Consider the following 72,089-nt stretch of genomic DNA (forward strand, 5'->3'; position numbering starts at 1 on the left):
AACTGGACATTCGTAGCGCTAAGTGTGTAATAGTGGAAAAAAGAATTTGTTCAAATATAAACTACACAGAAGCATTGTATGAAACTACTTTCTGTTCTGTGCATTCAACTAACAGAGTTGAACCTTACTTTTGATTGAGCCGTTCTGAAACACTCTTTCTGTAGAAACTGCAATTGGACATTCTGAGCGCTAAGAGGCCTATATTGGGAAAAAGAATGTCTACAAATAAAAACTACACAGAAGAATTGTGTGAAACTTCTTTCTCTTCTGTTTGTTCAAGTAAAAGAGTTGAACCTTAGTTTTGATTGAGCCGTTCTGAAACACTCTTTCTGTAGAAAATGCAAGTGGAGATTTGGAGCGCTAATAGGGTAATAGTGGAAAAAGGAATGTCTCCAAATATAAACTACACAGAATCATTCTGTGAAACTTCTTTCTGATCTGTGCATTCAGCTAACAGAGTTAAACCATACTTTTGATTGAGCAGATCTGAACACTCTTTCTGTAGAAAATGCAACTGGACATTTGGAGCGCTAAGAGAGTAGTAGTGGAAAAAGGAATATATTCAAATATAAACTACACAGAAGCATTCTGTGAAACTTCTTTCTGATCTGAGCATTCAGCTAACAGAGTTAAACCATACTTTTGATTGAGCAGTTTTGAAACACTCTGTCTGTAGAAAAGGCAACTGGACATTCGTAGCGCTAAGTGGGTAATAGTGGAAAAAAGGGTATGTTCAGATATAAACTACACAGAAGCATTGTATGAAACTTCTTTCTGTTCTGTGCATTCAACTAACAGGGTTGAACCTTACTTTTGATTGAGCCTTTCTGAAACACTCTTTCTGTAGAAACTGCAATTGGACATTCTGAGCGCTAAGAGGCCTATATTGGGAAAAATAATATCTTCAAATAAAAACTACACAGAAGCATTGTGTGAAACTTATTTCTGATATGTTCATTAAGCTAACACAGTTAAACCATACTTTTGATTGCGCAGTTCTGAACACTCTTTCTGTAGATAATGCAAGTGGACATTCGGAGCGCTAAGAGGGTAATAGTGGAAAAAGGAATATATTCAAATATAAACTACACAGTAGCATTCTGTGAAAATTCTTTCTGTTCTGTGCATTCAACTAACAGAGTTGAACCTTACTTTTGATTGAGCCGTTCTGAAACACTCTTTCTGTAGAAACTGCAATTGGACATGCTAAGCGCTAAGAGGCCTACATTGGGAAAAAGAATATCTTCAAATAAAAACTACACAGATGTATTCTGTGAAACTTATTTCTGATCTGTAAATTCAGTTAACAGAGACAAAACATATTTTTGATTGAGCAGTTATGAAACACTCTTTTTGTAGAAAATGCAAGTGGAGATTCGGAGCGCTAAGAGGGTAATAGTGGAAAAAGGAATGTCTTCAAATATAAACTGCACAGAATCATTCGGTGAAACTTCTTTCTGATCTGTGCATTCAGCTAACAGAGTTAAACCATACTTTTGATTGAGCAGATCTGAACACTCTTTCTGTAGAAAATGCAACTGGACATTTGGAGCGCTAAGAGCGTAGTAGTGGAAAAAGGAATATATTCAAATATAAACTACACAGAAGCCTTCTGTCAAACTTCTTTCTGATCTGAGCATTCAGCTAACAGAGTTAAACCATACTTTTGATTGAGCAGTTTTGAAACACTCTGTCTGTAGAAAATGCAACTGGACATTCGTAGCGCTAAGTGGGTAATAGTGGAAAAAAGAATATGTTCAAATATAAACTACACAGAAGCATTGTATGAAACTTCTTTCTGTTCTGTGCATTGAACTAACAGAGTTGAACCTTACTTTTGATTAAGCCGTTCTGAAACACTCTTTCTGTAGAAACTGCAATTGGACTTTCTGAGCGCTAAGAGGCCTATATTGGGAAAAAGAATGTCTACAAATAAAAACTACACAGAAGAATTGTGTGAAACTTCTTTCTGTTCTGTTTGTTGAAGTAAAAGAGTTGAACCTTAGTTTTGATTGAGCCGTTCTGAAACACTCTTTCTGTAGAAAATGCAAGTGGAGATTCGGAGCGCTAATAGGGTAATAGTGGAAAAAGGAATGTCTCCAAATATAAACTACACAGAATCATTCTGTTAAACTTCTTTCTGATCTGTGCATTCAGCTAACAGAGTTAAACCATACTTTTGATTGAGCAGATCTGAACACTCTTTCTGTAGAAAATGCAACTGGACATTTGGAGCGCTAAGAGAGTAGTAGTGGAAAAAGGAATATATTCAAATATAAACTACACAGAAGCATTCTGTGAAACTTATTTCTGATCTGAGCATTCAGCTAACAGTGTTAAACTATACTTTTGATTGAGCAGTTTTGAAACACTCTGTCTGTAGAAAAGGCAACTGGACATTCGTAGCGCTAAGTGGGTAATAGTTGAAAAAAGAGTATGTTCAGATATAAACTACACAGAAGCATTGTATGAAACTTCTTCCTGTTCTGTGCATTCAACTAACAGAGTTGAACCTTACTTTTGATTGAGCCTTTCTGAAACACTCTTTCTGTAGAAACTGCAATTGGACATTCTGAGCGCTAAGAGGCCTCTATTGGGAAAAATAATATCTTCAAATAAAAACTACACAGAAGCATTGTGTGAAACTTATTTCTGATATGTTCATTAAGCTAACAGAGTTAAACCATACTTTTGATTGCGCAGTTCTGAACACTCTTTCTGTAGAAAATGCAAGTGGACATTCGGAGCGCTAAGAGGGTAATAGTGGAAAAAGGAATATATTCAAATATAAACTACACAGTAGCATTCTGTGAAAATTCTTTCTGTTCTGTGCATTCAACTAACAGAGTTGAACCTTACTTTTGATTGAGCCGTTCTGAAACACTCTTTCTGTAGAAACTGCAATTGGACATGCTAAGCGCTAAGAGGCCTACATTGGGAAAAAGAATATCTTCAAATAAAAACTACACAGATGCATTCTGTGAAACTTATTTCTGATCTGTAAATTCAGTTAACAGAGATAAAATATATTTTTGATTGAGCAGTTATGAAACACTCTTTTTGTAGAAAATGCAAGTGGAGATTCGGAGCGCTAAGAGGGTAATAGTGGAAAAAGGAATGTCTTCAAATATAAACTACACAGAATCATTCGGTGAAACTTCTTTCTGATCTGTGCATTCAGCTAACAGAGTTAAACCATACTTTTGATTGAGCAGATCTGAACACTCTTTCTCTAGAAAATGCAACTGGACATTTGGAGCGCTAATAGCGTAGTAGTGGAAAAAGGAATATATTCAAATATAAACTACACAGAAGCATTCTGTGAAACTTTTTTCTGATCTGAGCATTCATCTAACAGAGTTAAACCATACTTTTGATTGAGCAGTTTTGAAACACTCTGTCTGTAGAAAATGCAACTGGACATTCGTAGCGCTAAGTGGGTAATAGTGGAAAAAAGAATATGTTCAAATATAAACTACACAGAAGCATTGTATGAAACTTCTTTCTGTTCTGCGCCTTCAACTAACAGAGTTGAACCTTACTTTTGATTGAGCCGTTCTGAAACACTCTTTCTGTAGAAACTGCAATTTGACATTCTGAGCGCTAAGAGGCCTATATTGGGAAAAAGAATGTCTACAAATAAAAACTACACAGAAGAATTGTGTGAAACTTCTTTCTGTTCTGTTTGTTCAACTAAAAGAGTTGAACCTTAGTTTTGATTGAGCCGTTCTGAAACACTCTTTCTGTAGAAAATGCAAGTGGAGATTCGGAGCGCTAAGGGGGTAATAGTGGAAAAAGGAATGTCTCCAAATATAAACTACACAGAATCATTCTGTGAAACTTCTTTCTGATCTGTGCATTCAGCTAACAGAGTTAAACCATACTTTTGATTGAGCAGATCTGAACTCTCTTTCTGTAGAAAATGCAACTGGACATTTGGAGCGCTAAGAGCGTAGTAGTGGAAAAAGGAATATATTCAAATATAAACAACACAGAAGCATTCTGTGAAACTTCTTTCTGATCTGAGCATTCAGCTAACAGAGTTAAACCATACTTTTGATTGAGCAGTTTTGAAACACTCTGTCTGTAGAAAATGCAACTGGACATTCGTAGCGCTAAGTGGGTAATAGTGGAAAAAAGAATATGTTCAAATATAAACTACACAGAAGCATTGTATGAAACTTCTTTCTGTTCTGTGCATTCAACTAACAGAGTTGAACCTTATTTTTGATTGAGCCTTTGTGAAACACTCTTTCTGTAGAAACTGCAATTGGACATTCTGAGCGCTAAGAGGCCTATATTGGGAAAAATAATATCTTCAAATAAAAACTACACAGAAGCATTGTGTGAAACTTATTTCTGATATGTTCATTAAGCTAACACAGTTAAACCATACTTTTGATTGCGCAGTTCTGAACACTCTTTCTGTAGATAATGCAAGTGGACATTCGGAGCGCTAAGAGGGTAATAGTGGAAAAAGGAATATATTCAAATATAAACTACACAGTAGCATTCTGTGAAAATTCTTTCTGTTCTGTGCATTCAACTAACAGAGTTGAACCTTACTTTTGATTGAGCCGTTCTGAAACACTCTTTCTGTAGAAACTGCAATTGGACATGCTAAGCGCTAAGAGGCCTACATTGGGAAAAAGAATATCTTCAAATAAAAACTACACAGATGTATTCTGTGAAACTTATTTCTGATCTGTAAATTCAGTTAACAGAGATAAAACATATTTTTGATTGAGCAGTTATGAAACACTCTTTTTGTAGAAAATGCAAGTGGAGATTCGGAGCGCTAAGAGGGTAATAGTGGAAAAAGGAATGTCTTCAAATATAAACTGCACAGAATCATTCGGTGAAACTTCTTTCTGATCTGTGCATTCAGCTAACAGAGTTAAACCATACTTTTGATTGAGCAGATCTGAACACTCTTTCTGTAGAAAATGCAACTGGACATTTGGAGCGCTAAGAGCGTAGTAGTGGAAAAAGGAATATATTCAAATATAAACTACACAGAAGCCTTCTGTCAAACTTCTTTCTGATCTGAGCATTCAGCTAACAGAGTTAAACCATACTTTTGATTGAGCAGTTTTGAAACACTCTGTCTGTAGAAAATGCAACTGGACATTCGTAGCGCTAAGTGGGTAATAGTGGAAAAAAGAATATGTTCAAATATAAACTACACAGAAGCATTGTATGAAACTTCTTTCTGTTCTGTGCATTGAACTAACAGAGTTGAACCTTACTTTTGATTAAGCCGTTCTGAAACACTCTTTCTGTAGAAACTGCAATTGGACATTCTGAGCGCTAAGAGGCCTATATTGGGAAAAAGAATGTCTACAAATAAAAACTACACAGAAGAATTGTGTGAAACTTCTTTCTGTTCTGTTTGTTGAAGTAAAAGAGTTGAACCTTAGTTTTGATTGAGCCGTTCTGAAACACTCTTTCTGTAGAAAATGCAAGTTGAGATTCGGAGCGCTAATAGGGTAATAGTGGAAAAAGGAATGTCTCCAAATATAAACTACACAGAATCATTCTGTTAAACTTCTTTCTGATCTGTGCATTCAGCTAACAGAGTTAAACCATACTTTTGATTGAGCAGATCTGAACACTCTTTCTCTAGAAAATGCAACTGGACATTTGGAGCGCTAAGAGCGTAGTAGTGGAAAAAGGAATATATTCAAATATAAACTACACAGAAGCATTCTGTGAAACTTTTTTCTGATCTGAGCATTCATCTAGCAGAGTTAAACGATACTTTTGATTGAGCAGTTTTGAAACACTCTGTCTGTAGAAAATGCAACTGGACATTCGTAGCGCTAAGTGGGTAATAGTGGAAAAAAGAATATGTTCAAATATAAACTACACAGAAGCATTGTATGAAACTTCTTTCTGTTCTGCGCATTCAAATAACAGAGTTGAACCTTACTTTTGATTGAGCCGTTCTGAAACACTCTTTCTGTAGAAACTGCAATTGGACATTCTGAGCGCTAAGAGGCCTATATTGGGAAAAAGAATGTCTACAAATAAAAACTACACAGAGGAATTGTGTGAAACTTCTTTCTGTTCTGTTTGTTCAACTAAAAGAGTTGAACCTTAGCTTTGATTGAGCCGTTCTGAAACACTCTTTCTGTAGAAAATCCAAGTGGAGATTCGGAGCGCTAAGGGGGTAATAGTGGAAAAAGGAATGTCTCCAAATATAAACTACACAGAATCATTCTGTGAAACTTCTTTCTGATCTGTGCATTCAGCTAACAGAGTTAAACCATACATTTGATTGAGCAGATCTGAACTCTCTTTCTGTAGAAAATGCAACTGGACATTTGGAGCGCTAAGAGAGTAGTAGTGGAAAAAGGAATATATTCAAATATAAACTACACAGAAGCATTTTGTGAAACTTCTTTCTGATCTGTGCATTCAGCTAACAGAGTTAAACCATACTTTTGATTGAGCAGTTTTGAAACACTCTGTCTGTAGAAAATGCAACTGGACATTCGTAGCGCTAAGTGGGTAATAGTGGAAAAAAGAATATGTTCAAATATAAACTACACAGAAGCATTGTATGAAACTTCTTTCTGTTCTGTGCATTCAACTAACGGAGTTGAACCTTACTTTTGATTGAGCCTTTCTGAAACACTCTTTCTGTAGAAACTGCAATTGGACATTCTGAGCGCTAAGAGGCCTCTATTGGGAAAAATAATATCTTCAAATAAAAACTACACAGAAGCATTGTGTGAAACTTATTTCTGATATGTTCATTAAGCTAACAGAGTTAAACCATACTTTTGATTGCGCAGTTCTGAACACTCTTTCTGTAGAAAATGCAAGTGGACATTCAGAGCGCTAAGAGGGTAATAGTGGAAAAAGGAATATATTCAAATATAAACTACACAGTAGCATTCTGTGAAAATTCTTTCTGTTCTGTGCATTCAACTAACAGAGTTGAACCTTACTTTTGATTGAGCCGTTCTGAAACACTCTTTCTGTAGAAACTGCAATTGGACATGCTAAGCGCTAAGAGGCCTACATTGGGAAAAAGAATATCTTCAAATAAAAACTACACAGATGCATTCTGTGAAACTTATTTCTGATCTGTAAATTCAGTTAACAGAGATAAAACATATTTTTGATTGAGCAGTTATGAAACACTCTTTTTGTAGAAAATGCAAGTGGAGATTCGGAGCGCTAAGAGGGTAATAGTGGAAAAAGGAATGTCTTCAAATATAAACTACACAGAATCATTCGGTGAAACTTCTTTCTGATCTGTGCATTCAGCTAACAGAGTTAAACCATACTTTTGATTGCGCAGTTCTGAACACTCTTTCTGTAGAAAATGCAAGTGGACATTCAGAGCGCTAAGAGGGTAATAGTGGAAAAAGGAATATATTCAAATATAAACTACACAGTAGCATTCTGTGAAAATTCTTTCTGTTCTGTGCATTCAACTAACAGAGTTGAACCTTACTTTTGATTGAGCCGTTCTGAAACACTCTTTCTGTAGAAACTGCAATTGGACATGCTAAGCGCTAAGAGGCCTACATTGGGAAAAAGAATATCTTCAAATAAAAACTACACAGATGCATTCTGTGAAACTTATTTCTGATCTGTAAATTCAGTTAACAGAGATAAAACATATTTTTGATTGAGCAGTTATGAAACACTCTTTTTGTAGAAAATGCAAGTGGAGATTCGGAGCGCTAAGAGGGTAATAGTGGAAAAAGGAATGTCTTCAAATATAAACTACACAGAATCATTCGGTGAAACTTCTTTCTGATCTGTGCATTCAGCTAACAGAGTTAAACCATACTTTTGATTGAGCAGATCTGAACACTCTTTCTGTAGAAAATGCAACTGGACATTTGGAGCGCTAAGAGCGTAGTAGTGGAAAAAGGAATATATTCAAATATAAACTACACAGAAGCCTTCTGTGAAACTTCTTTCTGATCTGAGCATTCAGCTAACAGAGTTAAACCATACTTTTGATTGAGCAGTTTTGAAACACTCTGTCTGTAGAAAATGCAACTGGACATTCGTAGCGCTAAGTGTGTAATAGTGGAAAAAAGAATTTGTTCAAATATAAACTACACAGAAGCATTGTATGAAACTACTTTCTGTTCTGTGCATTCAACTAACAGAGTTGAACCTTACTTTTGATTGAGCCGTTCTGAAACACTCTTTCTGTAGAAACTGCAATTGGACATTCTGAGCGCTAAGAGGCCTATATTGGGAAAAAGAATGTCTACAAATAAAAACTACACAGAAGAATTGTGTGAAACTACTTTCTGTTCTGTTTGTTCAAGTAAAAGAGTTGAACCTTAGTTTTGATTGAGCCGTTCTGAAACACTCTTTCTGTAGAAAATGCAAGTGGAGATTTGGAGCGCTAATAGGGTAATAGTGGAAAAAGGAATGTCTCCAAATATAAACTACACAGAATCATTCTGTGAAACTTCTTTCTGATCTGTGCATTCAGCTAACAGAGTTAAACCATACTTTTGATTGAGCAGATCTGAACACTCTTTCTGTAGAAAATGCAACTGGACATTTGGAGCGCTAAGAGAGTAGTAGTGGAAAAAGGAATATATTCAAATATAAACTACACAGAAGCATTCTGTGAAACTTCTTTCTGATCTGAGCATTCAGCTAACAGAGTTAAACCATACTTTTGATTGAGCAGTTTTGAAACACTCTGTCTGTAGAAAAGGCAACTGGACATTCGTAGCGCTAAGTGGGTAATAGTGGAAAAAAGGGTATGTTCAGATATAAACTACACAGAAGCATTGTATGAAACTTCTTTCTGTTCTGTGCATTCAACTAACAGGGTTGAACCTTACTTTTGATTGAGCCTTTCTGAAACACTCTTTCTGTAGAAACTGCAATTGGACATTCTGAGCGCTAAGAGGCCTATATTGGGAAAAATAATATCTTCAAATAAAAAGTACACAGAAGCATTGTGTGAAACTTATTTCTGATATGTTCATTAAGCTAACAGAGTTAAACCATACTTTTGATTGCGCAGTTCTGAACACTCTTTCTGTAGAAAATGCAAGTGGACATTCGGAGCGCTAAGAGGGTAATAGTGGAAAAAGGAATATATTCAAATATAAACTACACAGTAGCATTCTGTGAAAATTCTTTCTGTTCTGTGCATTCAACTAACAGAGTTGAACCTTACTTTTGATTGAGCCGTTCTGAAACACTCTTTCTGTAGAAACTGCAATTGGACATGCTAAGCGCTAAGAGGCCTACATTGGGAAAAAGAATATCTTCAAATAAAAACTACACAGATGCATTCTGTGAAACTTATTTCTGATCTGTAAATTCAGTTAACAGAGATAAAACATATTTTTGATTGAGCAGTTATGAAACACTCTTTTTGTAGAAAATGCAAGTGGAGATTCGGAGCGCTAAGAGGGTAATAGTGGAAAAAGGAATGTCTTCAAATATCAACTACACAGAATCATTCGCTGAAACTTCTTTCTGATCTGTGCATTCAGCTAACAGAGTTAAACCATACTTTTGATTGAGCAGATCTGAACACTCTTTCTCTAGAAAATGCAACTGGACATTTGGAGCGCTAACAGCGTAGTAGTGGAAAAAGGAATATATTCAAATATAAACTACACAGAAGCATTCTGTGAAACTTTTTTCTGATCTGAGCATTCATCTAACAGAGTTAAACCATACTTTTGATTGAGCAGTTTTGAAACACTCTGTCTGTAGAAAATGCAACTGGACATTCGTAGCGCTAAGTGGGTAATAGTGGAAAAAAGAATATGTTCAAATATAAACTACACAGAAGCATTGTATGAAACTTCTTTCTGTTCTGCGCATTCAACTAACAGAGTTGAACCTTACTTTTGATTGAGCCGTTCTGAAACACTCTTTCTGTAGAAACTGCAATTTGACATTCTGAGCGCTAAGAGGCCTATATTGGGAAAAAGAATGTCTACAAATAAAAACTACACAGAAGAATTGTGTGAAACTTCTTTCTGTTCTGTTTGTTCAACTAAAAGAGTTGAACCTTAGTTTTGATTGAGCCGTTCTGAAACACTCTTTCTGTAGAAAATGCAAGTGGAGATTTGGAGCGCTAATAGGGTAATAGTGGAAAAAGGAATGTCTCCAAATATAAACTACACAGAATCATTCTGTTAAACTTCTTTCTGATCTGTGCATTCAGCTAACAGAGTTAAACCATACTTTTGATTGAGCAGTTTTGAAACACTCTTTCTGTAGAAACTGCAATTGGACATTCTGAGCGCTAAGAGGCCTATATTGGGAAAAAGAATGTCTACAAATAAAAACTACACAGAAGAATTGTGTGAAACTCCTTTCTGTTCTGTTTGTTCAACTAAAAGAGTTGAACCTTAGTTTTGATTGAGCCGTTCTGAAACACTCTTTCTGTAGAAAATGCAAGTGGAGATTCGGAGCGCTAAGAGGGTAATAGTGGAAAAAGGAATGTCTCCAAATATAAACTACACAGAATCATTCGGTGAAACTTCTTTCTGATCTGTGCATTCAGCTAAAAGAGTTAAACCATACTTTTGATTGAGCAGATCTGAACTCTCTTTCTGTAGAAAATGCAACTGGACATTTGGAGCGCTAAGAGAGTAGTAGTGGAAAAAGGAATATATTCAAATATAAACTACACAGAAGCATTCTGTGAAACTTCTTTCTGATCTGAGCATTCAGCTAACAGAGTTAAACCATACTTTTGATTGAGCAGTTTTGAAACACTCTGTCTGTAGAAAATGCAACTGGACATTCGTAGCGCTAAGTGGGTAATAGTGGAAAAAAGAATATGTTCAAATATAAACTACACAGAAGCATTGTATGAAACTTCTTTCTGTTCTGTGCATTCAACTAACAGAGTTGAACCTTACTTTTGATTGAGCCTTTCTGAAACAATCTTTGTGTAGAAACTGCAATTCGACATTCTGAGCGCTAAGAGGCCTATATTGGGAAAAATAATATCTTCAAATAAAAAGTACACAGAAGCATTGTGTGAAACTTATTTCTGATATGTTCATTAAGCTAACAGAGTTAAACCATACTTTTGATTGCGCAGTTCTGAACACTCTTTCTGTAGAAAATGCAAGTGGACATTCGGAGCGCTAAGAGGGTAATAGTGGAAAAAGGAATATATTCAAATATAAACTACACAGTAGCATTCTGTGAAAATTCTTTCTGTTCTGTGCATTCAACTAACAGAGTTGAACCTTACTTTTGATTGAGCCGTTCTGAAACACTCTTTCTGTAGAAACTGCAATTGGACATGCTAAGCGCTAAGAGGCCTACATTGGGAAAAAGAATATCTTCAAATAAAAACTACACAGATGCATTCTGTGAAACTTATTTCTGATCTGTAAATTCAGTTAACAGAGATAAAACATATTTTTGATTGAGCAGTTATGAAACACTCTTTTTGTAGAAAATGCAAGTGGAGATTCGGAGCGCTAAGAGGGTAATAGTGGAAAAAGGAATGTCTTCAAATATCAACTACACAGAATCATTCGCTGAAACTTCTTTCTGATCTGTGCATTCAGCTAACAGAGTTAAACCATACTTTTGATTGAGCAGATCTGAACACTCTTTCTCTAGAAAATGCAACTGGACATTTGGAGCGCTAATAGCGTAGTAGTGGAAAAAGGAATATATTCAAATATAAACTACACAGAAGCATTCTGTGAAACTTTTTTCTGATCTGAGCATTCATCTAACAGAGTTAAACCATACTTTTGATTGAGCAGTTTTGAAACACTCTGTCTGTAGAAAATGCAACTGGACATTCGTAGCGCTAAGTGGGTAATAGTGGAAAAAAGAATATGTTCAAATATAAACTACACAGAAGCATTGTATGAAACTTCTTTCTGTTCTGCGCATTCAACTAACAGAGTTGAACCTTACTTTTGATTGAGCCGTTCTGAAACACTCTTTCTGTAGAAACTGCAATTTGACATTCTGAGCGCTAAGAGGCCTATATTGGGAAAAAGAATGTCTACAAATAAAAACTACACAGAAGAATTGTGTGAAACTTCTTTCTGTTCTGTTTGTTCAACTAAAAGAGTTGAACCTTAGTTTTGATTGAGCCGTTCTGAAACACTCTTTCTGTAGAAAATGCAAGTGGAGATTCGGAGCGCTAAGGGGGTAATAGTGGAAAAAGGAATGTCTCCAAATATAAACTACACAGAATCATTCTGTGAAACTTCTTTCTGATCTGTGCATTCAGCTAACAGAGTTAAACCATACTTTTGATTGAGCAGATCTGAACTCTCTTTCTGTAGAAAATGCAACTGGACATTTGGAGCGCTAAGAGCGTAGTAGTGGAAAAAGGAATATATTCAAATATAAACTACACAGAAGCATTCTGTGAAACTTCTTTCTGATCTGAGCATTCAGCTAACAGAGTTAAACCATACTTTTGATTGAGCAGTTTTGAAACACTCTGTCTGTAGAAAATGCAACTGGACATTCGTAGCGCTAAGTGGGTAATAGTGGAAAAAAGAATATGTTCAAATATAAACTACACAGAAGCATTGTATGAAACTTCTTTCTGTTCTGTGCATTCAACTAACAGAGTTGAACCTTATTTTTGATTGAGCCTTTGTGAAACACTCTTTCTGTAGAAACTGCAATTGGACATTCTGAGCGCTAAGAGGCCTATATTGGGAAAAATAATATCTTCAAATAAAAACTACACAGAAGCATTGTGTGAAACTTATTTCTGATATGTTCATTAAGCTAACACAGTTAAACCATACTTTTGATTGCGCAGTTCTGAACACTCTTTCTGTAGATAATGCAAGTGGACATTCGGAGCGCTAAGAGGGTAATAGTGGAAAAAGGAATATATTCAAATATAAACTACACAGTAGCATTCTGTGAAAATTCTTTCTGTTCTGTGCATTCAACTAACAGAGTTGAACCTTACTTTTGATTGAGCCGTTCTGAAACACTCTTTCTGTAGAAACTGCAATTGGACATGCTAAGCGCTAAGAGGCCTACATAGGGAAAAAGAATATCTTCAAATAAAAACTACACAGATGTATTCTGTGAAACTTATTTCTGATCTGTAAATTCAGTTAACAGAGATAAAACATATTTTTGATTGAGCAGTTATGAAACACTCTTTTTGTAGAAAATGCAAGTGGAGATTCGGAGCGCTAAGAGGGTAATAGTGGAAAAAGGAATGTCTTCAAATATAAACTGCACAGAATCATTCGGTGAAACTTCTTTCTGATCTGTGCATTCAGCTAACAGAGTTAAACCATACTTTTGATTGAGCAGATCTGAACACTCTTTCTGTAGAAAATGCAACTGGACATTTGGAGCGCTAAGAGCGTAGTAGTGGAAAAAGGAATATATTCAAATATAAACTACACAGAAGCCTTCTGTCAAACTTCTTTCTGATCTGAGCATTCAGCTAACAGAGTTAAACCATACTTTTGATTGAGCAGTTTTGAAACACTCTGTCTGTAGAAAATGCAACTGGACATTCGTAGCGCTAAGTGGGTAATAGTGGAAAAAAGAATATGTTCAAATATAAACTACACAGAAGCATTGTATGAAACTTCTTTCTGTTCTGTGCATTCAACTAACAGAGTTGAACCTTACTTTTGATTGAGCCTTTCTGAAACACTCTTTCTGTAGAAACTGCAATTGGACATTCTGAGCGCTAAGAGGCCTCTATTGGGAAAAATAATATCTTCAAATAAAAATTACACAGAAGCATTGTGTGAAACTTATTTCTGATATGTTCATTAAGCTAACAGAGTTAAACCATACTTTTGATTGCGCAGTTCTGAACACTCTTTCTGTAGAAAATGCAAGTGGACATTCGGAGCGCTAAGAGGGTAATAGTGGAAAAAGGAATATATTCAAATATAAACTACACAGTAGCATTCTGTGAAAATTCTTTCTGTTCTGTGCATTCAACTAACAGAGTTGAACCTTACTTTTGATTGAGCCGTTCTGAAACACTCTTTCTGTAGAAACTGCAATTGGACATGCTAAGCGCTAAGAGGCCTACATTGGGAAAAAGAATATCTTCAAATAAAAACTACACAGATGCATTCTGTGAAACTTATTTCTGATCTGTAAATTCAGTTAACAGAGATAAAACATATTTTTGATTGAGCAGTTATGAAACACTCCTTTGTAGAAAATGCAAGTGGAGATTCGGAGCGCTAAGGGCGTAGTAGTGGAAAAAGGAATATTTTCAAATATAAACTACACAGAAGCATTCTGTGAAACTTCTTTCTGATCTGAGCATTCAGCTAACAGAGTTAAACCATACTTTTGATTGAGCAGTTTTGAAACACTCTGTCTGTAGAAAATGCAACTGGACATTCGTAGCGCTAAGTGGGTAATAGTGGAAAAAAGAATATGTTCAAATATAAACTACACAGAAGCATTGTATGAAACTTCTTTCTGTTCTGTGCATTCAACTAACAGAGTTGAACCTTACTTTTGATTGAGCCGTTCTGAAACACTCTTTCTGTAGAAACTGCAATTGGACATTCTGAGCGCTAAGAGGCCTATATTGGGAAAAAGAATGTCTACAAATAAAAACTACACAGAAGAATTGTGTGAAACTACTTTCTGTTCTGTTTGTTCAACTAAAAGAGTTGAACCTTAGTTTTGATTGAGCCGTTCTGAAACACTCTTTCTGTAGAAAATGCAAGTGGAGATTCGGAGCGCTAAGAGGGTAATAGTGGAAAAAGGAATGTCTCCAAATATAAACTACACAGAATCATTCGGTGAAACTTCTTTCTGATCTGTGCATTCAGCTATCAGGGTTAAACCATACTTTTGATTGAGCAGATCTGAACTCTCTTTCTGTAGAAAATGCAACTGGACATTTGGAGCGCTAAGAGATTAGTAGTGGAAAAAGGAATATATTCAAATATAAACTACACAGAAGCATTCTGTGAAACTTCTTTCTGATCTGGGCATTCAGCTAACAGAGTTTAACCATACTTTTGATTGAGCAGTTTTGAAACACTCTGTCTGTAGAAAATGCAACTGGACATTCGTAGCGCTAAGTGGGTAATAGTGGAAAAAAGTATATGTTCAAATATAAACTACACAGAAGCATTGTATGAAACTTCTTTCTGTTCTGTGCATTCAACTAACAGAGTTGAACCTTACTTTTGATTGAGCCTTTCTGAAACACTCTTTCTGTAGAAACTGCAATTCGACATTCTGAGCGCTAAGAGGCCTATATTGGGAAAAATAATATCTACAAATAAAAACTACACAGAAGCATTGTGTGAAACTTATTTCTGATATGTTCATTAAGCTAACAGAGTTAAACCATACTTTTGATTGCGCAGTTCTGAACACTCTTTCTGTAGAAAATGCAAGTGGACATTCGGAGCGCTAAGAGGGTAATAGTGGAAAAAGGAATATATTCAAATATAAACTACACAGTAGCATTCTGTGAAAATTCTTTCTGTTCTGTGCATTCAACTAACAGAGTTGAACCTTACTTTTGATTGAGCCGTTCTGAAACACTCTTTCTGTAGAAACTGCAATTGGACATGCTAAGCGCTAAGAGGCCTACATTTTGAAAAAGAATATCTTCAAATAAAAACTACACAGATGCATTCTGTGATACTTATTTCTGATCTGTAAATTCAGTTAACAGAGATAAAACATATTTTTGATTTAGCAGTTATGAAACACTCTTTTTGTAGAAAATGCAAGTGGAGATTCGGAGCGCTAAGAGGGTAATAGTGGAAAAAGGAATGTCTTCAAATATAAACTACACAGAATCATTCGGTGAAACTTCTTTCTGATCTGTGCATTCAGCTAACAGAGTTAAACCATACTTTTGATTGAGCAGATCTGAACACTCTTTCTGTAGAAAATGCAACTGGACATTTGGAGCGCTAAGAGCGTAGTAGTGGAAAAAGGAATATATTCAAATATAAACTACACAGAAGCATTCTGTGAAACTTCTTTCTGATCTGAGCATTCAGCTAACAGAGTTAAACCATACTTTTGATTGAGCAGTTTTGAAACACTCTGTCTGTAGAAAATGCAACTGGACATTCGTAGCGCTAAGTGGGTAATAGTGGAAAAAAGAATATGTTCAAATATAAACTACACAGAAGCATTGTATGAAACTTCTTTCTGTTCTGTGCATTGAACTAACAGAGTTGAACCTTACTTTTGATTGAGCCGTTCTGAAACACTCTTTCTGTAGAAACTGCAATTGGACATTCTGAGCGCTAAGAGGCCTATATTGGGAAAAAGAATGTCTACAAATAAAAACTACACAGAAGAATTGTGTGAAACTTCTTTCTGTTCTGTTTTTTCAACTAAAAGAGTTGAACCTTAGTTTTGATTGAGCCGTTCTGAAACACTCTTTCTGTAGAAAATGCAAGTGGAGATTCGGAGCGCTAAGAGGGTAATAGTGGAAAAAGGAATGTCTCCAAATATAAACTACACAGAATCATTCGGTGAAACTTCTTTCTGATCTGTGCATTCAGCTAAAAGAGTTAAACCATACTTTTGATTGAGCAGATCTGAACTCTCTTTCTGTAGAAAATGCAACTGGACATTTGGAGCGCTAAGAGAGTAGTAGTGGAAAAAGGAATATATTCAAATATAAACTACACAGAAGCATTCTGTGAAACTTCTTTCTGATCTGAGCATTCAGCTAACAGAGTTAAACCATACTTTTGATTGAGCAGTTTTGAAACACTCTGTCTGTAGAAAATGCAACTGGACATTCGTAGCGCTAAGTGGGTAATAGTGGAAAAAAGAATATGTTCAAATATAAACTACACAGAAGCATTGTATGAAACTTCTTTCTGTTCTGTGCATTCAACTAACAGAGTTGAACCTTACTTTTGATTGAGCCTTTCTGAAACAATCTTTGTGTAGAAACTGCAATTCGACATTCTGAGCGCTAAGAGGCCTATATTGGGAAAAATAATATCTTCAAATAAAAAGTACACAGAAGCATTGTGTGAAACTTATTTCTGATATGTTCATTAAGCTAACAGAGTTAAACCATACTTTTGATTGCGCAGTTCTGAACACTCTTTCTGTAGAAAATGCAAGTGGACATTCGGAGCGCTAAGAGGGTAATAGTGGAAAAAGGAATATATTCAAATATAAACTACACAGTAGCATTCTGTGAAAATTCTTTCTGTTCTGTGCATTCAACTAACAGAGTTGAACCTTACTTTTGATTGAGCCGTTCTGAAACACTCTTTCTGTAGAAACTGCAATTGGACATGCTAAGCGCTAAGAGGCCTACATTGGGAAAAAGAATATCTTCAAATAAAAACTACACAGATGCATTCTGTGAAACTTATTTCTGATCTGTAAATTCAGTTAACAGAGATAAAACATATTTTTGATTGAGCAGTTATGAAACACTCTTTTTGTAGAAAATGCAAGTGGAGATTCGGAGCGCTAAGAGGGTAATAGTGGAAAAAGGAATGTCTTCAAATATCAACTACACAGAATCATTCGCTGAAACTTCTTTCTGATCTGTGCATTCAGCTAACAGAGTTAAACCATACTTTTGATTGAGCAGATCTGAACACTCTTTCTCTAGAAAATGCAACTGGACATTTGGAGCGCTAATAGCGTAGTAGTGGAAAAAGGAATATATTCAAATATAAACTACACAGAAGCATTCTGTGAAACTTTTTTCTGATCTGAGCATTCATCTAACAGAGTTAAACCATACTTTTGATTGAGCAGTTTTGAAACACTCTGTCTGTAGAAAATGCAACTGGACATTCGTAGCGCTAAGTGGGTAATAGTGGAAAAAAGAATATGTTCAAATATAAACTACACAGAAGCATTGTATGAAACTTCTTTCTGTTCTGCGCATTCAACTAACAGAGTTGAACCTTACTTTTGATTGAGCCGTTCTGAAACACTCTTTCTGTAGAAACTGCAATTTGACATTCTGAGCGCTAAGAGGCCTATATTGGGAAAAAGAATGTCTACAAATAAAAACTACACAGAAGAATTGTGTGAAACTTCTTTCTGTTCTGTTTGTTCAACTAAAAGAGTTGAACCTTAGTTTTGATTGAGCCGTTCTGAAACACTCTTTCTGTAGAAAATGCAAGTGGAGATTCGGAGCGCTAAGGGGGTAATAGTGGAAAAAGGAATGTCTCCAAATATAAACTACACAGAATCATTCTGTGAAACTTCTTTCTGATCTGTGCATTCAGCTAACAGAGTTAAACCATACTTTTGATTGAGCAGATCTGAACTCTCTTTCTGTAGAAAATGCAACTGGACATTTGGAGCGCTAAGAGCGTAGTAGTGGAAAAAGGAATATATTCAAATATAAACTACACAGAAGCATTCTGTGAAACTTCTTTCTGATCTGAGCATTCAGCTAACAGAGTTAAACCATACTTTTGATTGAGCAGTTTTGAAACACTCTGTCTGTAGAAAATGCAACTGGACATTCGTAGCGCTAAGTGGGTAATAGTGGAAAAAAGAATATGTTCAAATATAAACTACACAGAAGCATTGTATGAAACTTCTTTCTGTTCTGTGCATTCAACTAACAGAGTTGAACCTTATTTTTGATTGAGCCTTTGTGAAACACTCTTTCTGTAGAAACTGCAATTGGACATTCTGAGCGCTAAGAGGCCTATATTGGGAAAAATAATATCTTCAAATAAAAACTACACAGAAGCATTGTGTGAAACTTATTTCTGATATGTTCATTAAGCTAACACAGTTAAACCATACTTTTGATTGCGCAGTTCTGAACACTCTTTCTGTAGATAATGCAAGTGGACATTCGGAGCGCTAAGAGGGTAATAGTGGAAAAAGGAATATATTCAAATATAAACTACACAGTAGCATTCTGTGAAAATTCTTTCTGTTCTGTGCATTCAACTAACAGAGTTGAACCTTACTTTTGATTGAGCCGTTCTGAAACACTCTTTCTGTAGAAACTGCAATTGGACATGCTAAGCGCTAAGAGGCCTACATAGGGAAAAAGAATATCTTCAAATAAAAACTACACAGATGTATTCTGTGAAACTTATTTCTGATCTGTAAATTCAGTTAACAGAGATAAAACATATTTTTGATTGAGCAGTTATGAAACACTCTTTTTGTAGAAAATGCAAGTGGAGATTCGGAGCGCTAAGAGGGTAATAGTGGAAAAAGGAATGTCTTCAAATATAAACTGCACAGAATCATTCGGTGAAACTTCTTTCTGATCTGTGCATTCAGCTAACAGAGTTAAACCATACTTTTGATTGAGCAGATCTGAACACTCTTTCTGTAGAAAATGCAACTGGACATTTGGAGCGCTAAGAGCGTAGTAGTGGAAAAAGGAATATATTCAAATATAAACTACACAGAAGCCTTCTGTCAAACTTCTTTCTGATCTGAGCATTCAGCTAACAGAGTTAAACCATACTTTTGATTGAGCAGTTTTGAAACACTCTGTCTGTAGAAAATGCAACTGGACATTCGTAGCGCTAAGTGGGTAATAGTGGAAAAAAGAATATGTTCAAATATAAACTACACAGAAGCATTGTATGAAACTTCTTTCTGTTCTGTGCATTCAACTAACAGAGTTGAACCTTACTTTTGATTGAGCCTTTCTGAAACACTCTTTCTGTAGAAACTGCAATTGGACATTCTGAGCGCTAAGAGGCCTCTATTGGGAAAAATAATATCTTCAAATAAAAATTACACAGAAGCATTGTGTGAAACTTATTTCTGATATGTTCATTAAGCTAACAGAGTTAAACCATACTTTTGATTGCGCAGTTCTGAACACTCTTTCTGTAGAAAATGCAAGTGGACATTCGGAGCGCTAAGAGGGTAATAGTGGAAAAAGGAATATATTCAAATATAAACTACACAGTAGCATTCTGTGAAAATTCTTTCTGTTCTGTGCATTCAACTAACAGAGTTGAACCTTACTTTTGATTGAGCCGTTCTGAAACACTCTTTCTGTAGAAACTGCAATTGGACATGCTAAGCGCTAAGAGGCCTACATTGGGAAAAAGAATATCTTCAAATAAAAACTACACAGATGCATTCTGTGAAACTTATTTCTGATCTGTAAATTCAGTTAACAGAGATAAAACATATTTTTGATTGAGCAGTTATGAAACACTCCTTTGTAGAAAATGCAAGTGGAGATTCGGAGCGCTAAGGGCGTAGTAGTGGAAAAAGGAATATTTTCAAATATAAACTACACAGAAGCATTCTGTGAAACTTCTTTCTGATCTGAGCATTCAGCTAACAGAGTTAAACCATACTTTTGATTGAGCAGTTTTGAAACACTCTGTCTGTAGAAAATGCAACTGGACATTCGTAGCGCTAAGTGGGTAATAGTGGAAAAAAGAATATGTTCAAATATAAACTACACAGAAGCATTGTATGAAACTTCTTTCTGTTCTGTGCATTCAACTAACAGAGTTGAACCTTACTTTTGATTGAGCCGTTCTGAAACACTCTTTCTGTAGAAACTGCAATTGGACATTCTGAGCGCTAAGAGGCCTATATTGGGAAAAAGAATGTCTACAAATAAAAACTACACAGAAGAATTGTGTGAAACTACTTTCTGTTCTGTTTGTTCAACTAAAAGAGTTGAACCTTAGTTTTGATTGAGCCGTTCTGAAACACTCTTTCTGTAGAAAATGCAAGTGGAGATTCGGAGCGCTAAGAGGGTAATAGTGGAAAAAGGAATGTCTCCAAATATAAACTACACAGAATCATTCGGTGAAACTTCTTTCTGATCTGTGCATTCAGCTATCAGGGTTAAACCATACTTTTGATTGAGCAGATCTGAACTCTCTTTCTGTAGAAAATGCAACTGGACATTTGGAGCGCTAAGAGATTAGTAGTGGAAAAAGGAATATATTCAAATATAAACTACACAGAAGCATTCTGTGAAACTTCTTTCTGATCTGGGCATTCAGCTAACAGAGTTTAACCATACTTTTGATTGAGCAGTTTTGAAACACTCTGTCTGTAGAAAATGCAACTGGACATTCGTAGCGCTAAGTGGGTAATAGTGGAAAAAAGTATATGTTCAAATATAAACTACACAGAAGCATTGTATGAAACTTCTTTCTGTTCTGTGCATTCAACTAACAGAGTTGAACCTTACTTTTGATTGAGCCTTTCTGAAACACTCTTTCTGTAGAAACTGCAATTCGACATTCTGAGCGCTAAGAGGCCTATATTGGGAAAAATAATATCTACAAATAAAAACTACACAGAAGCATTGTGTGAAACTTATTTCTGATATGTTCATTAAGCTAACAGAGTTAAACCATACTTTTGATTGCGCAGTTCTGAACACTCTTTCTGTAGAAAATGCAAGTGGACATTCGGAGCGCTAAGAGGGTAATAGTGGAAAAAGGAATATATTCAAATATAAACTACACAGTAGCATTCTGTGAAAATTCTTTCTGTTCTGTGCATTCAACTAACAGAGTTGAACCTTACTTTTGATTGAGCCGTTCTGAAACACTCTTTCTGTAGAAACTGCAATTGGACATGCTAAGCGCTAAGAGGCCTACATTTTGAAAAAGAATATCTTCAAATAAAAACTACACAGATGCATTCTGTGATACTTATTTCTGATCTGTAAATTCAGTTAACAGAGATAAAACATATTTTTGATTTAGCAGTTATGAAACACTCTTTTTGTAGAAAATGCAAGTGGAGATTCGGAGCGCTAAGAGGGTAATAGTGGAAAAAGGAATGTCTTCAAATATAAACTACACAGAATCATTCGGTGAAACTTCTTTCTGATCTGTGCATTCAGCTAACAGAGTTAAACCATACTTTTGATTGAGCAGATCTGAACACTCTTTCTGTAGAAAATGCAACTGGACATTTGGAGCGCTAAGAGCGTAGTAGTGGAAAAAGGAATATATTCAAATATAAACTACACAGAAGCATTCTGTGAAACTTCTTTCTGATCTGAGCATTCAGCTAACAGAGTTAAACCATACTTTTGATTGAGCAGTTTTGAAACACTCTGTCTGTAGAAAATGCAACTGGACATTCGTAGCGCTAAGTGGGTAATAGTGGAAAAAAGAATATGTTCAAATATAAACTACACAGAAGCATTGTATGAAACTTCTTTCTGTTCTGTGCATTGAACTAACAGAGTTGAACCTTACTTTTGATTGAGCCGTTCTGAAACACTCTTTCTGTAGAAACTGCAATTGGACATTCTGAGCGCTAAGAGGCCTATATTGGGAAAAAGAATGTCTACAAATAAAAACTACACAGAAGAATTGTGTGAAACTTCTTTCTGTTCTGTTTTTTCAACTAAAAGAGTTGAACCTTAGTTTTGATTGAGCCGTTCTGAAACACTCTTTCTGTAGAAAATGCAAGTGGAGATTCGGAGCGCTAAGAGGGTAATAGTGGAAAAAGGAATGTCTCCAAATATAAACTACACAGAATCATTCGGTGAAACTTCTTTCTGATCTGTGCATTCAGCTAAAAGAGTTAAACCATACTTTTGATTGAGCAGATCTGAACTCTCTTTCTGTAGAAAATGCAACTGGACATTTGGAGCGCTAAGAGAGTAGTAGTGGAAAAAGGAATATATTCAAATATAAACTACACAGAAGCATTCTGTGAAACTTCTTTCTGATCTGAGCATTCAGCTAACAGAGTTAAACCATACTTTTGATTGAGCAGTTTTGAAACACTCTGTCTGTAGAAAATGCAACTGGACATTCGTAGCGCTAAGTGGGTAATAGTGGAAAAAAGAATATGTTCAAATATAAACTACACAGAAGCATTGTATGAAACTTCTTTCTGTTCTGTGCATTCAACTAACAGAGTTGAACCTTACTTTTGATTGAGCCTTTCTGAAACAATCTTTGTGTAGAAACTGCAATTCGACATTCTGAGCGCTAAGAGGCCTATATTGGGAAAAATAATATCTTCAAATAAAAAGTACACAGAAGCATTGTGTGAAACTTATTTCTGATATGTTCATTAAGCTAACAGAGTTAAACCATACTTTTGATTGCGCAGTTCTGAACACTCTTTCTGTAGAAAATGCAAGTGGACATTCGGAGCGCTAAGAGGGTAATAGTGGAAAAAGGAATATATTCAAATATAAACTACACAGTAGCATTCTGTGAAAATTCTTTCTGTTCTGTGCATTCAACTAACAGAGTTGAACCTTACTTTTGATTGAGCCGTTCTGAAACACTCTTTCTGTAGAAACTGCAATTGGACATGCTAAGCGCTAAGAGGCCTACATTGGGAAAAAGAATATCTTCAAATAAAAACTACACAGATGCATTCTGTGAAACTTATTTCTGATCTGTAAATTCAGTTAACAGAGATAAAACATATTTTTGATTGAGCAGTTATGAAACACTCTTTTTGTAGAAAATGCAAGTGGAGATTCGGAGCGCTAAGAGGGTAATAGTGGAAAAAGGAATGTCTTCAAATATCAACTACACAGAATCATTCGCTGAAACTTCTTTCTGATCTGTGCATTCAGCTAACAGAGTTAAACCATACTTTTGATTGAGCAGATCTGAACACTCTTTCTCTAGAAAATGCAACTGGACATTTGGAGCGCTAATAGCGTAGTAGTGGAAAAAGGAATATATTCAAATATAAACTACACAGAAGCATTCTGTGAAACTTTTTTCTGATCTGAGCATTCATCTAACAGAGTTAAACCATACTTTTGATTGAGCAGTTTTGAAACACTCTGTCTGTAGAAAATGCAACTGGACATTCGTAGCGCTAAGTGGGTAATAGTGGAAAAAAGAATATGTTCAAATATAAACTACACAGAAGCATTGTATGAAACTTCTTTCTGTTCTGCGCATTCAACTAACAGAGTTGAACCTTACTTTTGATTGAGCCGTTCTGAAACACTCTTTCTGTAGAAACTGCAATTTGACATTCTGAGCGCTAAGAGGCCTATATTGGGAAAAAGAATGTCTACAAATAAAAACTACACAGAAGAATTGTGTGAAACTTCTTTCTGTTCTGTTTGTTCAACTAAAAGAGTTGAACCTTAGTTTTGATTGAGCCGTTCTGAAACACTCTTTCTGTAGAAAATGCAAGTGGAGATTCGGAGCGCTAAGGGGGTAATAGTGGAAAAAGGAATGTCTCCAAATATAAACTACACAGAATCATTCTGTGAAACTTCTTTCTGATCTGTGCATTCAGCTAACAGAGTTAAACCATACTTTTGATTGAGCAGATCTGAACTCTCTTTCTGTAGAAAATGCAACTGGACATTTGGAGCGCTAAGAGCGTAGTAGTGGAAAAAGGAATATATTCAAATATAAACTACACAGAAGCATTCTGTGAAACTTCTTTCTGATCTGAGCATTCAGCTAACAGAGTTAAACCATACTTTTGATTGAGCAGTTTTGAAACACTCTGTCTGTAGAAAATGCAACTGGACATTCGTAGCGCTAAGTGGGTAATAGTGGAAAAAAGAATATGTTCAAATATAAACTACACAGAAGCATTGTATGAAACTTCTTTCTGTTCTGTGCATTCAACTAACAGAGTTGAACCTTACTTTTGATTGAGCCGTTCTGAAACACTCTTTCTGTAGAAACTGCAATTGGACATTCTGAGCGCTAAGAGGCCTATATTGGGAAAAAGAATGTCTACAAATAAAAACTACACAGAAGAATTGTGTGAAACTACTTTCTGTTCTGTTTGTTCAACTAAAAGAGTTGAACCTTAGTTTTGATTGAGCCGTTCTGAAACACTCTTTCTGTAGAAAATGCAAGTGGAGATTCGGAGCGCTAAGAGGGTAATAGTGGAAAAAGGAATGTCTCCAAATATAAACTACACAGAATCATTCGGTGAAACTTCTTTCTGATCTGTGCATTCAGCTATCAGGGTTAAACCATACTTTTGATTGAGCAGATCTGAACTCTCTTTCTGTAGAAAATGCAACTGGACATTTGGAGCGCTAAGAGATTAGTAGTGGAAAAAGGAATATATTCAAATATAAACTACACAGAAGCATTCTGTGAAACTTCTTTCTGATCTGGGCATTCAGCTAACAGAGTTTAACCATACTTTTGATTGAGCAGTTTTGAAACACTCTGTCTGTAGAAAATGCAACTGGACATTCGTAGCGCTAAGTGGGTAATAGTGGAAAAAAGTATATGTTCAAATATAAACTACACAGAAGCATTGTATGAAACTTCTTTCTGTTCTGTGCATTCAACTAACAGAGTTGAACCTTACTTTTGATTGAGCCTTTCTGAAACACTCTTTCTGTAGAAACTGCAATTCGACATTCTGAGCGCTAAGAGGCCTATATTGGGAAAAATAATATCTACAAATAAAAACTACACAGAAGCATTGTGTGAAACTTATTTCTGATATGTTCATTAAGCTAACAGAGTTAAACCATACTTTTGATTGCGCAGTTCTGAACACTCTTTCTGTAGAAAATGCAAGTGGACATTCGGAGCGCTAAGGGGGTAATAGTGGAAAAAGGAATATATTCAAATATAAACTACACAGTAGCATTCTGTGAAAATTCTTTCTGTTCTGTGCATTCAACTAACAGAGTTGAACCTTACTTTTGATTGAGCCGTTCTGAAACACTCTTTCTGTAGAAACTGCAATTGGACATGCTAAGCGCTAAGAGGCCTACATTTTGAAAAAGAATATCTTCAAATAAAAACTACACAGATGCATTCTGTGATACTTATTTCTGATCTGTAAATTCAGTTAACAGAGATAAAACATATTTTTGATTTAGCAGTTATGAAACACTCTTTTTGTAGAAAATGCAAGTGGAGATTCGGAGCGCTAAGAGGGTAATAGTGGAAAAAGGAATGTCTTCAAATATAAACTACACAGAATCATTCGGTGAAACTTCTTTCTGATCTGTGCATTCAGCTAACAGAGTTAAACCATACTTTTGATTGAGCAGATCTGAACACTCTTTCTGTAGAAAATGCAACTGGACATTTGGAGCGCTAAGAGCGTAGTAGTGGAAAAAGGAATATATTCAAATATAAACTACACAGAAGCATTCTGTGAAACTTCTTTCTGATCTGAGCATTCAGCTAACAGAGTTAAACCATACTTTTGATTGAGCAGTTTTGAAACACTCTGTCTGTAGAAAATGCAACTGGACATTCGTAGCGCTAAGTGGGTAATAGTGGAAAAAAGAATATGTTCAAATATAAACTACACAGAAGCATTGTATGAAACTTCTTTCTGTTCTGTGCATTGAACTAACAGAGTTGAACCTTACTTTTGATTGAGCCGTTCTGAAACACTCTTTCTGTAGAAACTGCAATTGGACATTCTGAGCGCTAAGAGGCCTATATTGGGAAAAAGAATGTCTACAAATAAAAACTACACAGAAGAATTGTGTGAAACTTCTTTCTGTTCTGTTTTTTCAACTAAAAGAGTTGAACCTTAGTTTTGATTGAGCCGTTCTGAAACACTCTTTCTGTAGAAAATGCAAGTGGAGATTCGGAGCGCTAAGAGGGTAATAGTGGAAAAAGGAATGTCTCCAAATATAAACTACACAGAATCATTCGGTGAAACTTCTTTCTGATCTGTGCATTCAGCTAAAAGAGTTAAACCATACTTTTGATTGAGCAGATCTGAACTCTCTTTCTGTAGAAAATGCAACTGGACATTTGGAGCGCTAAGAGAGTAGTAGTGGAAAAAGGAATATATTCAAATATAAACTACACAGAAGCATTCTGTGAAACTTCTTTCTGATCTGAGCATTCAGCTAACAGAGTTAAACCATACTTTTGATTGAGCAGTTTTGAAACACTCTGTCTGTAGAAAATGCAACTGGACATTCGTAGCGCTAAGTGGGTAATAGTGGAAAAAAGAATATGTTCAAATATAAACTACACAGAAGCATTGTATGAAACTTCTTTCTGTTCTGTGCATTCAACTAACAGAGTTGAACCTTACTTTTGATTGAGCCTTTCTGAAACAATCTTTGTGTAGAAACTGCAATTCGACATTCTGAGCGCTAAGAGGCCTATATTGGGAAAAATAATATCTTCAAATAAAAAGTACACAGAAGCATTGTGTGAAACTTATTTCTGATATGTTCATTAAGCTAACAGAGTTAAACCATACTTTTGATTGCGCAGTTCTGAACACTCTTTCTGTAGAAAATGCAAGTGGACATTCGGAGCGCTAAGAGGGTAATAGTGGAAAAAGGAATATATTCAAATATAAACTACACAGTAGCATTCTGTGAAAATTCTTTCTGTTCTGTGCATTCAACTAACAGAGTTGAACCTTACTTTTGATTGAGCCGTTCTGAAACACTCTTTCTGTAGAAACTGCAATTGGACATGCTAAGCGCTAAGAGGCCTACATTGGGAAAAAGAATATCTTCAAATAAAAACTACACAGATGCATTCTGTGAAACTTATTTCTGATCTGTAAATTCAGTTAACAGAGATAAAACATATTTTTGATTGAGCAGTTATGAAACACTCTTTTTGTAGAAAATGCAAGTGGAGATTCGGAGCGCTAAGAGGGTAATAGTGGAAAAAGGAATGTCTTCAAATATCAACTACACAGAATCATTCGCTGAAACTTCTTTCTGATCTGTGCATTCAGCTAACAGAGTTAAACCATACTTTTGATTGAGCAGATCTGAACACTCTTTCTCTAGAAAATGCAACTGGACATTTGGAGCGCTAATAGCGTAGTAGTGGAAAAAGGAATATATTCAAATATAAACTACACAGAAGCATTCTGTGAAACTTTTTTCTGATCTGAGCATTCATCTAACAGAGTTAAACCATACTTTTGATTGAGCAGTTTTGAAACACTCTGTCTGTAGAAAATGCAACTGGACATTCGTAGCGCTAAGTGGGTAATAGTGGAAAAAAGAATATGTTCAAATATAAACTACACAGAAGCATTGTATGAAACTTCTTTCTGTTCTGCGCATTCAACTAACAGAGTTGAACCTTACTTTTGATTGAGCCGTTCTGAAACACTCTTTCTGTAGAAACTGCAATTTGACATTCTGAGCGCTAAGAGGCCTATATTGGGAAAAAGAATGTCTACAAATAAAAACTACACAGAAGAATTGTGTGAAACTTCTTTCTTTTCTGTTTGTTCAACTAAAAGAGTTGAACCTTAGTTTTGATTGAGCCGTTCTGAAACACTCTTTCTGTAGAAAATGCAAGTGGAGATTCGGAGCGCTAAGGGGGTAATAGTGGAAAAAGGAATGTCTCCAAATATAAACTACACAGAATCATTCTGTGAAACTTCTTTCTGATCTGTGCATTCAGCTAACAGAGTTAAACCATACTTTTGATTGAGCAGATCTGAACTCTCTTTCTGTAGAAAATGCAACTGGACATTTGGAGCGCTAAGAGCGTAGTAGTGGAAAAAGGAATATATTCAAATATAAACTACACAGAAGCATTCTGTGAAACTTCTTTCTGATCTGAGCATTCAGCTAACAGAGTTAAACCATACTTTTGATTGAGCAGTTTTGAAACACTCTGTCTGTAGAAAATGCAACTGGACATTCGTAGCGCTAAGTGGGTAATAGTGGAAAAAAGAATATGTTCAAATATAAACTACACAGAAGCATTGTATGAAACTTCTTTCTGTTCTGTGCATTCAACTAACAGAGTTGAACCTTATTTTTGATTGAGCCTTTGTGAAACACTCTTTCTGTAGAAACTGCAATTGGACATTCTGAGCGCTAAGAGGCCTATATTGGGAAAAATAATATCTTCAAATAAAAACTACACAGAAGCATTGTGTGAAACTTATTTCTGATATGTTCATTAAGCTAACACAGTTAAACCATACTTTTGATTGCGCAGTTCTGAACACTCTTTCTGTAGATAATGCAAGTGGACATTCGGAGCGCTAAGAGGGTAATAGTGGAAAAAGGAATATATTCAAATATAAACTACACAGTAGCATTCTGTGAAAATTCTTTCTGTTCTGTGCATTCAACTAACAGAGTTGAACCTTACTTTTGATTGAGCCGTTCTGAAACACTCTTTCTGTAGAAACTGCAATTGGACATGCTAAGCGCTAAGAGGCCTACATAGGGAAAAAGAATATCTTCAAATAAAAACTACACAGATGTATTCTGTGAAACTTATTTCTGATCTGTAAATTCAGTTAACAGAGATAAAACATATTTTTGATTGAGCAGTTATGAAACACTCTTTTTGTAGAAAATGCAAGTGGAGATTCGGAGCGCTAAGAGGGTAATAGTGGAAAAAGGAATGTCTTCAAATATAAACTGCACAGAATCATTCGGTGAAACTTCTTTCTGATCTGTGCATTCAGCTAACAGAGTTAAACCATACTTTTGATTGAGCAGATCTGAACACTCTTTCTGTAGAAAATGCAACTGGACATTTGGAGCGCTAAGAGCGTAGTAGTGGAAAAAGGAATATATTCAAATATAAACTACACAGAAGCCTTCTGTCAAACTTCTTTCTGATCTGAGCATTCAGCTAACAGAGTTAAACCATACTTTTGATTGAGCAGTTTTGAAACACTCTGTCTGTAGAAAATGCAACTGGACATTCGTAGCGCTAAGTGGGTAATAGTGGAAAAAAGAATATGTTCAAATATAAACTACACAGAAGCATTGTATGAAACTTCTTTCTGTTCTGTGCATTCAACTAACAGAGTTGAACCTTACTTTTGATTGAGCCTTTCTGAAACACTCTTTCTGTAGAAACTGCAATTGGACATTCTGAGCGCTAAGAGGCCTCTATTGGGAAAAATAATATCTTCAAATAAAAATTACACAGAAGCATTGTGTGAAACTTATTTCTGATATGTTCATTAAGCTAACAGAGTTAAACCATACTTTTGATTGCGCAGTTCTGAACACTCTTTCTGTAGAAAATGCAAGTGGACATTCGGAGCGCTAAGAGGGTAATAGTGGAAAAAGGAATATATTCAAATATAAACTACACAGTAGCATTCTGTGAAAATTCTTTCTGTTCTGTGCATTCAACTAACAGAGTTGAACCTTACTTTTGATTGAGCCGTTCTGAAACACTCTTTCTGTAGAAACTGCAATTGGACATGCTAAGCGCTAAGAGGCCTACATTGGGAAAAAGAATATCTTCAAATAAAAACTACACAGATGCATTCTGTGAAACTTATTTCTGATCTGTAAATTCAGTTAACAGAGATAAAACATATTTTTGATTGAGCAGTTATGAAACACTCCTTTGTAGAAAATGCAAGTGGAGATTCGGAGCGCTAAGGGCGTAGTAGTGGAAAAAGGAATATTTTCAAATATAAACTACACAGAAGCATTCTGTGAAACTTCTTTCTGATCTGAGCATTCAGCTAACAGAGTTAAACCATACTTTTGATTGAGCAGTTTTGAAACACTCTGTCTGTAGAAAATGCAACTGGACATTCGTAGCGCTAAGTGGGTAATAGTGGAAAAAAGAATATGTTCAAATATAAACTACACAGAAGCATTGTATGAAACTTCTTTCTGTTCTGTGCATTCAACTAACAGAGTTGAACCTTACTTTTGATTGAGCCGTTCTGAAACACTCTTTCTGTAGAAACTGCAATTGGACATTCTGAGCGCTAAGAGGCCTATATTGGGAAAAAGAATGTCTACAAATAAAAACTACACAGAAGAATTGTGTGAAACTACTTTCTGTTCTGTTTGTTCAACTAAAAGAGTTGAACCTTAGTTTTGATTGAGCCGTTCTGAAACACTCTTTCTGTAGAAAATGCAAGTGGAGATTCGGAGCGCTAAGAGGGTAATAGTGGAAAAAGGAATGTCTCCAAATATAAACTACACAGAATCATTCGGTGAAACTTCTTTCTGATCTGTGCATTCAGCTATCAGGGTTAAACCATACTTTTGATTGAGCAGATCTGAACTCTCTTTCTGTAGAAAATGCAACTGGACATTTGGAGCGCTAAGAGATTAGTAGTGGAAAAAGGAATATATTCAAATATAAACTACACAGAAGCATTCTGTGAAACTTCTTTCTGATCTGGGCATTCAGCTAACAGAGTTTAACCATACTTTTGATTGAGCAGTTTTGAAACACTCTGTCTGTAGAAAATGCAACTGGACATTCGTAGCGCTAAGTGGGTAATAGTGGAAAAAAGTATATGTTCAAATATAAACTACACAGAAGCATTGTATGAAACTTCTTTCTGTTCTGTGCATTCAACTAACAGAGTTGAACCTTACTTTTGATTGAGCCTTTCTGAAACACTCTTTCTGTAGAAACTGCAATTCGACATTCTGAGCGCTAAGAGGCCTATATTGGGAAAAATAATATCTACAAATAAAAACTACACAGAAGCATTGTGTGAAACTTATTTCTGATATGTTCATTAAGCTAACAGAGTTAAACCATACTTTTGATTGCGCAGTTCTGAACACTCTTTCTGTAGAAAATGCAAGTGGACATTCGGAGCGCTAAGAGGGTAATAGTGGAAAAAGGAATATATTCAAATATAAACTACACAGTAGCATTCTGTGAAAATTCTTTCTGTTCTGTGCATTCAACTAACAGAGTTGAACCTTACTTTTGATTGAGCCGTTCTGAAACACTCTTTCTGTAGAAACTGCAATTGGACATGCTAAGCGCTAAGAGGCCTACATTTTGAAAAAGAATATCTTCAAATAAAAACTACACAGATGCATTCTGTGATACTTATTTCTGATCTGTAAATTCAGTTAACAGAGATAAAACATATTTTTGATTTAGCAGTTATGAAACACTCTTTTTGTAGAAAATGCAAGTGGAGATTCGGAGCGCTAAGAGGGTAATAGTGGAAAAAGGAATGTCTTCAAATATAAACTACACAGAATCATTCGGTGAAACTTCTTTCTGATCTGTGCATTCAGCTAACAGAGTTAAACCATACTTTTGATTGAGCAGATCTGAACACTCTTTCTGTAGAAAATGCAACTGGACATTTGGAGCGCTAAGAGCGTAGTAGTGGAAAAAGGAATATATTCAAATATAAACTACACAGAAGCATTCTGTGAAACTTCTTTCTGATCTGAGCATTCAGCTAACAGAGTTAAACCATACTTTTGATTGAGCAGTTTTGAAACACTCTGTCTGTAGAAAATGCAACTGGACATTCGTAGCGCTAAGTGGGTAATAGTGGAAAAAAGAATATGTTCAAATATAAACTACACAGAAGCATTGTATGAAACTTCTTTCTGTTCTGTGCATTGAACTAACAGAGTTGAACCTTACTTTTGATTGAGCCGTTCTGAAACACTCTTTCTGTAGAAACTGCAATTGGACATTCTGAGCGCTAAGAGGCCTATATTGGGAAAAAGAATGTCTACAAATAAAAACTACACAGAAGAATTGTGTGAAACTTCTTTCTGTTCTGTTTTTTCAACTAAAAGAGTTGAACCTTAGTTTTGATTGAGCCGTTCTGAAACACTCTTTCTGTAGAAAATGCAAGTGGAGATTCGGAGCGCTAAGAGGGTAATAGTGGAAAAAGGAATGTCTCCAAATATAAACTACACAGAATCATTCGGTGAAACTTCTTTCTGATCTGTGCATTCAGCTAAAAGAGTTAAACCATACTTTTGATTGAGCAGATCTGAACTCTCTTTCTGTAGAAAATGCAACTGGACATTTGGAGCGCTAAGAGAGTAGTAGTGGAAAAAGGAATATATTCAAATATAAACTACACAGAAGCATTCTGTGAAACTTCTTTCTGATCTGAGCATTCAGCTAACAGAGTTAAACCATACTTTTGATTGAGCAGTTTTGAAACACTCTGTCTGTAGAAAATGCAACTGGACATTCGTAGCGCTAAGTGGGTAATAGTGGAAAAAAGAATATGTTCAAATATAAACTACACAGAAGCATTGTATGAAACTTCTTTCTGTTCTGTGCATTCAACTAACAGAGTTGAACCTTACTTTTGATTGAGCCTTTCTGAAACAATCTTTGTGTAGAAACTGCAATTCGACATTCTGAGCGCTAAGAGGCCTATATTGGGAAAAATAATATCTTCAAATAAAAAGTACACAGAAGCATTGTGTGAAACTTATTTCTGATATGTTCATTAAGCTAACAGAGTTAAACCATACTTTTGATTGCGCAGTTCTGAACACTCTTTCTGTAGAAAATGCAAGTGGACATTCGGAGCGCTAAGAGGGTAATAGTGGAAAAAGGAATATATTCAAATATAAACTACACAGTAGCATTCTGTGAAAATTCTTTCTGTTCTGTGCATTCAACTAACAGAGTTGAACCTTACTTTTGATTGAGCCGTTCTGAAACACTCTTTCTGTAGAAACTGCAATTGGACATGCTAAGCGCTAAGAGGCCTACATTGGGAAAAAGAATATCTTCAAATAAAAACTACACAGATGCATTCTGTGATACTTATTTCTGATCTGTAAATTCAGTTAACAGAGATAAAACATATTTTTGATTTAGCAGTTATGAAACACTCTTTTTGTAGAAAATGCAAGTGGAGATTCGGAGCGCTAAGAGGGTAATAGTGGAAAAAGGAATGTCTTCAAATATAAACTACACAGAATCATTCGGTGAAACTTCTTTCTGATCTGTGCATTCAGCTAACAGAGTTAAACCATACTTTTGATTGAGCAGATCTGAACACTCTTTCTGTAGAAAATGCAACTGGACATTTGGAGCGCTAAGAGCGTAGTAGTGGAAAAAGGAATATATTCAAATATAAACTACACAGAAGCATTCTGTGAAACTTCTTTCTGATCTGAGCATTCAGCTAACAGAGTTAAACCATACTTTTGATTGAGCAGTTTTGAAACACTCTGTCTGTAGAAAATGCAACTGGACATTCGTAGCGCTAAGTGGGTAATAGTGGAAAAAAGAATATGTTCAAATATAAACTACACAGAAGCATTGTATGAAACTTCTTTCTGTTCTGTGCATTGAACTAACAGAGTTGAACCTTACTTTTGATTGAGCCGTTCTGAAACACTCTTTCTGTAGAAACTGCAATTGGACATTCTGAGCGCTAAGAGGCCTATATTGGGAAAAAGAATGTCTACAAATAAAAACTACACAGAAGAATTGTGTGAAACTTCTTTCTGTTCTGTTTTTTCAACTAAAAGAGTTGAACCTTAGTTTTGATTGAGCCGTTCTGAAACACTCTTTCTGTAGAAAATGCAAGTGGAGATTCGGAGCGCTAAGAGGGTAATAGTGGAAAAAGGAATGTCTCCAAATATAAACTACACAGAATCATTCGGTGAAACTTCTTTCTGATCTGTGCATTCAGCTAAAAGAGTTAAACCATACTTTTGATTGAGCAGATCTGAACTCTCTTTCTGTAGAAAATGCAACTGGACATTTGGAGCGCTAAGAGAGTAGTAGTGGAAAAAGGAATATATTCAAATATAAACTACACAGAAGCATTCTGTGAAACTTCTTTCTGATCTGAGCATTCAGCTAACAGAGTTAAACCATACTTTTGATTGAGCAGTTTTGAAACACTCTGTCTGTAGAAAATGCAACTGGACATTCGTAGCGCTAAGTGGGTAATAGTGGAAAAAAGAATATGTTCAAATATAAACTACACAGAAGCATTGTATGAAACTCCTTTCTGTTCTGTGCATTCAACTAACAGAGTTGAACCTTACTTTTGATTGAGCCTTTCTGAAACAATCTTTGTGTAGAAACTGCAATTCGACATTCTGAGCGCTAAGAGGCCTATATTGGGAAAAATAATATCTTCAAATAAAAAGTACACAGAAGCATTGTGTGAAACTTATTTCTGATATGTTCATTAAGCTAACAGAGTTAAACCATACTTTTGATTGCGCAGTTCTGAACACTCTTTCTGTAGAAAATGCAAGTGGACATTCGGAGCGCTAAGAGGGTAATAGTGGAAAAAGGAATATATTCAAATATAAACTACACAGTAGCATTCTGTGAAAATTCTTTCTGTTCTGTGCATTCAACTAACAGAGTTGAACCTTACTTTTGATTGAGCCGTTCTGAAACACTCTTTCTGTAGAAACTGCAATTGGACATGCTAAGCGCTAAGAGGCCTACATTGGGAAAAAGAATATCTTCAAATAAAAACTACACAGATGCATTCTGTGAAACTTATTTCTGATCTGTAAATTCAGTTAACAGAGATAAAACATATTTTTGATTGAGCAGTTATGAAACACTCTTTTTGTAGAAAATGCAAGTGGAGATTCGGAGCGCTAAGAGGGTAATAGTGGAAAAAGGAATGTCTTCAAATATCAACTACACAGAATCATTCGCTGAAACTTCTTTCTGATCTGTGCATTCAGCTAACAGAGTTAAACCATACTTTTGATTGAGCAGATCTGAACACTCTTTCTCTAGAAAATGCAACTGGACATTTGGAGCGCTAATAGCGTAGTAGTGGAAAAAGGAATATATTCAAATATAAACTACACAGAAGCATTCTGTGTAACTTTTTTCTGATCTGAGCATTCATCTAACAGAGTTAAACCATACTTTTGATTGAGCAGTTTTGAAACACTCTGTCTGTAGAAAATGCAACTGGACATTCGTAGCGCTAAGTGGGTAATAGTGGAAAAAAGAATATGTTCAAATATAAACTACACAGAAGCATTGTATGAAACTTCTTTCTGTTCTGCGCATTCAACTAACAGAGTTGAACCTTACTTTTGATTGAGCCGTTCTGAAACACTCTTTCTGTAGAAACTGCAATTTGACATTCTGAGCGCTAAGAGGCCTATATTGGGAAAAAGAATGTCTACAAATAAAAACTACACAGAAGAATTGTGTGAAACTTCTTTCTGTTCTGTTTGTTCAACTAAAAGAGTTGAACCTTAGTTTTGATTGAGCCGTTCTGAAACACTCTTTCTGTAGAAAATGCAAGTGGAGATTCGGAGCGCTAAGGGGGTAATAGTGGAAAAAGGAATGTCTCCAAATATAAACTACACAGAATCATTCTGTGAAACTTCTTTCTGATCTGTGCATTCAGCTAACAGAGTTAAACCATACTTTTGATTGAGCAGATCTGAACTCTCTTTCTGTAGAAAATGCAACTGGACATTTGGAGCGCTAAGAGCGTAGTAGTGGAAAAAGGAATATATTCAAATATAAACTACACAGAAGCATTCTGTGAAACTTCTTTCTGATCTGAGCATTCAGCTAACAGAGTTAAACCATACTTTTGATTGAGCAGTTTTGAAACACTCTGTCTGTAGAAAATGCAACTGGACATTCGTAGCGCTAAGTGGGTAATAGTGGAAAAAAGAATATGTTCAAATATAAACTACACAGAAGCATTGTATGAAACTTCTTTCTGTTCTGTGCATTCAACTAACAGAGTTGAACCTTATTTTTGATTGAGCCTTTGTGAAACACTCTTTCTGTAGAAACTGCAATTGGACATTCTGAGCGCTAAGAGGCCTATATTGGGAAAAATAATATCTTCAAATAAAAACTACACAGAAGCATTGTGTGAAACTTATTTCTGATATGTTCATTAAGCTAACACAGTTAAACCATACTTTTGATTGCGCAGTTCTGAACACTCTTTCTGTAGATAATGCAAGTGGACATTCGGAGCGCTAAGAGGGTAATAGTGGAAAAAGGAATATATTCAAATATAAACTACACAGTAGCATTCTGTGAAAATTCTTTCTGTTCTGTGCATTCAACTAACAGAGTTGAACCTTACTTTTGATTGAGCCGTTCTGAAACACTCTTTCTGTAGAAACTGCAATTGGACATGCTAAGCGCTAAGAGGCCTACATAGGGAAAAAGAATATCTTCAAATAAAAACTACACAGATGTATTCTGTGAAACTTATTTCTGATCTGTAAATTCAGTTAACAGAGATAAAACATATTTTTGATTGAGCAGTTATGAAACACTCTTTTTGTAGAAAATGCAAGTGGAGATTCGGAGCGCTAAGAGGGTAATAGTGGAAAAAGGAATGTCTTCAAATATAAACTGCACAGAATCATTCGGTGAAACTTCTTTCTGATCTGTGCATTCAGCTAACAGAGTTAAACCATACTTTTGATTGAGCAGATCTGAACACTCTTTCTGTAGAAAATGCAACTGGACATTTGGAGCGCTAAGAGCGTAGTAGTGGAAAAAGGAATATATTCAAATATAAACTACACAGAAGCCTTCTGTCAAACTTCTTTCTGATCTGAGCATTCAGCTAACAGAGTTAAACCATACTTTTGATTGAGCAGTTTTGAAACACTCTGTCTGTAGAAAATGCAACTGGACATTCGTAGCGCTAAGTGGGTAATAGTGGAAAAAAGAATATGTTCAAATATAAACTACACAGAAGCATTGTATGAAACTTCTTTCTGTTCTGTGCATTCAACTAACAGAGTTGAACCTTACTTTTGATTGAGCCTTTCTGAAACACTCTTTCTGTAGAAACTGCAATTGGACATTCTGAGCGCTAAGAGGCCTCTATTGGGAAAAATAATATCTTCAAATAAAAATTACACAGAAGCATTGTGTGAAACTTATTTCTGATATGTTCATTAAGCTAACAGAGTTAAACCATACTTTTGATTGCGCAGTTCTGAACACTCTTTCTGTAGAAAATGCAAGTGGACATTCGGAGCGCTAAGAGGGTAATAGTGGAAAAAGGAATATATTCAAATATAAACTACACAGTAGCATTCTGTGAAAATTCTTTCTGTTCTGTGCATTCAACTAACAGAGTTGAACCTTACTTTTGATTGAGCCGTTCTGAAACACTCTTTCTGTAGAAACTGCAATTGGACATGCTAAGCGCTAAGAGGCCTACATTGGGAAAAAGAATATCTTCAAATAAAAACTACACAGATGCATTCTGTGAAACTTATTTCTGATCTGTAAATTCAGTTAACAGAGATAAAACATATTTTTGATTGAGCAGTTATGAAACACTCCTTTGTAGAAAATGCAAGTGGAGATTCGGAGCGCTAAGGGCGTAGTAGTGGAAAAAGGAATATTTTCAAATATAAACTACACAGAAGCATTCTGTGAAACTTCTTTCTGATCTGAGCATTCAGCTAACAGAGTTAAACCATACTTTTGATTGAGCAGTTTTGAAACACTCTGTCTGTAGAAAATGCAACTGGACATTCGTAGCGCTAAGTGGGTAATAGTGGAAAAAAGAATATGTTCAAATATAAACTACACAGAAGCATTGTATGAAACTTCTTTCTGTTCTGTGCATTCAACTAACAGAGTTGAACCTTACTTTTGATTGAGCCGTTCTGAAACACTCTTTCTGTAGAAACTGCAATTGGACATTCTGAGCGCTAAGAGGCCTATATTGGGAAAAAGAATGTCTACAAATAAAAACTACACAGAAGAATTGTGTGAAACTACTTTCTGTTCTGTTTGTTCAACTAAAAGAGTTGAACCTTAGTTTTGATTGAGCCGTTCTGAAACACTCTTTCTGTAGAAAATGCAAGTGGAGATTCGGAGCGCTAAGAGGGTAATAGTGGAAAAAGGAATGTCTCCAAATATAAACTACACAGAATCATTCGGTGAAACTTCTTTCTGATCTGTGCATTCAGCTATCAGGGTTAAACCATACTTTTGATTGAGCAGATCTGAACTCTCTTTCTGTAGAAAATGCAACTGGACATTTGGAGCGCTAAGAGATTAGTAGTGGAAAAAGGAATATATTCAAATATAAACTACACAGAAGCATTCTGTGAAACTTCTTTCTGATCTGGGCATTCAGCTAACAGAGTTTAACCATACTTTTGATTGAGCAGTTTTGAAACACTCTGTCTGTAGAAAATGCAACTGGACATTCGTAGCGCTAAGTGGGTAATAGTGGAAAAAAGTATATGTTCAAATATAAACTACACAGAAGCATTGTATGAAACTTCTTTCTGTTCTGTGCATTCAACTAACAGAGTTGAACCTTACTTTTGATTGAGCCTTTCTGAAACACTCTTTCTGTAGAAACTGCAATTCGACATTCTGAGCGCTAAGAGGCCTATATTGGGAAAAATAATATCTACAAATAAAAACTACACAGAAGCATTGTGTGAAACTTATTTCTGATATGTTCATTAAGCTAACAGAGTTAAACCATACTTTTGATTGCGCAGTTCTGAACACTCTTTCTGTAGAAAATGCAAGTGGACATTCGGAGCGCTAAGAGGGTAATAGTGGAAAAAGGAATATATTCAAATATAAACTACACAGTAGCATTCTGTGAAAATTCTTTCTGTTCTGTGCATTCAACTAACAGAGTTGAACCTTACTTTTGATTGAGCCGTTCTGAAACACTCTTTCTGTAGAAACTGCAATTGGACATGCTAAGCGCTAAGAGGCCTACATTTTGAAAAAGAATATCTTCAAATAAAAACTACACAGATGCATTCTGTGATACTTATTTCTGATCTGTAAATTCAGTTAACAGAGATAAAACATATTTTTGATTTAGCAGTTATGAAACACTCTTTTTGTAGAAAATGCAAGTGGAGATTCGGAGCGCTAAGAGGGTAATAGTGGAAAAAGGAATGTCTTCAAATATAAACTACACAGAATCATTCGGTGAAACTTCTTTCTGATCTGTGCATTCAGCTAACAGAGTTAAACCATACTTTTGATTGAGCAGATCTGAACACTCTTTCTGTAGAAAATGCAACTGGACATTTGGAGCGCTAAGAGCGTAGTAGTGGAAAAAGGAATATATTCAAATATAAACTACACAGAAGCATTCTGTGAAACTTCTTTCTGATCTGAGCATTCAGCTAACAGAGTTAAACCATACTTTTGATTGAGCAGTTTTGAAACACTCTGTCTGTAGAAAATGCAACTGGACATTCGTAGCGCTAAGTGGGTAATAGTGGAAAAAAGAATATGTTCAAATATAAACTACACAGAAGCATTGTATGAAACTTCTTTCTGTTCTGTGCATTGAACTAACAGAGTTGAACCTTACTTTTGATTGAGCCGTTCTGAAACACTCTTTCTGTAGAAACTGCAATTGGACATTCTGAGCGCTAAGAGGCCTATATTGGGAAAAAGAATGTCTACAAATAAAAACTACACAGAAGAATTGTGTGAAACTTCTTTCTGTTCTGTTTTTTCAACTAAAAGAGTTGAACCTTAGTTTTGATTGAGCCGTTCTGAAACACTCTTTCTGTAGAAAATGCAAGTGGAGATTCGGAGCGCTAAGAGGGTAATAGTGGAAAAAGGAATGTCTCCAAATATAAACTACACAGAATCATTCGGTGAAACTTCTTTCTGATCTGTGCATTCAGCTAAAAGAGTTAAACCATACTTTTGATTGAGCAGATCTGAACTCTCTTTCTGTAGAAAATGCAACTGGACATTTGGAGCGCTAAGAGAGTAGTAGTGGAAAAAGGAATATATTCAAATATAAACTACACAGAAGCATTCTGTGAAACTTCTTTCTGATCTGAGCATTCAGCTAACAGAGTTAAACCATAATTTTGATTGAGCAGTTTTGAAACACTCTGTCTGTAGAAAATGCAACTGGACATTCGTAGCGCTAAGTGGGTAATAGTGGAAAAAAGAATATGTTCAAATATAAACTACACAGAAGCATTGTATGAAACTTCTTTCTGTTCTGTGCATTCAACTAACAGAGTTGAACCTTACTTTTGATTGAGCCTTTCTGAAACAATCTTTGTGTAGAAACTGCAATTCGACATTCTGAGCGCTAAGAGGCCTATATTGGGAAAAATAATATCTTCAAATAAAAAGTACACAGAAGCATTGTGTGAAACTTATTTCTGATATGTTCATTAAGCTAACAGAGTTAAACCATACTTTTGATTGCGCAGTTCTGAACACTCTTTCTGTAGAAAATGCAAGTGGACATTCGGAGCGCTAAGAGGGTAATAGTGGAAAAAGGAATATATTCAAATATAAACTACACAGTAGCATTCTGTGAAAATTCTTTCTGTTCTGTGCATTCAACTAACAGAGTTGAACCTTACTTTTGATTGAGCCGTTCTGAAACACTCTTTCTGTAGAAACTGCAATTGGACATGCTAAGCGCTAAGAGGCCTACATTGGGAAAAAGAATATCTTCAAATAAAAACTACACAGATGCATTCTGTGAAACTTATTTCTGATCTGTAAATTCAGTTAACAGAGATAAAACATATTTTTGATTGAGCAGTTATGAAACACTCTTTTTGTAGAAAATGCAAGTGGAGATTCGGAGCGCTAAGAGGGTAATAGTGGAAAAAGGAATGTCTTCAAATATCAACTACACAGAATCATTCGCTGAAACTTCTTTCTGATCTGTGCATTCAGCTAACAGAGTTAAACCATACTTTTGATTGAGCAGATCTGAACACTCTTTCTCTAGAAAATGCAACTGGACATTTGGAGCGCTAATAGCGTAGTAGTGGAAAAAGGAATATATTCAAATATAAACTACACAGAAGCATTCTGTGAAACTTTTTTCTGATCTGAGCATTCATCTAACAGAGTTAAACCATACTTTTGATTGAGCAGTTTTGAAACACTCTGTCTGTAGAAAATGCAACTGGACATTCGTAGCGCTAAGTGGGTAATAGTGGAAAAAAGAATATGTTCAAATATAAACTACACAGAAGCATTGTATGAAACTTCTTTCTGTTCTGCGCATTCAACTAACAGAGTTGAACCTTACTTTTGATTGAGCCGTTCTGAAACACTCTTTCTGTAGAAACTGCAATTTGACATTCTGAGCGCTAAGAGGCCTATATTGGGAAAAAGAATGTCTACAAATAAAAACTACACAGAAGAATTGTGTGAAACTTCTTTCTGTTCTGTTTGTTCAACTAAAAGAGTTGAACCTTAGTTTTGATTGAGCCGTTCTGAAACACTCTTTCTGTAGAAAATGCAAGTGGAGATTCGGAGCGCTAAGGGGGTAATAGTGGAAAAAGGAATGTCTCCAAATATAAACTACACAGAATCATTCTGTGAAACTTCTTTCTGATCTGTGCATTCAGCTAACAGAGTTAAACCATACTTTTGATTGAGCAGATCTGAACTCTCTTTCTGTAGAAAATGCAACTGGACATTTGGAGCGCTAAGAGCGTAGTAGTGGAAAAAGGAATATATTCAAATATAAACTACACAGAAGCATTCTGTGAAACTTCTTTCTGATCTGAGCATTCAGCTAACAGAGTTAAACCATACTTTTGATTGAGCAGTTTTGAAACACTCTGTCTGTAGAAAATGCAACTGGACATTCGTAGCGCTAAGTGGGTAATAGTGGAAAAAAGAATATGTTCAAATATAAACTACACAGAAGCATTGTATGAAACTTCTTTCTGTTCTGTGCATTCAACTAACAGAGTTGAACCTTATTTTTGATTGAGCCTTTGTGAAACACTCTTTCTGTAGAAACTGCAATTGGACATTCTGAGCGCTAAGAGGCCTATATTGGGAAAAATAATATCTTCAAATAAAAACTACACAGAAGCATTGTGTGAAACTTATTTCTGATATGTTCATTAAGCTAACACAGTTAAACCATACTTTTGATTGCGCAGTTCTGAACACTCTTTCTGTAGATAATGCAAGTGGACATTCGGAGCGCTAAGAGGGTAATAGTGGAAAAAGGAATATATTCAAATATAAACTACACAGTAGCATTCTGTGAAAATTCTTTCTGTTCTGTGCATTCAACTAACAGAGTTGAACCTTACTTTTGATTGAGCCGTTCTGAAACACTCTTTCTGTAGAAACTGCAATTGGACATGCTAAGCGCTAAGAGGCCTACATAGGGAAAAAGAATATCTTCAAATAAAAACTACACAGATGTATTCTGTGAAACTTATTTCTGATCTGTAAATTCAGTTAACAGAGATAAAACATATTTTTGATTGAGCAGTTATGAAACACTCTTTTTGTAGAAAATGCAAGTGGAGATTCGGAGCGCTAAGAGGGTAATAGTGGAAAAAGGAATGTCTTCAAATATAAACTGCACAGAATCATTCGGTGAAACTTCTTTCTGATCTGTGCATTCAGCTAACAGAGTTAAACCATACTTTTGATTGAGCAGATCTGAACACTCTTTCTGTAGAAAATGCAACTGGACATTTGGAGCGCTAAGAGCGTAGTAGTGGAAAAAGGAATATATTCAAATATAAACTACACAGAAGCCTTCTGTCAAACTTCTTTCTGATCTGAGCATTCAGCTAACAGAGTTAAACCATACTTTTGATTGAGCAGTTTTGAAACACTCTGTCTGTAGAAAATGCAACTGGACATTCGTAGCGCTAAGTGGGTAATAGTGGAAAAAAGAATATGTTCAAATATAAACTACACAGAAGCATTGTATGAAACTTCTTTCTGTTCTGTGCATTCAACTAACAGAGTTGAACCTTACTTTTGATTGAGCCTTTCTGAAACACTCTTTCTGTAGAAACTGCAATTGGACATTCTGAGCGCTAAGAGGCCTCTATTGGGAAAAATAATATCTTCAAATAAAAATTACACAGAAGCATTGTGTGAAACTTATTTCTGATATGTTCATTAAGCTAACAGAGTTAAACCATACTTTTGATTGCGCAGTTCTGAACACTCTTTCTGTAGAAAATGCAAGTGGACATTCGGAGCGCTAAGAGGGTAATAGTGGAAAAAGGAATATATTCAAATATAAACTACACAGTAGCATTCTGTGAAAATTCTTTCTGTTCTGTGCATTCAACTAACAGAGTTGAACCTTACTTTTGATTGAGCCGTTCTGAAACACTCTTTCTGTAGAAACTGCAATTGGACATGCTAAGCGCTAAGAGGCCTACATTGGGAAAAAGAATATCTTCAAATAAAAACTACACAGATGCATTCTGTGAAACTTATTTCTGATCTGTAAATTCAGTTAACAGAGATAAAACATATTTTTGATTGAGCAGTTATGAAACACTCCTTTGTAGAAAATGCAAGTGGAGATTCGGAGCGCTAAGGGCGTAGTAGTGGAAAAAGGAATATTTTCAAATATAAACTACACAGAAGCATTCTGTGAAACTTCTTTCTGATCTGAGCATTCAGCTAACAGAGTTAAACCATACTTTTGATTGAGCAGTTTTGAAACACTCTGTCTGTAGAAAATGCAACTGGACATTCGTAGCGCTAAGTGGGTAATAGTGGAAAAAAGAATATGTTCAAATATAAACTACACAGAAGCATTGTATGAAACTTCTTTCTGTTCTGTGCATTCAACTAACTGAGTTGAACCTTACTTTTGATTGAGCCGTTCTGAAACACTCTTTCTGTAGAAACTGCAATTGGACATTCTGAGCGCTAAGAGGCCTATATTGGGAAAAAGAATGTCTACAAATAAAAACTACACAGAAGAATTGTGTGAAACTACTTTCTGTTCTGTTTGTTCAACTAAAAGAGTTGAACCTTAGTTTTGATTGAGCCGTTCTGAAACACTCTTTCTGTAGAAAATGCAAGTGGAGATTCGGAGCGCTAAGAGGGTAATAGTGGAAAAAGGAATGTCTCCAAATATAAACTACACAGAATCATTCGGTGAAACTTCTTTCTGATCTGTGCATTCAGCTATCAGGGTTAAACCATACTTTTGATTGAGCAGATCTGAACTCTCTTTCTGTAGAAAATGCAACTGGACATTTGGAGCGCTAAGAGATTAGTAGTGGAAAAAGGAATATATTCAAATATAAACTACACAGAAGCATTCTGTGAAACTTCTTTCTGATCTGGGCATTCAGCTAACAGAGTTTAACCATACTTTTGATTGAGCAGTTTTGAAACACTCTGTCTGTAGAAAATGCAACTGGACATTCGTAGCGCTAAGTGGGTAATAGTGGAAAAAAGTATATGTTCAAATATAAACTACACAGAAGCATTGTATGAAACTTCTTTCTGTTCTGTGCATTCAACTAACAGAGTTGAACCTTACTTTTGATTGAGCCTTTCTGAAACACTCTTTCTGTAGAAACTGCAATTCGACATTCTGAGCGCTAAGAGGCCTATATTGGGAAAAATAATATCTACAAATAAAAACTACACAGAAGCATTGTGTGAAACTTATTTCTGATATGTTCATTAAGCTAACAGAGTTAAACCATACTTTTGATTGCGCAGTTCTGAACACTCTTTCTGTAGAAAATGCAAGTGGACATTCGGAGCGCTAAGAGGGTAATAGTGGAAAAAGGAATATATTCAAATATAAACTACACAGTAGCATTCTGTGAAAATTCTTTCTGTTCTGTGCATTCAACTAACAGAGTTGAACCTTACTTTTGATTGAGCCGTTCTGAAACACTCTTTCTGTAGAAACTGCAATTGGACATGCTAAGCGCTAAGAGGCCTACATTTTGAAAAAGAATATCTTCAAATAAAAACTACACAGATGCATTCTGTGATACTTATTTCTGATCTGTAAATTCAGTTAACAGAGATAAAACATATTTTTGATTTAGCAGTTATGAAACACTCTTTTTGTAGAAAATGCAAGTGGAGATTCGGAGCGCTAAGAGGGTAATAGTGGAAAAAGGAATGTCTTCAAATATAAACTACACAGAATCATTCGGTGAAACTTCTTTCTGATCTGTGCATTCAGCTAACAGAGTTAAACCATACTTTTGATTGAGCAGATCTGAACACTCTTTCTGTAGAAAATGCAACTGGACATTTGGAGCGCTAAGAGCGTAGTAGTGGAAAAAGGAATATATTCAAATATAAACTACACAGAAGCATTCTGTGAAACTTCTTTCTGATCTGAGCATTCAGCTAACAGAGTTAAACCATACTTTTGATTGAGCAGTTTTGAAACACTCTGTCTGTAGAAAATGCAACTGGACATTCGTAGCGCTAAGTGGGTAATAGTGGAAAAAAGAATATGTTCAAATATAAACTACACAGAAGCATTGTATGAAACTTCTTTCTGTTCTGTGCATTGAACTAACAGAGTTGAACCTTACTTTTGATTGAGCCGTTCTGAAACACTCTTTCTGTAGAAACTGCAATTGGACATTCTGAGCGCTAAGAGGCCTATATTGGGAAAAAGAATGTCTACAAATAAAAACTACACAGAAGAATTGTGTGAAACTTCTTTCTGTTCTGTTTTTTCAACTAAAAGAGTTGAACCTTAGTTTTGATTGAGCCGTTCTGAAACACTCTTTCTGTAGAAAATGCAAGTGGAGATTCGGAGCGCTAAGAGGGTAATAGTGGAAAAAGGAATGTCTCCAAATATAAACTACACAGAATCATTCGGTGAAACTTCTTTCTGATCTGTGCATTCAGCTAAAAGAGTTAAACCATACTTTTGATTGAGCAGATCTGAACTCTCTTTCTGTAGAAAATGCAACTGGACATTTGGAGCGCTAAGAGAGTAGTAGTGGAAAAAGGAATATATTCAAATATAAACTACACAGAAGCATTCTGTGAAACTTCTTTCTGATCTGAGCATTCAGCTAACAGAGTTAAACCATACTTTTGATTGAGCAGTTTTGAAACACTCTGTCTGTAGAAAATGCAACTGGACATTCGTAGCGCTAAGTGGGTAATAGTGGAAAAAAGAATATGTTCAAATATAAACTACACAGAAGCATTGTATGAAACTTCTTTCTGTTCTGTGCATTCAACTAACAGAGTTGAACCTTACTTTTGATTGAGCCTTTCTGAAACAATCTTTGTGTAGAAACTGCAATTCGACATTCTGAGCGCTAAGAGGCCTATATTGGGAAAAATAATATCTTCAAATAAAAAGTACACAGAAGCATTGTGTGAAACTTATTTCTGATATGTTCATTAAGCTAACAGAGTTAAACCATACTTTTGATTGCGCAGTTCTGAACACTCTTTCTGTAGAAAATGCAAGTGGACATTCGGAGCGCTAAGAGGGTAATAGTGGAAAAAGGAATATATTCAAATATAAACTACACAGTAGCATTCTGTGAAAATTCTTTCTGTTCTGTGCATTCAACTAACAGAGTTGAACCTTACTTTTGATTGAGCCGTTCTGAAACACTCTTTCTGTAGAAACTGCAATTGGACATGCTAAGCGCTAAGAGGCCTACATTGGGAAAAAGAATATCTTCAAATAAAAACTACACAGATGCATTCTGTGAAACTTATTTCTGATCTGTAAATTCAGTTAACAGAGATAAAACATATTTTTGATTGAGCAGTTATGAAACACTCTTTTTGTAGAAAATGCAAGTGGAGATTCGGAGCGCTAAGAGGGTAATAGTGGAAAAAGGAATGTCTTCAAATATCAACTACACAGAATCATTCGCTGAAACTTCTTTCTGATCTGTGCATTCAGCTAACAGAGTTAAACCATACTTTTGATTGAGCAGATCTGAACACTCTTTCTCTAGAAAATGCAACTGGACATTTGGAGCGCTAATAGCGTAGTAGTGGAAAAAGGAATATATTCAAATATAAACTACACAGAAGCATTCTGTGAAACTTTTTTCTGATCTGAGCATTCATCTAACAGAGTTAAACCATACTTTTGATTGAGCAGTTTTGAAACACTCTGTCTGTAGAAAATGCAACTGGACATTCGTAGCGCTAAGTGGGTAATAGTGGAAAAAAGAATATGTTCAAATATAAACTACACAGAAGCATTGTATGAAACTTCTTTCTGTTCTGCGCATTCAACTAACAGAGTTGAACCTTACTTTTGATTGAGCCGTTCTGAAACACTCTTTCTGTAGAAACTGCAATTTGACATTCTGAGCGCTAAGAGGCCTATATTGGGAAAAAGAATGTCTACAAATAAAAACTACACAGAAGAATTGTGTGAAACTTCTTTCTGTTCTGTTTGTTCAACTAAAAGAGTTGAACCTTAGTTTTGATTGAGCCGTTCTGAAACACTCTTTCTGTAGAAAATGCAAGTGGAGATTCGGAGCGCTAAGGGGGTAATAGTGGAAAAAGGAATGTCTCCAAATATAAACTACACAGAATCATTCTGTGAAACTTCTTTCTGATCTGTGCATTCAGCTAACAGAGTTAAACCATACTTTTGATTGAGCAGATCTGAACTCTCTTTCTGTAGAAAATGCAACTGGACATTTGGAGCGCTAAGAGCGTAGTAGTGGAAAAAGGAATATATTCAAATATAAACTACACAGAAGCATTCTGTGAAACTTCTTTCTGATCTGAGCATTCAGCTAACAGAGTTAAACCATACTTTTGATTGAGCAGTTTTGAAACACTCTGTCTGTAGAAAATGCAACTGGACATTCGTAGCGCTAAGTGGGTAATAGTGGAAAAAAGAATATGTTCAAATATAAACTACACAGAAGCATTGTATGAAACTTCTTTCTGTTCTGTGCATTCAACTAACAGAGTTGAACCTTATTTTTGATTGAGCCTTTGTGAAACACTCTTTCTGTAGAAACTGCAATTGGACATTCTGAGCGCTAAGAGGCCTATATTGGGAAAAATAATATCTTCAAATAAAAACTACACAGAAGCATTGTGTGAAACTTATTTCTGATATGTTCATTAAGCTAACACAGTTAAACCATACTTTTGATTGCGCAGTTCTGAACACTCTTTCTGTAGATAATGCAAGTGGACATTCGGAGCGCTAAGAGGGTAATAGTGGAAAAAGGAATATATTCAAATATAAACTACACAGTAGCATTCTGTGAAAATTCTTTCTGTTCTGTGCATTCAACTAACAGAGTTGAACCTTACTTTTGATTGAGCCGTTCTGAAACACTCTTTCTGTAGAAACTGCAATTGGACATGCTAAGCGCTAAGAGGCCTACATAGGGAAAAAGAATATCTTCAAATAAAAACTACACAGATGTATTCTGTGAAACTTATTTCTGATCTGTAAATTCAGTTAACAGAGATAAAACATATTTTTGATTGAGCAGTTATGAAACACTCTTTTTGTAGAAAATGCAAGTGGAGATTCGGAGCGCTAAGAGGGTAATAGTGGAAAAAGGAATGTCTTCAAATATAAACTGCACAGAATCATTCGGTGAAACTTCTTTCTGATCTGTGCATTCAGCTAACAGAGTTAAACCATACTTTTGATTGAGCAGATCTGAACACTCTTTCTGTAGAAAATGCAACTGGACATTTGGAGCGCTAAGAGCGTAGTAGTGGAAAAAGGAATATATTCAAATATAAACTACACAGAAGCCTTCTGTCAAACTTCTTTCTGATCTGAGCATTCAGCTAACAGAGTTAAACCATACTTTTGATTGAGCAGTTTTGAAACACTCTGTCTGTAGAAAATGCAACTGGACATTCGTAGCGCTAAGTGGGTAATAGTGGAAAAAAGAATATGTTCAAATATAAACTACACAGAAGCATTGTATGAAACTTCTTTCTGTTCTGTGCATTCAACTAACAGAGTTGAACCTTACTTTTGATTGAGCCTTTCTGAAACACTCTTTCTGTAGAAACTGCAATTGGACATTCTGAGCGCTAAGAGGCCTATATTGGGAAAAATAATATCTTCAAATAAAAATTACACAGAAGCATTGTGTGAAACTTATTTCTGATATGTTCATTAAGCTAACAGAGTTAAACCATACTTTTGATTGCGCAGTTCTGAACACTCTTTCTGTAGAAAATGCAAGTGGACATTCGGAGCGCTAAGAGGGTAATAGTGGAAAAAGGAATATATTCAAATATAAACTACACAGTAGCATTCTGTGAAAATTCTTTCTGTTCTGTGCATTCAACTAACAGAGTTGAACCTTACTTTTGATTGAGCCGTTCTGAAACACTCTTTCTGTAGAAACTGCAATTGGACATGCTAAGCGCTAAGAGGCCTACATTGGGAAAAAGAATATCTTCAAATAAAAACTACACAGATGCATTCTGTGAAACTTATTTCTGATCTGTAAATTCAGTTAACAGAGATAAAACATATTTTTGATTGAGCAGTTATGAAACACTCTTTTTGTAGAAAATGCAAGTGGAGATTCGGAGCGCTAAGAGGGTAATAGTGGAAAAAGGAATGTCTTCAAATATCAACTACACAGAATCATTCGCTGAAACTTCTTTCTGATCTGTGCATTCAGCTAACAGAGTTAAACCATACTTTTGATTGAGCAGATCTGAACACTCTTTCTCTAGAAAATGCAACTGGACATTTGGAGCGCTAATAGCGTAGTAGTGGAAAAAGGAATATATTCAAATATAAACTACACAGAAGCATTCTGTGAAACTTTTTTCTGATCTGAGCATTCATCTAACAGAGTTAAACCATACTTTTGATTGAGCAGTTTTGAAACACTCTGTCTGTAGAAAATGCAACTGGACATTCGTAGCGCTAAGTGGGTAATAGTGGAAAAAAGAATATGTTCAAATATAAACTACACAGAAGCATTGTATGAAACTTCTTTCTGTTCTGCGCATTCAACTAACAGAGTTGAACCTTACTTTTGATTGAGCCGTTCTGAAACACTCTTTCTGTAGAAACTGCAATTTGACATTCTGAGCGCTAAGAGGCCTATATTGGGAAAAAGAATGTCTACAAATAAAAACTACACAGAAGAATTGTGTGAAACTTCTTTCTGTTCTGTTTGTTCAACTAAAAGAGTTGAACCTTAGTTTTGATTGAGCCGTTCTGAAACACTCTTTCTGTAGAAAATGCAAGTGGAGATTCGGAGCGCTAAGGGGGTAATAGTGGAAAAAGGAATGTCTCCAAATATAAACTACACAGAATCATTCTGTGAAACTTCTTTCTGATCTGTGCATTCAGCTAACAGAGTTAAACCATACTTTTGATTGAGCAGATCTGAACTCTCTTTCTGTAGAAAATGCAACTGGACATTTGGAGCGCTAAGAGCGTAGTAGTGGAAAAAGGAATATATTCAAATATAAACTACACAGAAGCATTCTGTGAAACTTCTTTCTGATCTGAGCATTCAGCTAACAGAGTTAAACCATACTTTTGATTGAGCAGTTTTGAAACACTCTGTCTGTAGAAAATGCAACTGGACATTCGTAGCGCTAAGTGGGTAATAGTGGAAAAAAGAATATGTTCAAATATAAACTACACAGAAGCATTGTATGAAACTTCTTTCTGTTCTGTGCATTCAACTAACAGAGTTGAACCTTATTTTTGATTGAGCCTTTGTGAAACACTCTTTCTGTAGAAACTGCAATTGGACATTCTGAGCGCTAAGAGGCCTATATTGGGAAAAATAATATCTTCAAATAAAAACTACACAGAAGCATTGTGTGAAACTTATTTCTGATATGTTCATTAAGCTAACACAGTTAAACCATACTTTTGATTGCGCAGTTCTGAACACTCTTTCTGTAGATAATGCAAGTGGACATTCGGAGCGCTAAGAGGGTAATAGTGGAAAAAGGAATATATTCAAATATAAACTACACAGTAGCATTCTGTGAAAATTCTTTCTGTTCTGTGCATTCAACTAACAGAGTTGAACCTTACTTTTGATTGAGCCGTTCTGAAACACTCTTTCTGTAGAAACTGCAATTGGACATGCTAAGCGCTAAGAGGCCTACATAGGGAAAAAGAATATCTTCAAATAAAAACTACACAGATGTATTCTGTGAAACTTATTTCTGATCTGTAAATTCAGTTAACAGAGATAAAACATATTTTTGATTGAGCAGTTATGAAACACTCTTTTTGTAGAAAATGCAAGTGGAGATTCGGAGCGCTAAGAGGGTAATAGTGGAAAAAGGAATGTCTTCAAATATAAACTGCACAGAATCATTCGGTGAAACTTCTTTCTGATCTGTGCATTCAGCTAACAGAGTTAAACCATACTTTTGATTGAGCAGATCTGAACACTCTTTCTGTAGAAAATGCAACTGGACATTTGGAGCGCTAAGAGCGTAGTAGTGGAAAAAGGAATATATTCAAATATAAACTACACAGAAGCCTTCTGTCAAACTTCTTTCTGATCTGAGCATTCAGCTAACAGAGTTAAACCATACTTTTGATTGAGCAGTTTTGAAACACTCTGTCTGTAGAAAATGCAACTGGACATTCGTAGCGCTAAGTGGGTAATAGTGGAAAAAAGAATATGTTCAAATATAAACTACACAGAAGCATTGTATGAAACTTCTTTCTGTTCTGTGCATTCAACTAACAGAGTTGAACCTTACTTTTGATTGAGCCTTTCTGAAACACTCTTTCTGTAGAAACTGCAATTGGACATTCTGAGCGCTAAGAGGCCTCTATTGGGAAAAATAATATCTTCAAATAAAAATTACACAGAAGCATTGTGTGAAACTTATTTCTGATATGTTCATTAAGCTAACAGAGTTAAACCATACTTTTGATTGCGCAGTTCTGAACACTCTTTCTGTAGAAAATGCAAGTGGACATTCGGAGCGCTAAGAGGGTAATAGTGGAAAAAGGAATATATTCAAATATAAACTACACAGTAGCATTCTGTGAAAATTCTTTCTGTTCTGTGCATTCAACTAACAGAGTTGAACCTTACTTTTGATTGAGCCGTTCTGAAACACTCTTTCTGTAGAAACTGCAATTGGACATGCTAAGCGCTAAGAGGCCTACATTGGGAAAAAGAATATCTTCAAATAAAAACTACACAGATGCATTCTGTGAAACTTATTTCTGATCTGTAAATTCAGTTAACAGAGATAAAACATATTTTTGATTGAGCAGTTATGAAACACTCCTTTGTAGAAAATGCAAGTGGAGATTCGGAGCGCTAAGGGCGTAGTAGTGGAAAAAGGAATATTTTCAAATATAAACTACACAGAAGCATTCTGTGAAACTTCTTTCTGATCTGAGCATTCAGCTAACAGAGTTAAACCATACTTTTGATTGAGCAGTTTTGAAACACTCTGTCTGTAGAAAATGCAACTGGACATTCGTAGCGCTAAGTGGGTAATAGTGGAAAAAAGAATATGTTCAAATATAAACTACACAGAAGCATTGTATGAAACTTCTTTCTGTTCTGTGCATTCAACTAACAGAGTTGAACCTTACTTTTGATTGAGCCGTTCTGAAACACTCTTTCTGTAGAAACTGCAATTGGACATTCTGAGCGCTAAGAGGCCTATATTGGGAAAAAGAATGTCTACAAATAAAAACTACACAGAAGAATTGTGTGAAACTACTTTCTGTTCTGTTTGTTCAACTAAAAGAGTTGAACCTTAGTTTTGATTGAGCCGTTCTGAAACACTCTTTCTGTAGAAAATGCAAGTGGAGATTCGGAGCGCTAAGAGGGTAATAGTGGAAAAAGGAATGTCTCCAAATATAAACTACACAGAATCATTCGGTGAAACTTCTTTCTGATCTGTGCATTCAGCTATCAGGGTTAAACCATACTTTTGATTGAGCAGATCTGAACTCTCTTTCTGTAGAAAATGCAACTGGACATTTGGAGCGCTAAGAGATTAGTAGTGGAAAAAGGAATATATTCAAATATAAACTACACAGAAGCATTCTGTGAAACTTCTTTCTGATCTGGGCATTCAGCTAACAGAGTTTAACCATACTTTTGATTGAGCAGTTTTGAAACACTCTGTCTGTAGAAAATGCAACTGGACATTCGTAGCGCTAAGTGGGTAATAGTGGAAAAAAGTATATGTTCAAATATAAACTACACAGAAGCATTGTATGAAACTTCTTTCTGTTCTGTGCATTCAACTAACAGAGTTGAACCTTACTTTTGATTGAGCCTTTCTGAAACACTCTTTCTGTAGAAACTGCAATTCGACATTCTGAGCGCTAAGAGGCCTATATTGGGAAAAATAATATCTACAAATAAAAACTACACAGAAGCATTGTGTGAAACTTATTTCTGATATGTTCATTAAGCTAACAGAGTTAAACCATACTTTTGATTGCGCAGTTCTGAACACTCTTTCTGTAGAAAATGCAAGTGGACATTCGGAGCGCTAAGAGGGTAATAGTGGAAAAAGGAATATATTCAAATATAAACTACACAGTAGCATTCTGTGAAAATTCTTTCTGTTCTGTGCATTCAACTAACAGAGTTGAACCTTACTTTTGATTGAGCCGTTCTGAAACACTCTTTCTGTAGAAACTGCAATTGGACATGCTAAGCGCTAAGAGGCCTACATTTTGAAAAAGAATATCTTCAAATAAAAACTACACAGATGCATTCTGTGATACTTATTTCTGATCTGTAAATTCAGTTAACAGAGATAAAACATATTTTTGATTTAGCAGTTATGAAACACTCTTTTTGTAGAAAATGCAAGTGGAGATTCGGAGCGCTAAGAGGGTAATAGTGGAAAAAGGAATGTCTTCAAATATAAACTACACAGAATCATTCGGTGAAACTTCTTTCTGATCTGTGCATTCAGCTAACAGAGTTAAACCATACTTTTGATTGAGCAGATCTGAACACTCTTTCTGTAGAAAATGCAACTGGACATTTGGAGCGCTAAGAGCGTAGTAGTGGAAAAAGGAATATATTCAAATATAAACTACACAGAAGCATTCTGTGAAACTTCTTTCTGATCTGAGCATTCAGCTAACAGAGTTAAACCATACTTTTGATTGAGCAGTTTTGAAACACTCTGTCTGTAGAAAATGCAACTGGACATTCGTAGCGCTAAGTGGGTAATAGTGGAAAAAAGAATATGTTCAAATATAAACTACACAGAAGCATTGTATGAAACTTCTTTCTGTTCTGTGCATTGAACTAACAGAGTTGAACCTTACTTTTGATTGAGCCGTTCTGAAACACTCTTTCTGTAGAAACTGCAATTGGACATTCTGAGCGCTAAGAGGCCTATATTGGGAAAAAGAATGTCTACAAATAAAAACTACACAGAAGAATTGTGTGAAACTTCTTTCTGTTCTGTTTTTTCAACTAAAAGAGTTGAACCTTAGTTTTGATTGAGCCGTTCTGAAACACTCTTTCTGTAGAAAATGCAAGTGGAGATTCGGAGCGCTAAGAGGGTAATAGTGGAAAAAGGAATGTCTCCAAATATAAACTACACAGAATCATTCGGTGAAACTTCTTTCTGATCTGTGCATTCAGCTAAAAGAGTTAAACCATACTTTTGATTGAGCAGATCTGAACTCTCTTTCTGTAGAAAATGCAACTGGACATTTGGAGCGCTAAGAGAGTAGTAGTGGAAAAAGGAATATATTCAAATATAAACTACACAGAAGCATTCTGTGAAACTTCTTTCTGATCTGAGCATTCAGCTAACAGAGTTAAACCATACTTTTGATTGAGCAGTTTTGAAACACTCTGTCTGTAGAAAATGCAACTGGACATTCGTAGCGCTAAGTGGGTAATAGTGGAAAAAAGAATATGTTCAAATATAAACTACACAGAAGCATTGTATGAAACTTCTTTCTGTTCTGTGCATTCAACTAACAGAGTTGAACCTTACTTTTGATTGAGCCTTTCTGAAACAATCTTTGTGTAGAAACTGCAATTCGACATTCTGAGCGCTAAGAGGCCTATATTGGGAAAAATAATATCTTCAAATAAAAAGTACACAGAAGCATTGTGTGAAACTTATTTCTGATATGTTCATTAAGCTAACAGAGTTAAACCATACTTTTGATTGCGCAGTTCTGAACACTCTTTCTGTAGAAAATGCAAGTGGACATTCGGAGCGCTAAGAGGGTAATAGTGGAAAAAGGAATATATTCAAATATAAACTACACAGTAGCATTCTGTGAAAATTCTTTCTGTTCTGTGCATTCAACTAACAGAGTTGAACCTTACTTTTGATTGAGCCGTTCTGAAACACTCTTTCTGTAGAAACTGCAATTGGACATGCTAAGCGCTAAGAGGCCTACATTGGGAAAAAGAATATCTTCAAATAAAAACTACACAGATGCATTCTGTGAAACTTATTTCTGATCTGTAAATTCAGTTAACAGAGATAAAACATATTTTTGATTGAGCAGTTATGAAACACTCTTTTTGTAGAAAATGCAAGTGGAGATTCGGAGCGCTAAGAGGGTAATAGTGGAAAAAGGAATGTCTTCAAATATCAACTACACAGAATCATTCGCTGAAACTTCTTTCTGATCTGTGCATTCAGCTAACAGAGTTAAACCATACTTTTGATTGAGCAGATCTGAACACTCTTTCTCTAGAAAATGCAACTGGACATTTGGAGCGCTAATAGCGTAGTAGTGGAAAAAGGAATATATTCAAATATAAACTACACAGAAGCATTCTGTGAAACTTTTTTCTGATCTGAGCATTCATCTAACAGAGTTAAACCATACTTTTGATTGAGCAGTTTTGAAACACTCTGTCTGTAGAAAATGCAACTGGACATTCGTAGCGCTAAGTGGGTAATAGTGGAAAAAAGAATATGTTCAAATATAAACTACACAGAAGCATTGTATGAAACTTCTTTCTGTTCTGTGCATTCAACTAACAGAGTTGAACCTTACTTTTGATTGAGCCTTTCTGAAACACTCTTTCTGTAGAAACTGCAATTGGACATTCTGAGCGCTAAGAGGCCTCTATTGGGAAAAATAATATCTTCAAATAAAAATTACACAGAAGCATTGTGTGAAACTTATTTCTGATATGTTCATTAAGCTAACAGAGTTAAACCATACTTTTGATTGCGCAGTTCTGAACACTCTTTCTGTAGAAAATGCAAGTGGACATTCGGAGCGCTAAGAGGGTAATAGTGGAAAAAGGAATATATTCAAATATAAACTACACAGTAGCATTCTGTGAAAATTCTTTCTGTTCTGTGCATTCAACTAACAGAGTTGAACCTTACTTTTGATTGAGCCGTTCTGAAACACTCTTTCTGTAGAAACTGCAATTGGACATGCTAAGCGCTAAGAGGCCTACATTGGGAAAAAGAATATCTTCAAATAAAAACTACACAGATGCATTCTGTGAAACTTATTTCTGATCTGTAAATTCAGTTAACAGAGATAAAACATATTTTTGATTGAGCAGTTATGAAACACTCCTTTGTAGAAAATGCAAGTGGAGATTCGGAGCGCTAAGGGCGTAGTAGTGGAAAAAGGAATATTTTCAAATATAAACTACACAGAAGCATTCTGTGAAACTTCTTTCTGATCTGAGCATTCAGCTAACAGAGTTAAACCATACTTTTGATTGAGCAGTTTTGAAACACTCTGTCTGTAGAAAATGCAACTGGACATTCGTAGCGCTAAGTGGGTAATAGTGGAAAAAAGAATATGTTCAAATATAAACTACACAGAAGCATTGTATGAAACTTCTTTCTGTTCTGTGCATTCAACTAACAGAGTTGAACCTTACTTTTGATTGAGCCGTTCTGAAACACTCTTTCTGTAGAAACTGCAATTGGACATTCTGAGCGCTAAGAGGCCTATATTGGGAAAAAGAATGTCTACAAATAAAAACTACACAGAAGAATTGTGTGAAACTACTTTCTGTTCTGTTTGTTCAACTAAAAGAGTTGAACCTTAGTTTTGATTGAGCCGTTCTGAAACACTCTTTCTGTAGAAAATGCAAGTGGAGATTCGGAGCGCTAAGAGGGTAATAGTGGAAAAAGGAATGTCTCCAAATATAAACTACACAGAATCATTCGGTGAAACTTCTTTCTGATCTGTGCATTCAGCTATCAGGGTTAAACCATACTTTTGATTGAGCAGATCTGAACTCTCTTTCTGTAGAAAATGCAACTGGACATTTGGAGCGCTAAGAGATTAGTAGTGGAAAAAGGAATATATTCAAATATAAACTACACAGAAGCATTCTGTGAAACTTCTTTCTGATCTGGGCATTCAGCTAACAGAGTTTAACCATACTTTTGATTGAGCAGTTTTGAAACACTCTGTCTGTAGAAAATGCAACTGGACATTCGTAGCGCTAAGTGGGTAATAGTGGAAAAAAGTATATGTTCAAATATAAACTACACAGAAGCATTGTATGAAACTTCTTTCTGTTCTGTGCATTCAACTAACAGAGTTGAACCTTACTTTTGATTGAGCCTTTCTGAAACACTCTTTCTGTAGAAACTGCAATTCGACATTCTGAGCGCTAAGAGGCCTATATTGGGAAAAATAATATCTACAAATAAAAACTACACAGAAGCATTGTGTGAAACTTATTTCTGATATGTTCATTAAGCTAACAGAGTTAAACCATACTTTTGATTGCGCAGTTCTGAACACTCTTTCTGTAGAAAATGCAAGTGGACATTCGGAGCGCTAAGAGGGTAATAGTGGAAAAAGGAATATATTCAAATATAAACTACACAGTAGCATTCTGTGAAAATTCTTTCTGTTCTGTGCATTCAACTAACAGAGTTGAACCTTACTTTTGATTGAGCCGTTCTGAAACACTCTTTCTGTAGAAACTGCAATTGGACATGCTAAGCGCTAAGAGGCCTACATTTTGAAAAAGAATATCTTCAAATAAAAACTACACAGATGCATTCTGTGATACTTATTTCTGATCTGTAAATTCAGTTAACAGAGATAAAACATATTTTTGATTTAGCAGTTATGAAACACTCTTTTTGTAGAAAATGCAAGTGGAGATTCGGAGCGCTAAGAGGGTAATAGTGGAAAAAGGAATGTCTTCAAATATAAACTACACAGAATCATTCGGTGAAACTTCTTTCTGATCTGTGCATTCAGCTAACAGAGTTAAACCATACTTTTGATTGAGCAGATCTGAACACTCTTTCTGTAGAAAATGCAACTGGACATTTGGAGCGCTAAGAGCGTAGTAGTGGAAAAAGGAATATATTCAAATATAAACTACACAGAAGCATTCTGTGAAACTTCTTTCTGATCTGAGCATTCAGCTAACAGAGTTAAACCATACTTTTGATTGAGCAGTTTTGAAACACTCTGTCTGTAGAAAATGCAACTGGACATTCGTAGCGCTAAGTGGGTAATAGTGGAAAAAAGAATATGTTCAAATATAAACTACACAGAAGCATTGTATGAAACTTCTTTCTGTTCTGTGCATTGAACTAACAGAGTTGAACCTTACTTTTGATTGAGCCGTTCTGAAACACTCTTTCTGTAGAAACTGCAATTGGACATTCTGAGCGCTAAGAGGCCTATATTGGGAAAAAGAATGTCTACAAATAAAAACTACACAGAAGAATTGTGTGAAACTTCTTTCTGTTCTGTTTTTTCAACTAAAAGAGTTGAACCTTAGTTTTGATTGAGCCGTTCTGAAACACTCTTTCTGTAGAAAATGCAAGTGGAGATTCGGAGCGCTAAGAGGGTAATAGTGGAAAAAGGAATGTCTCCAAATATAAACTACACAGAATCATTCGGTGAAACTTCTTTCTGATCTGTGCATTCAGCTAAAAGAGTTAAACCATACTTTTGATTGAGCAGATCTGAACTCTCTTTCTGTAGAAAATGCAACTGGACATTTGGAGCGCTAAGAGAGTAGTAGTGGAAAAAGGAATATATTCAAATATAAACTACACAGAAGCATTCTGTGAAACTTCTTTCTGATCTGAGCATTCAGCTAACAGAGTTAAACCATACTTTTGATTGAGCAGTTTTGAAACACTCTGTCTGTAGAAAATGCAACTGGACATTCGTAGCGCTAAGTGGGTAATAGTGGAAAAAAGAATATGTTCAAATATAAACTACACAGAAGCATTGTATGAAACTTCTTTCTGTTCTGTGCATTCAACTAACAGAGTTGAACCTTACTTTTGATTGAGCCTTTCTGAAACAATCTTTGTGTAGAAACTGCAATTCGACATTCTGAGCGCTAAGAGGCCTATATTGGGAAAAATAATATCTTCAAATAAAAAGTACACAGAAGCATTGTGTGAAACTTATTTCTGATATGTTCATTAAGCTAACAGAGTTAAACCATACTTTTGATTGCGCAGTTCTGAACACTCTTTCTGTAGAAAATGCAAGTGGACATTCGGAGCGCTAAGAGGGTAATAGTGGAAAAAGGAATATATTCAAATATAAACTACACAGTAGCATTCTGTGAAAATTCTTTCTGTTCTGTGCATTCAACTAACAGAGTTGAACCTTACTTTTGATTGAGCCGTTCTGAAACACTCTTTCTGTAGAAACTGCAATTGGACATGCTAAGCGCTAAGAGGCCTACATTGGGAAAAAGAATATCTTCAAATAAAAACTACACAGATGCATTCTGTGAAACTTATTTCTGATCTGTAAATTCAGTTAACAGAGATAAAACATATTTTTGATTGAGCAGTTATGAAACACTCTTTTTGTAGAAAATGCAAGTGGAGATTCGGAGCGCTAAGAGGGTAATAGTGGAAAAAGGAATGTCTTCAAATATCAACTACACAGAATCATTCGCTGAAACTTCTTTCTGATCTGTGCATTCAGCTAACAGAGTTAAACCATACTTTTGATTGAGCAGATCTGAACACTCTTTCTCTAGAAAATGCAACTGGACATTTGGAGCGCTAATAGCGTAGTAGTGGAAAAAGGAATATATTCAAATATAAACTACACAGAAGCATTCTGTGAAACTTTTTTCTGATCTGAGCATTCATCTAACAGAGTTAAACCATACTTTTGATTGAGCAGTTTTGAAACACTCTGTCTGTAGAAAATGCAACTGGACATTCGTAGCGCTAAGTGGGTAATAGTGGAAAAAAGAATATGTTCAAATATAAACTACACAGAAGCATTGTATGAAACTTCTTTCTGTTCTGCGCATTCAACTAACAGAGTTGAACCTTACTTTTGATTGAGCCGTTCTGAAACACTCTTTCTGTAGAAACTGCAATTTGACATTCTGAGCGCTAAGAGGCCTATATTGGGAAAAAGAATGTCTACAAATAAAAACTACACAGAAGAATTGTGTGAAACTTCTTTCTGTTCTGTTTGTTCAACTAAAAGAGTTGAACCTTAGTTTTGATTGAGCCGTTCTGAAACACTCTTTCTGTAGAAAATGCAAGTGGAGATTCGGAGCGCTAAGGGGGTAATAGTGGAAAAAGGAATGTCTCCAAATATAAACTACACAGAATCATTCTGTGAAACTTCTTTCTGATCTGTGCATTCAGCTAACAGAGTTAAACCATACTTTTGATTGAGCAGATCTGAACTCTCTTTCTGTAGAAAATGCAACTGGACATTTGGAGCGCTAAGAGCGTAGTAGTGGAAAAAGGAATATATTCAAATATAAACTACACAGAAGCATTCTGTGAAACTTCTTTCTGATCTGAGCATTCAGCTAACAGAGTTAAACCATACTTTTGATTGAGCAGTTTTGAAACACTCTGTCTGTAGAAAATGCAACTGGACATTCGTAGCGCTAAGTGGGTAATAGTGGAAAAAAGAATATGTTCAAATATAAACTACACAGAAGCATTGTATGAAACTTCTTTCTGTTCTGTGCATTCAACTAACAGAGTTGAACCTTATTTTTGATTGAGCCTTTGTGAAACACTCTTTCTGTAGAAACTGCAATTGGACATTCTGAGCGCTAAGAGGCCTATATTGGGAAAAATAATATCTTCAAATAAAAACTACACAGAAGCATTGTGTGAAACTTATTTCTGATATGTTCATTAAGCTAACACAGTTAAACCATACTTTTGATTGCGCAGTTCTGAACACTCTTTCTGTAGATAATGCAAGTGGACATTCGGAGCGCTAAGAGGGTAATAGTGGAAAAAGGAATATATTCAAATATAAACTACACAGTAGCATTCTGTGAAAATTCTTTCTGTTCTGTGCATTCAACTAACAGAGTTGAACCTTACTTTTGATTGAGCCGTTCTGAAACACTCTTTCTGTAGAAACTGCAATTGGACATGCTAAGCGCTAAGAGGCCTACATAGGGAAAAAGAATATCTTCAAATAAAAACTACACAGATGTATTCTGTGAAACTTATTTCTGATCTGTAAATTCAGTTAACAGAGATAAAACATATTTTTGATTGAGCAGTTATGAAACACTCTTTTTGTAGAAAATGCAAGTGGAGATTCGGAGCGCTAAGAGGGTAATAGTGGAAAAAGGAATGTCTTCAAATATAAACTGCACAGAATCATTCGGTGAAACTTCTTTCTGATCTGTGCATTCAGCTAACAGAGTTAAACCATACTTTTGATTGAGCAGATCTGAACACTCTTTCTGTAGAAAATGCAACTGGACATTTGGAGCGCTAAGAGCGTAGTAGTGGAAAAAGGAATATATTCAAATATAAACTACACAGAAGCCTTCTGTCAAACTTCTTTCTGATCTGAGCATTCAGCTAACAGAGTTAAACCATACTTTTGATTGAGCAGTTTTGAAACACTCTGTCTGTAGAAAATGCAACTGGACATTCGTAGCGCTAAGTGGGTAATAGTGGAAAAAAGAATATGTTCAAATATAAACTACACAGAAGCATTGTATGAAACTTCTTTCTGTTCTGTGCATTCAACTAACAGAGTTGAACCTTACTTTTGATTGAGCCTTTCTGAAACACTCTTTCTGTAGAAACTGCAATTGGACATTCTGAGCGCTAAGAGGCCTCTATTGGGAAAAATAATATCTTCAAATAAAAATTACACAGAAGCATTGTGTGAAACTTATTTCTGATATGTTCATTAAGCTAACAGAGTTAAACCATACTTTTGATTGCGCAGTTCTGAACACTCTTTCTGTAGAAAATGCAAGTGGACATTCGGAGCGCTAAGAGGGTAATAGTGGAAAAAGGAATATATTCAAATATAAACTACACAGTAGCATTCTGTGAAAATTCTTTCTGTTCTGTGCATTCAACTAACAGAGTTGAACCTTACTTTTGATTGAGCCGTTCTGAAACACTCTTTCTGTAGAAACTGCAATTGGACATGCTAAGCGCTAAGAGGCCTACATTGGGAAAAAGAATATCTTCAAATAAAAACTACACAGATGCATTCTGTGAAACTTATTTCTGATCTGTAAATTCAGTTAACAGAGATAAAACATATTTTTGATTGAGCAGTTATGAAACACTCCTTTGTAGAAAATGCAAGTGGAGATTCGGAGCGCTAAGGGCGTAGTAGTGGAAAAAGGAATATTTTCAAATATAAACTACACAGAAGCATTCTGTGAAACTTCTTTCTGATCTGAGCATTCAGCTAACAGAGTTAAACCATACTTTTGATTGAGCAGTTTTGAAACACTCTGTCTGTAGAAAATGCAACTGGACATTCGTAGCGCTAAGTGGGTAATAGTGGAAAAAAGAATATGTTCAAATATAAACTACACAGAAGCATTGTATGAAACTTCTTTCTGTTCTGTGCATTCAACTAACAGAGTTGAACCTTACTTTTGATTGAGCCGTTCTGAAACACTCTTTCTGTAGAAACTGCAATTGGACATTCTGAGCGCTAAGAGGCCTATATTGGGAAAAAGAATGTCTACAAATAAAAACTACACAGAAGAATTGTGTGAAACTACTTTCTGTTCTGTTTGTTCAACTAAAAGAGTTGAACCTTAGTTTTGATTGAGCCGTTCTGAAACACTCTTTCTGTAGAAAATGCAAGTGGAGATTCGGAGCGCTAAGAGGGTAATAGTGGAAAAAGGAATGTCTTCAAATATCAACTACACAGAATCATTCGCTGAAACTTCTTTCTGATCTGTGCATTCAGCTAACAGAGTTAAACCATACTTTTGATTGAGCAGATCTGAACACTCTTTCTCTAGAAAATGCAACTGGACATTTGGAGCGCTAATAGCGTAGTAGTGGAAAAAGGAATATATTCAAATATAAACTACACAGAAGCATTCTGTGAAACTTTTTTCTGATCTGAGCATTCATCTAACAGAGTTAAACCATACTTTTGATTGAGCAGTTTTGAAACACTCTGTCTGTAGAAAATGCAACTGGACATTCGTAGCGCTAAGTGGGTAATAGTGGAAAAAAGAATATGTTCAAATATAAACTACACAGAAGCATTGTATGAAACTTCTTTCTGTTCTGCGCATTCAACTAACAGAGTTGAACCTTACTTTTGATTGAGCCGTTCTGAAACACTCTTTCTGTAGAAACTGCAATTTGACATTCTGAGCGCTAAGAGGCCTATATTGGGAAAAAGAATGTCTACAAATAAAAACTACACAGAAGAATTGTGTGAAACTTCTTTCTGTTCTGTTTGTTCAACTAAAAGAGTTGAACCTTAGTTTTGATTGAGCCGTTCTGAAACACTCTTTCTGTAGAAAATGCAAGTGGAGATTCGGAGCGCTAAGGGGGTAATAGTGGAAAAAGGAATGTCTCCAAATATAAACTACACAGAATCATTCTGTGAAACTTCTTTCTGATCTGTGCATTCAGCTAACAGAGTTAAACCATACTTTTGATTGAGCAGATCTGAACTCTCTTTCTGTAGAAAATGCAACTGGACATTTGGAGCGCTAAGAGCGTAGTAGTGGAAAAAGGAATATATTCAAATATAAACTACACAGAAGCATTCTGTGAAACTTCTTTCTGATCTGAGCATTCAGCTAACAGAGTTAAACCATACTTTTGATTGAGCAGTTTTGAAACACTCTGTCTGTAGAAAATGCAACTGGACATTCGTAGCGCTAAGTGGGTAATAGTGGAAAAAAGAATATGTTCAAATATAAACTACACAGAAGCATTGTATGAAACTTCTTTCTGTTCTGTGCATTCAACTAACAGAGTTGAACCTTATTTTTGATTGAGCCTTTGTGAAACACTCTTTCTGTAGAAACTGCAATTGGACATTCTGAGCGCTAAGAGGCCTATATTGGGAAAAATAATATCTTCAAATAAAAACTACACAGAAGCATTGTGTGAAACTTATTTCTGATATGTTCATTAAGCTAACACAGTTAAACCATACTTTTGATTGCGCAGTTCTGAACACTCTTTCTGTAGATAATGCAAGTGGACATTCGGAGCGCTAAGAGGGTAATAGTGGAAAAAGGAATATATTCAAATATAAACTACACAGTAGAATTCTGTGAAAATTCTTTCTGTTCTGTGCATTCAACTAACAGAGTTGAACCTTACTTTTGATTGAGCCGTTCTGAAACACTCTTTCTGTAGAAACTGCAATTGGACATGCTAAGCGCTAAGAGGCCTACATAGGGAAAAAGAATATCTTCAAATAAAAACTACACAGATGTATTCTGTGAAACTTATTTCTGATCTGTAAATTCAGTTAACAGAGATAAAACATATTTTTGATTGAGCAGTTATGAAACACTCTTTTTGTAGAAAATGCAAGTGGAGATTCGGAGCGCTAAGAGGGTAATAGTGGAAAAAGGAATGTCTTCAAATATAAACTGCACAGAATCATTCGGTGAAACTTCTTTCTGATCTGTGCATTCAGCTAACAGAGTTAAACCATACTTTTGATTGAGCAGATCTGAACACTCTTTCTGTAGAAAATGCAACTGGACATTTGGAGCGCTAAGAGCGTAGTAGTGGAAAAAGGAATATATTCAAATATAAACTACACAGAAGCCTTCTGTCAAACTTCTTTCTGATCTGAGCATTCAGCTAACAGAGTTAAACCATACTTTTGATTGAGCAGTTTTGAAACACTCTGTCTGTAGAAAATGCAACTGGACATTCGTAGCGCTAAGTGGGTAATAGTGGAAAAAAGAATATGTTCAAATATAAACTACACAGAAGCATTGTATGAAACTTCTTTCTGTTCTGTGCATTCAACTAACAGAGTTGAACCTTACTTTTGATTGAGCCTTTCTGAAACACTCTTTCTGTAGAAACTGCAATTGGACATTCTGAGCGCTAAGAGGCCTCTATTGGGAAAAATAATATCTTCAAATAAAAATTACACAGAAGCATTGTGTGAAACTTATTTCTGATATGTTCATTAAGCTAACAGAGTTAAACCATACTTTTGATTGCGCAGTTCTGAACACTCTTTCTGTAGAAAATGCAAGTGGACATTCGGAGCGCTAAGAGGGTAATAGTGGAAAAAGGAATATATTCAAATATAAACTACACAGTAGCATTCTGTGAAAATTCTTTCTGTTCTGTGCATTCAACTAACAGAGTTGAACCTTACTTTTGATTGAGCCGTTCTGAAACACTCTTTCTGTAGAAACTGCAATTGGACATGCTAAGCGCTAAGAGGCCTACATTGGGAAAAAGAATATCTTCAAATAAAAACTACACAGATGCATTCTGTGAAACTTATTTCTGATCTGTAAATTCAGTTAACAGAGATAAAACATATTTTTGATTGAGCAGTTATGAAACACTCCTTTGTAGAAAATGCAAGTGGAGATTCGGAGCGCTAAGGGCGTAGTAGTGGAAAAAGGAATATTTTCAAATATAAACTACACAGAAGCATTCTGTGAAACTTCTTTCTGATCTGAGCATTCAGCTAACAGAGTTAAACCATACTTTTGATTGAGCAGTTTTGAAACACTCTGTCTGTAGAAAATGCAACTGGACATTCGTAGCGCTAAGTGGGTAATAGTGGAAAAAAGAATATGTTCAAATATAAACTACACAGAAGCATTGTATGAAACTTCTTTCTGTTCTGTGCATTCAACTAACAGAGTTGAACCTTACTTTTGATTGAGCCGTTCTGAAACACTCTTTCTGTAGAAACTGCAATTGGACATTCTGAGCGCTAAGAGGCCTATATTGGGAAAAAGAATGTCTACAAATAAAAACTACACAGAAGAATTGTGTGAAACTACTTTCTGTTCTGTTTGTTCAACTAAAAGAGTTGAACCTTAGTTTTGATTGAGCCGTTCTGAAACACTCTTTCTGTAGAAAATGCAAGTGGAGATTCGGAGCGCTAAGAGGGTAATAGTGGAAAAAGGAATGTCTCCAAATATAAACTACACAGAATCATTCGGTGAAACTTCTTTCTGATCTGTGCATTCAGCCATCAGGGTTAAACCATACTTTTGATTGAGCAGATCTGAACTCTCTTTCTGTAGAAAATGCAACTGGACATTTGGAGCGCTAAGAGATTAGTAGTGGAAAAAGGAATATATTCAAATATAAACTACACAGAAGCATTCTGTGAAACTTCTTTCTGATCTGGGCATTCAGCTAACAGAGTTTAACCATACTTTTGATTGAGCAGTTTTGAAACACTCTGTCTGTAGAAAATGCAACTGGACATTCGTAGCGCTAAGTGGGTAATAGTGGAAAAAAGTATATGTTCAAATATAAACTACACAGAAGCATTGTATGAAACTTCTTTCTGTTCTGTGCATTCAACTAACAGAGTTGAACCTTACTTTTGATTGAGCCTTTCTGAAACACTCTTTCTGTAGAAACTGCAATTCGACATTCTGAGCGCTAAGAGGCCTATATTGGGAAAAATAATATCTACAAATAAAAACTACACAGAAGCATTGTGTGAAACTTATTTCTGATATGTTCATTAAGCTAACAGAGTTAAACCATACTTTTGATTGCGCAGTTCTGAACACTCTTTCTGTAGAAAATGCAAGTGGACATTCGGAGCGCTAAGAGGGTAATAGTGGAAAAAGGAATATATTCAAATATAAACTACACAGTAGCATTCAGTGAAAATTCTTTCTGTTCTGTGCATTCAACTAACAGAGTTGAACCTTACTTTTGATTGAGCCGTTCTGAAACACTCTTTCTGTAGAAACTGCAATTGGAAATGCTAAGCGCTAAGAGGCCTACATTTTGAAAAAGAATATCTTCAAATAAAAACTACACAGATGCATTCTGTGATACTTATTTCTGATCTGTAAATTCAGTTAACAGAGATAAAACATATTTTTGATTTAGCAGTTATGAAACACTCTTTTTGTAGAAAATGCAAGTGGAGATTCGGAGCGCTAAGAGGGTAATAGTGGAAAAAGGAATGTCTTCAAATATAAACTACACAGAATCATTCGGTGAAACTTCTTTCTGATCTGTGCATTCAGCTAACAGAGTTAAACCATACTTTTGATTGAGCAGATCTGAACACTCTTTCTGTAGAAAATGCAACTGGACATTTGGAGCGCTAAGAGCGTAGTAGTGGAAAAAGGAATATATTCAAATATAAACTACACAGAAGCATTCTGTGAAACTTCTTTCTGATCTGAGCATTCAGCTAACAGAGTTAAACCATACTTTTGATTGAGCAGTTTTGAAACACTCTGTCTGTAGAAAATGCAACTGGACATTCGTAGCGCTAAGTGGGTAATAGTGGAAAAAAGAATATGTTCAAATATAAACTACACAGAAGCATTGTATGAAACTTCTTTCTGTTCTGTGCATTGAACTAACAGAGTTGAACCTTACTTTTGATTGAGCCGTTCTGAAACACTCTTTCTGTAGAAACTGCAATTGGACATTCTGAGCGCTAAGAGGCCTATATTGGGAAAAAGAATGTCTACAAATAAAAACTACACAGAAGAATTGTGTGAAACTTCTTTCTGTTCTGTTTTTTCAACTAAAAGAGTTGAACCTTAGTTTTGATTGAGCCGTTCTGAAACACTCTTTCTGTAGAAAATGCAAGTGGAGATTCGGAGCGCTAAGAGGGTAATAGTGGAAAAAGGAATGTCTCCAAATATAAACTACACAGAATCATTCGGTGAAACTTCTTTCTGATCTGTGCATTCAGCTAAAAGAGTTAAACCATACTTTTGATTGAGCAGATCTGAACTCTCTTTCTGTAGAAAATGCAACTGGACATTTGGAGCGCTAAGAGAGTAGTAGTGGAAAAAGGAATATATTCAAATATAAACTACACAGAAGCATTCTGTGAAACTTCTTTCTGATCTGAGCATTCAGCTAACAGAGTTAAACCATACTTTTGATTGAGCAGTTTTGAAACACTCTGTCTGTAGAAAATGCAACTGGACATTCGTAGCGCTAAGTGGGTAATAGTGGAAAAAAGAATATGTTCAAATATAAACTACACAGAAGCATTGTATGAAACTTCTTTCTGTTCTGTGCATTCAACTAACAGAGTTGAACCTTACTTTTGATTGAGCCTTTCTGAAACAATCTTTGTGTAGAAACTGCAATTCGACATTCTGAGCGCTAAGAGGCCTATATTGGGAAAAATAATATCTTCAAATAAAAAGTACACAGAAGCATTGTGTGAAACTTATTTCTGATATGTTCATTAAGCTAACAGAGTTAAACCATACTTTTGATTGCGCAGTTCTGAACACTCTTTCTGTAGAAAATGCAAGTGGACATTCGGAGCGCTAAGAGGGTAATAGTGGAAAAAGGAATATATTCAAATATAAACTACACAGTAGCATTCTGTGAAAATTCTTTCTGTTCTGTGCATTCAACTAACAGAGTTGAACCTTACTTTTGATTGAGCCGTTCTGAAACACTCTTTCTGTAGAAACTGCAATTGGACATGCTAAGCGCTAAGAGGCCTACATTGGGAAAAAGAATATCTTCAAATAAAAACTACACAGATGCATTCTGTGAAACTTATTTCTGATCTGTAAATTCAGTTAACAGAGATAAAACATATTTTTGATTGAGCAGTTATGAAACACTCTTTTTGTAGAAAATGCAAGTGGAGATTCGGAGCGCTAAGAGGGTAATAGTGGAAAAAGGAATGTCTTCAAATATAAACTGCACAGAATCATTCGGTGAAACTTCTTTCTGATCTGTGCATTCAGCTAACAGAGTTAAACCATACTTTTGATTGAGCAGATCTGAACACTCTTTCTGTAGAAAATGCAACTGGACATTTGGAGCGCTAAGAGCGTAGTAGTGGAAAAAGGAATATATTCATATATAAACTACACAGAAGCCTTCTGTCAAACTTCTTTCTGATCTGAGCATTCAGCTAACAGAGTTAAACCATACTTTTGATTGAGCAGTTTTGAAACACTCTGTCTGTAGAAAATGCAACTGGACATTCGTAGCGCTAAGTGGGTAATAGTGGAAAAAAGAATATGTTCAAATATAAACTACACAGAAGCATTGTATGAAACTTCTTTCTGTTCTGTGCATTCAACTAACAGAGTTGAACCTTACTTTTGATTGAGCCTTTCTGAAACACTCTTTCTGTAGAAACTGCAATTGGACATTCTGAGCGCTAAGAGGCCTCTATTGGGAAAAATAATATCTTCAAATAAAAATTACACAGAAGCATTGTGTGAAACTTATTTCTGATATGTTCATTAAGCTAACAGAGTTAAACCATACTTTTGATTGCGCAGTTCTGAACACTCTTTCTGTAGAAAATGCAAGTGGACATTCGGAGCGCTAAGAGGGTAATAGTGGAAAAAGGAATATATTCAAATATAAACTACACAGTAGCATTCTGTGAAAATTCTTTCTGTTCTGTGCATTCAACTAACAGAGTTGAACCTTACTTTTGATTGAGCCGTTCTGAAACACTCTTTCTGTAGAAACTGCAATTGGACATGCTAAGCGCTAAGAGGCCTACATTGGGAAAAAGAATATCTTCAAATAAAAACTACACAGATGCATTCTGTGAAACTTATTTCTGATCTGTAAATTCAGTTAACAGAGATAAAACATATTTTTGATTGAGCAGTTATGAAACACTCCTTTGTAGAAAATGCAAGTGGAGATTCGGAGCGCTAAGGGCGTAGTAGTGGAAAAAGGAATATTTTCAAATATAAACTACACAGAAGCATTCTGTGAAACTTCTTTCTGATCTGAGCATTCAGCTAACAGAGTTAAACCATACTTTTGATTGAGCAGTTTTGAAACACTCTGTCTGTAGAAAATGCAACTGGACATTCGTAGCGCTAAGTGGGTAATAGTGGAAAAAAGAATATGTTCAAATATAAACTACACAGAAGCATTGTATGAAACTTCTTTCTGTTCTGTGCATTCAACTAACAGAGTTGAACCTTACTTTTGATTGAGCCGTTCTGAAACACTCTTTCTGTAGAAACTGCAATTGGACATTCTGAGCGCTAAGAGGCCTATATTGGGAAAAAGAATGTCTACAAATAAAAACTACACAGAAGAATTGTGTGAAACTACTTTCTGTTCTGTTTGTTCAACTAAAAGAGTTGAACCTTAGTTTTGATTGAGCCGTTCTGAAACACTCTTTCTGTAGAAAATGCAAGTGGAGATTCGGAGCGCTAAGAGGGTAATAGTGGAAAAAGGAATGTCTCCAAATATAAACTACACAGAATCATTCGGTGAAACTTCTTTCTGATCTGTGCATTCAGCCATCAGGGTTAAACCATACTTTTGATTGAGCAGATCTGAACTCTCTTTCTGTAGAAAATGCAACTGGACATTTGGAGCGCTAAGAGATTAGTAGTGGAAAAAGGAATATATTCAAATATAAACTACACAGAAGCATTCTGTGAAACTTCTTTCTGATCTGGGCATTCAGCTAACAGAGTTTAACCATACTTTTGATTGAGCAGTTTTGAAACACTCTGTCTGTAGAAAATGCAACTGGACATTCGTAGCGCTAAGTGGGTAATAGTGGAAAAAAGTATATGTTCAAATATAAACTACACAGAAGCATTGTATGAAACTTCTTTCTGTTCTGTGCATTCAACTAACAGAGTTGAACCTTACTTTTGATTGAGCCTTTCTGAAACACTCTTTCTGTAGAAACTGCAATTCGACATTCTGAGCGCTAAGAGGCCTATATTGGGAAAAATAATATCTACAAATAAAAACTACACAGAAGCATTGTGTGAAACTTATTTCTGATATGTTCATTAAGCTAACAGAGTTAAACCATACTTTTGATTGCGCAGTTCTGAACACTCTTTCTGTAGAAAATGCAAGTGGACATTCGGAGCGCTAAGAGGGTAATAGTGGAAAAAGGAATATATTCAAATATAAACTACACAGTAGCATTCAGTGAAAATTCTTTCTGTTCTGTGCATTCAACTAACAGAGTTGAACCTTACTTTTGATTGAGCCGTTCTGAAACACTCTTTCTGTAGAAACTGCAATTGGACATGCTAAGCGCTAAGAGGCCTACATTTTGAAAAAGAATATCTTCAAATAAAAACTACACAGATGCATTCTGTGATACTTATTTCTGATCTGTAAATTCAGTTAACAGAGATAAAACATATTTTTGATTTAGCAGTTATGAAACACTCTTTTTGTAGAAAATGCAAGTGGAGATTCGGAGCGCTAAGAGGGTAATAGTGGAAAAAGGAATGTCTTCAAATATAAACTACACAGAATCATTCGGTGAAACTTCTTTCTGATCTGTGCATTCAGCTAACAGAGTTAAACCATACTTTTGATTGAGCAGATCTGAACACTCTTTCTGTAGAAAATGCAACTGGACATTTGGAGCGCTAAGAGCGTAGTAGTGGAAAAAGGAATATATTCAAATAT

Source organism: Symphalangus syndactylus, chromosome 7 (assembly GCF_028878055.3).
Source record: "Symphalangus syndactylus isolate Jambi chromosome 7, NHGRI_mSymSyn1-v2.1_pri, whole genome shotgun sequence".
In the NCBI taxonomy this organism is placed as follows: domain Eukaryota; kingdom Metazoa; phylum Chordata; class Mammalia; order Primates; family Hylobatidae; genus Symphalangus; species Symphalangus syndactylus.